We start from the raw sequence: 60,948 nt of genomic DNA on the forward strand, positions 1-60,948 counted from the left end.
CCTGAGAGTACAGCAGTACTCGCCTTCCTCACGAAGGCCTGCATATTTGCAGGTTTTTGTCCAACTTTCATAGCTCCATTTGAGCTCATTTCTCAGCCAAATTCAGTGATTCAAGAACCAAAATAAAGCTAGGAATGTGAAGAAGAGATCTATACCCATTAGAGACCCAATGAAGGACTGAGATGTGATAGGAGCATATTTATGCGACTTAGTTAGCTTGTTTTCTTGCATTTATATAGTTAGTTTCCATTTATTATAGTGTTTTAAGCTATTTTCGAGTGTTTGTAGGTCCTAATGGCAAAGTTGGCAAGAAAGTGCATTTTGGTGCATTTTGGAGCAGTTTTGGGCTTATTATGGATGGCTTGCATATGGAGCAAGGTGAATGGACGAATTTCAAGTCAAAAGAGGCTAGGAACATGCTACAAATCTGGAGAAACAAGTTCAAGAAAAAGAAGATAAGGAAAGAGCAAGAAACATGGAACATTATCCAAACAACCTTATCTTGTTCTACCTTATTTCTAACTGCAAGGGGACCTAAAAGCCTGATTTCTAGGAGTCTTATCTGCTCCTAAAAGAGTGCCGCACCCTTCCCCTTTATCCCTTCTAAAAGTCCCAATTTCTGCCACAAAACACATTGTTTCTAGAATACCTAGAAAGGTGGCACCTTCTCCCTTTTCTAGAAGCTCTAGAACTTGCAATCCTTTTCCCTTTCCTCCTTGGTCTTTGCCGTGTAACCCTAGTCCTTTTCCCCTAGGATTGTGCAATCCTTTTCCCTTCAGAAATTATGCAAAACCCTAGCCTATAAATACATTTCTTTGTCGCATATATCAATCATCCATTCACTCATACATTCATTCATACATTCAACCATCAAACACCATAATTCACCCTAGTGCCACAGCAAGGAAGGAAGGAGAGGAGGACTTATGCCGTTCTTGCCACCATCCAAGGAGAGTTCGAAATCTGCCATTGGAGTGTGGAACGTTTCTGGGTTCTTTCTATCCTTAGTTTTAGTTCAATGTTTATTTTAATTTGGTTTTCAATTATGATGAACATGAGGAACTAATTTCTTTATAGTTGGAGGTGAATTCGAAGCCATGATTATATGTTTTATATGAATTGATTACATTCAGTTATTGTTTCTTGAGTCTTGAATGTGATTTGCTTATCTGAGTTATCAAAACTTGTTTATGTATGTTGATTGAGGGTCGACACTTAAATTTGCATGCATGAATTTGATGCTAAAGTATAAGGGAGTTTCACCAAATCATTATGAACTTATATTCACAAGTAGTGGAAGTCACTAGTCATGATTGTGTTAAGTAAATCCTTGATATGAGTATCATGCTTTTCATAGTTACGAATGCCTCATCAATGCTTATGGTTTTCAAAGAACTTAATGACCCTTGATATGTCTTTCTATCATGCTTTTCATAGTTAAGGAACTTGATAAGGATAATTTGGTTGTGATGCGTATCCTGTCCAATTCAATGAGTTAAGGAAAATCTGAAAGTTAATTTGTGCTTTTCATAGTTAATTTGGGGCATTGTCATTCATAGTCTAAAGGAATAATAACTGGAAATTGGTTTGTATGCATATGTCATGTGTGGAGATGAACCCTCAAACTAGCCTTTCACCCATTTTAATTCACCAAATTCGTTTTTACAAAGTATTTTATGCAAAGTTTCTGTTTTAAGTTTTAAATTCGTCAAAAACATTCCCCCTTCCATTTAGTCTTGTTATTTGAGTCAAAATCTGTTTTCTTTTAGTCTTTTTAGTCAAGTTAAGTCTTATTTTCTTTAAAATCACTTGTTAGGTCTGGAATTGAGTCTTTTTTATTGTTTGTTGCTGTTTTGAGTGTTTTAAGTTAGTTTTGAGTCTATAAAGTCTAGTTTAATGTTTTTAAGTCTTATTTGTGTTGATTAGCATCCCTAGTTAATCCCTAGTCCAAAACGATCCCTACTTACATATATACTACAATTGTCAACAATAGGGTTTATTTTGTGTGTCAAGTTAATTTTCAAGATGACGCGCAAAAATGGTTTAAAAATGGCTGGTCAGTCATTGGAAAACTAAGGAGAAAATTCCCCTATGTTGATTTTGCATGAAACTTCCAACCAAACATCACACAAGGTCAAAAATTGAATCAGGATAACGAGAAAAGAAGGGGATAAGGGTCTTGAGTCTTTACCATAGCCAGAAAAGTTGAGATTACATCAAAGAACACCATGAAGAGTGCAACAACCATTGTGTAGTGTAGGGTTTCGAGTATGGGTTCGAGTTCATGGTCTGTGTTTTACAAAGAAGGGGAAGAACAGGACATCATAGTGGTCTGGTGGTAAGGCTCGCTGGCGTGAACGAGTGGTGGTGCTCGACTTCTCTGCTTTACATAGAGAGAAAGAGAGAGGTAAAGAGCAAGAGTTTGAGTGAGAAAGAGGGTGACATGAGAGAGTTAGAGAGAGATTGAAATAATGGAAAGGAAGAGAGAAGTCCGAGAGTTCTAGAAGGGGACACGCGGACAAAGGAAGAGTGGGGTGTGGGCCCCACTTAGGTCACAAAACAAAATAGAAAATATCTTCCCAACATGAAGTTACCAATTTGCCCTTGGTATTCAGTGTTTCTTAAATTCTTCATTATAGCTCTGAATTTGGTTCTACTTGTGCCCACGCATTCGTATCGTCGAGTTCTACGAGAACATTTGTGTGTGCGCCTTTGGGTCAAGCCCAAATAATAATTAAATAGGCACGAGGCCTAATTAATAAAATACTAACATCAATGGGCCTGCTTGCCCACTTACTTAATGAACCCAACAATTAAGCCATCGATATTACATTCTGCAGCCTGTAATACCGATAACTTGTGCATAAATCATATGATTTATGACTCATTCACGCTCACATGTTCGTAAGGACACGTACTACCTAGAAATATGTTCAAAGTGATAAGAGTGATAAGGACTCAAACATCCATGAATTTAGTTTGTTAGGGGTATTTTCGTAATTCTCCAGTTTAGAAAATAAAATAATATTAAACTTTGGACAGGATGTCAAAATTAATGTAAACGACAATCAACAGTTAAATTTCGATGTATAGTTTATGTGTTTATAGTGGCGAATTTCAAAGTTGAGCCCTTCACAAAAGTTGTAAAGCTTGTCATTACGAGTGTTTATATATTTGTTTATATATTTTCCACACTTCTAATTAATTAATATTTATGTAATACTTGAAAGACAAATGTGTTTTTATGTTTTGCAGTAGTATTTATGTGACAATGTGATATGTATATACTAGTTTACTATTATGTTTTTCATTTGATTATTTATTGGTTTAAAATATATTTTCTTTAATGGGTAACGGGTCGAATCATATTACCTATTAATATTAACTGGTCGAGTTTGGGTCGGGCCATATTACTCGTTCATTTTAACGGATGTTACAAGACACAACCAGTTTAAGATATGGGGTATGACACGAAAACGACATGAATACAGAAAACATGACACAAATTCTAGGTCTAATTCGATGAGAACGAAAGAAAGATGTCTTCTCTCTCTTCACCCACGACCACTTTTCTCCACCTTACTCCACCTTCTCTCCCGCCACCTCTCTCCTCACTCTCACCAACTCCAACCTTGAAATTTGTAAATTTGGAACAATAACCAAATTTTAGACTCCACATAATAGCTATCGTTTTAATTTTATGATAATTATAGCCAAAAATTGATGTAAAGGTACTATTACCCTTGATATTAGGGTTTCTCACAATAAAAAAAATACAAACATTTAAACTACCCTTAAATGATGAATTAATCTCTATCACTTTTTTGTTTTCCATTATTCTCTATAACTCTTAAACTACTTTTTTCAACTTTCTGAATTTTTGCAAAAGGATACAATTTTTACCTTTGGCTGCACTTTCATTATTCAATCACCTATCAATTTTAGAATCTTATTTGAAGTACCAAGATGCCTAACAATTTAATTTCTAAGGCTTTGCCTTTTTTTTTTTTTTTTTTTTTTTTTTAAATCACGTTTTTATTTTGCTTTAAAGGTTGCAGAAGTAACATCCCACATCGGCCAGGGGAGTGGATCCTCTATGCCTTATATGTATATTCCCATCTCTACCTAACACGAGGCTTTTTGGGAGCTCACTGGCTTCAGGTTCCATAGGAACTCTGAAGTTAAGCAAGTTTGCGCGAGAACAATCTCAGGATGGGTGACCCACTGGGAAGTTCTTGTGTGAGTTCTCAAAACAAAACTGTGAGGGCGTGGTCGGGGCCCAAAACAAACAATACAATACTACGGTGGAATCGAGCCCGGGATGTGGTAGGGGCCCGGGCTGAGATGTGACAATTTGGTATCAAAGCCAATCCTTGGCCGGAAGTGTGCGGACGAGGACATCGGGCCCCTAAGGGGGTGGATTGTAACATCCCACATTACCCAGGGGGTGGATCCTATATGCCTTATATGTATATTCTCATCTCTACCTAGCACAAGGCCTTTTGGGAGCTCACTGGCTTCAGGTTCCGTAGGAACTCCGAAGTTAAGCGAGTTTGAGCAAGAGCAATCCCAAGATGGGTGACCCACTGGGAAGTTCTCCTGTGAGTTCCCAGAAACAAAACCGTGAGGGCGTGGTCAGGGTCCAAAGCAGACAATATCGTGTTACGGTGGATTCAAGCCCAGGATGTGGTGGGGGCCGGGGCCGGGATGTGACAGCAGACATCCAAAGTTATATTTAAAAGTTGCAAATCTAAAGGTAGTTTAAAGGTTACATAGAATAATGAAAACAAAAAATGATAGAGATTAATTTCTCAAATTGACACCAATTTTCCAAAAATAATGTGGAAATCGGAAAACTCTCTCCATCTATATTCAGATATAGAGTATTATTGGTTGTTGTGAGAAATCCTGATATTAAGTGTACAATAGTACTTTAACATCAAGTTTTGATTACAATTATCATAAAATTAAAGCGATAGTTATAATTCTATATGGGATCCAAAATTTGATTATTTTTCTAAATTTCCCTCCCCCCAAACTTGAAACAGAGCTCCCACCACCCAGCTTATCTTTAGTCGCCCATCTTTGTATTTTACCCGACGTCATTTTAGGCACACTCCTACTTCTCACCAAAATCACCGTCCCAACTTCCATTCCCTCTTCCAAAACCATACCGTTTCTCAATATGTCACATATTTTCCTTAAAACTCCAATATCTTTCTCCCTTCTCTGCATCTCCACAACCACCACAACGGTGTTTGAAACCTCAAACGTTGCCAAACACCCACCTCTCAAAAAATCTGGGATTGCTGTATACAATGTCATCTTTACGTGATAAGGGTTGATTTCTCATCCCCACATTGTCGTTTCGGAGCCTGATCACGTCCACGCATCAGCCTTTTAGGAAAACATATTGATCTTCTTCTTTCACGACACCCCTATCTTGTGTTCGAAGAAATGGCTGACTCAACTTTTTCTTTAGTCTTCTGTAACAAATTACATGAAAACCCTCAACCACATTATTACTAGCCTATTGTAATTAATAACCTATTGTGAGACTAAGCCCACCCTCCCCTTAGACTAAACCCAACCCTAGGCTATTTGCCAAATTTCCCCACTTATTCCCCCCCCCCCCAAACCCAACCTAAGCCAAATCTTTGGGCTAAAAGCCAAATGCCAAACCAAGGCCAAATACCCCCAAGAAATAGCCCAGAAATGCGTGGACGCGCCCAAGCCCAGCCCACTCTTAGCCCGGTGACGCGCACAACTCGCCTCAAGTGGGCGTCAGCCAAAAGTGCCCTACAGGGTGGGACCCATATTCAGCGCCGCTGTCGGCCACAATTATGAGCCCAACGGCTCTTTTATTCATCGGATGGCTCACATTTTTGGACTGTTGGTTGATCTAACAATCCAAATTCAAATTTTGTTTTTTTTTTTTTTAAAAATGTTATTTTAAAATACATTGAATTCAACTGCTAAGATCGAATATAATCAAATCTAACAATAAAAAAAAGATCTAACGGCCGAAATTTAAATCCAACGACTAAAATAATTAAAAAAAAATTACTTAACTCAAAATTCACCCAAAAACTCTATAAATACCTATGTATTTGTTCAAACATCCACACAAAACTCAATTTTCTCCTACAATTCTTCCAATTTTTCTTTCTACCATTTCTTTCAATTTCCAAATTGTTCAACATGGCAAGAGATCATATTAGAGGTTGTAATTGGACCTGTAAGGAAGATGTTGCTTGATGCTTGGCATGGGTTTCTATTAGTGAAGATGGTGCAGTTGGCACGAATCAAAATAAAAAGGTTTAGTGGGATAAAATCATTGAAAAGTTTCATGAAAACTGCAACGGCGGCGGGAGGGACGATGGCGGGAGGGACGATGGAAGGGAAGCTTGGAGAAAGCCGTGGTTGGCATGACTAGTGGAAGGAGCGGCGCAGAAATTATGAGTTTTTTTGTTGATATTTTATTTGTCATGTAAATAATATTATTTTGCAACTAATTGTTTTTATGTATTTTTTGCATAGGGTGACAAAGCAATGGAAATTTACAAGACAAGTGTAACACCAAAAAATTAAGTTTTTAAGTTGCAACATGCTTGGGACATCCTCAAGGATTGTCCGAGGTAGAGAACCAATGCGGACCAACAATGGGGAAGATTATTTCAATGTGAAGCCACACCGACAAATGCCAAAGATGAAGGTGTAGATGAAGGTGAAGGTGTTGATGAAATGACCCCAACTCCTTCTTTTGCAAGGCCTCTGAGAAGAGATAAGTAAAAGGAAGCAAAGAGAAAAGGGAAGTCCCAAGATCTGATGAGTGGACACATTGCTACCGGATTTGCAAGATCGAGCAAAACTCATAGCGCTCGCCAAGAAAAAGCAGCCCGAATGCGTTTGCAAATGAAGGAAGAAGGGGATAGGGAGCAAGATAGGTTCGAAATTAATTTCATGATGGAGGACCTCAACAAATACCCTCCAGAGAGGAAGAAGTTCTTACGTGGTAAGTAAAAGGGAATTTTGCCAAAGCATGCCACAAGGAGCATATTTCAAGATGATAAATCATCTCAACCCTACATCCCAAGTCCACCACCAAGTGAAGATGGTGGATATCATTATTAAGTTTATATAGTTTATGAATTATCGATTGCATTAAGTTTATGTGATTTATGTGGTTTATGAATTGTTGTTTGTATTAAGTTTATGTACTTTATTAGTTGTCGTGTGTATTAAATTTATGGCTTATTATTTACTTTTTCTATTAATCTAGATGCCTTCAATAACTATTGTACTTATTATTTTGTCAAGAAGCCACTTTAATAATTTTGCACAAGAAGACACTTCAATAATTTTGCACATCCATATGCCTTCAATAATTTTCCACAAGAAGACACTCTAATAATTTTGCACAAGAAGACACTTCAATAATTTTGCACATCTAGATGCCTTCAATGATTTTGCACAAGAACACTTAAAATTATTACATAACACAAGAACACATTAATACACCAACATAGTACACTTAAAATTATTACATAACACAAGAACACTTTAATACACCAACATCATCAACGTTCACCTTCTCAGCGCCATACATGCTCAACCAAATCCTTGCGGAGTGTGTCATGACCTTGAGGAGCTTGAATTCTACTTAAATGTCTCATATACTCACTCAATGTAACCCTATCCTATCGAGCCTCATACGTGGTTCCAGCAAGATATTCAACATCTCTTGCCATAGCTTTCACAAGTGTTGGTTGGTCATCATCCACATCTTCATCTGAATCTTCTTCAATTTTGATGTACTCATCTTCCATAATCATGTTGTGCAAAATTATGCACGTCATCATGATTGAATGGAGGTCTTCGGTATGCCAAAGTTGTGCAGGCCCTCTAATAATTACCCATCAAGCTAGTAGGATCCTGAACACTCTCCACATCCTTCCTGTAAGACTCTTGCCTCTGCGAAAATAATTTCTTCTTTGCACTAACGGGATGAGAAAAACTTTTGACAAAGGTAGATCAACTAGAATAAATACCATTAGTTAGGTAGTAACCTAGCTCATACCTATTACCATTTACCTTGTACTGAAATTTTGGTGCCCATCAATTGACAACATCGTCGAACAGATGAGAAGACCAAGGAGCATTGATATCATTATTTGATCTAAGAGCGCCGAAGAATGCATGCCAAATCCAAGTGTCGAAAGATGCCACAGCCTCGAGCACGATAGTTGGCTTGTTATGATGGCCCTTGAATTGGCCAACCCAAGTAGTAGGATAATTCTTCCACTCCCAATACATATAATCAAGACTTCCTATCATTCCAGGGAAACCTCTTTTGTCTGCCTTATGTAGAAGCCTTTTCAAGTTTTCACGATTTGGCTTGCGGAGGTATGTGGCTCCATATATGGTTTCAATTGCCTTACAGAAGCGCTTCAGGTTCTCAATAGCAATAGGCTCCGCAAGTTGGCAATACTCGTCAATTGAGTCTGCAAAGCACTTATTGGCTAGCATACGAAATGCAAATGTGAGCTACTGATAAGGTGATAGACTTTGTCGGTCTACGACATCTATCTTCCTTGCAAAGTAGTGGTCATGATTGATAACTGCGTTCAAGATGCTTTCAAAAAGCTTTTTCCTCATTTGAAACTACCTTTGAAAATCATGAACAGGAAATCTCGGAAGCTCGATGAAATCGATGAAAGAATCTTTCATCATTCAGTCATGACACTTTTCTCTATCACACTACACAAATGAACATCCTGTGATAGAACCACGATCGCTAGATTTGGCATGGTGCTCATATTGCATAAGCGAGTTTGGAAATTTAGCTTCTGCGTTGATCATTTCTGCATCCTCAAGGTCAAGGCTTGCTTGGTATTGTGCCATCTGCATTGCCATGCTATGCCTTCTTCTATCACCCATTGATGAGATATTGAGGATTTTTAGGAAACAAAAACACTTTGAAAGTTGAAAGAATGTTGAATATAGAGGATGATTGAAGGTTGAAAGATTGTGTGATTAACTGATATTTAATTTGTGTTTACATAGAGGATGATTGAAGGTTGAAAGATTGTGTGATCAACTGATATTCAATTTGTGTTTACATAGAGGATAGGTGAAGGTTATATGATTCCCTTGTGTATGTGCTTCGCATGTGTTTTGTATGTGCTTCACATGTATCGATTTAGTGATTTTTCAATATTTATCGGAATTTAAATATTTTTAGATTAAAATGTTCATAAAATTAATTTACAATAATCTACATAATTAAAAAAAAAAAAAAGTAAATTTAAGAAAAGAATTAGCCTAAGTTCATTCTTTAATAATTTCGGGTTAAAATTTTAGGCCAGAAGGGTTGGAGCAGAAAAGTTGTTTCTGGACTAAAAGATAAATGTTTCGGGCTAAAAAATATGGCTTTTAGCCCAACAGTTGGAGATGGTCTTAGTGTAGATCATATCTTTTGTTCAAAAAAAAAAAAAATTTGTTAACAGGTACGCCCAAAATGATCCGTTATTTAACAATTGATTAACTGTTCATCCGTTAACGATTGGCTTATTAAGCATCCACCTAAATGCTAATTTTAACAGGTGGGTTGTGTCGGGATTAACGGGTTGGGTCAAAAATGCCAAACCAGCCCAATTTTTCATCTGGATTCTCTCTCACAGCCTAGAGCCAACGCAGTTTCGTGGTCAATCTCTCGGTCATATGAAACCCAAACTCCGAGCCACAGACCAAGGCACCTCCCCTCCGCGCGAAGAATCAGAAAGTTCATTTTTCTTGGCAGAAAATTTACAGATTTCCATTCCCTCCATAAATGCAAATACCCAGATGGAGAAACGTCTTGCTCCTCAAGAATTCATTGGTTTCATCAACTTCTGCAGCTACCCGTTTCGCTTCATTCCATTCTACTCCTGCTTCGTGTGAGAAGTGGAAGAACAAATGGACCTTTGTGAGTTTACTTTTCTCCTTTTTCTTTCACGCGTGAAAAATAAAAAGATGGTTAATTGGTCTTGTTTGTTATGTTCCTTTGCTCAATACCCAATTGAGGAAATTTTGTAAATCATGTATTCATTCTGTTTGTTTGGAGGGGTTAATTATAATTTATATGATCAAGTTAGGATTTTGGGTTGGTAAATAATTAAATGGAGAAGGAAAAGATTAATTTTCGTGTATAAATAGATGCGTGCGTGGTGTTCATCTTTCGTAGATGCTTTATAAAATTTTATTTATAATAATCAAATGTTTGCTATCCAAAAAGTAATACCAATACGTTTTTAATGAAATGAGATCGGTTCTTTTGTAATTTTTCATAAGCAGAGCTTTCTCTATGCAAACGCGTTATCTAGTTGCTCTGTGCTCGTTAGTATTTGTATTTTGTCGATACTGTGAAGCTGACAATGTCCTTGATTGAGGATTGTTTAATTTCCACTATTATTCCTTTAGTTGTTGGGGGAATTCTAAAATTTTGTTTCTCATTGCGAATCTGTACGATTCCATGGTATGACTTGTTTTATCTTGTAATCAGAATTTTATGGTACATATAAAATGCATGTGAACCAATAATTTGGTTTAATTTCCATAAAGTTTGTCTTTTTTTTTCAATTTTTTTTGTTTATTTATCAGAGTTATATGTGTTCGGGAATCACTTTGTAGGTTTTCTTTGCTCACTTTCCTCTTGAAACCGATGATGGAATAACTTGACAATCATTTGCTTAATCTTTTGGCTTTCTTGTCATTTGGTGTTAAGTTTGTTCACAACCTTTTTGGCTATTTTGAAGGTTTAACTTGGGCCATTTTCTCTGTTCAATTAACCTTTAGGTTGGTTACCCTAGTATGTGAGGATATTTATCCTCTCTTTGCAGTAAAGGTTTGCAATACTGTTGGTCTTGGCACTGATTTTTGGTCATTATTTTTAAGTTTTTAATATTATTGTTCTTTCACCTTTAACTTCAAGGTATAGAGAATCGGTAAGATAAGTTGTTAGATGTCAGTCGTCTTGTTATATGTTCTGTTGGACTAATAAGGGGTGGGGTTCCTTGAGATCCTAATAGTGGTAGGTGTAGTTCAAATTTTGAAGGTTTTATCAATCATTTTTGCTATGCATCCCGGGATAATTTGTTTGTGTGATCTGTATCTTCAAGTTTGTGATGAATGCTTACCTGTTTTAAAATCCTTATAATTTTATTAACTAACACTGCTGTACTTTGTATGAGAATAATTGATGATTCAAATGTTTTTGCAGGATGTAAAAAGCAGTCAACAACCAACAAAGGTATTAAGTTTGTTAATTTTGCAATTCTCCTATAGCATGTGAAAATACATGCCAATAGTGCAAGGTTGGAAGCAAAAAGTGGCACTGCACACATGGCTGTTATCTGTTCTCATCATATTAATTAAAACAGCGGTTTCTTATTTATTACTATGGAATCAATTCGAGGATTAAGGGTTTTGAACAGACATATCACTAGTCGGAGAAGGAGGACACGCCCTTCCCCACATCTTCTCTTTTTTCGTCACCAACAAGATCAAGAAAACACTAAGGAACAAGAAGGTCTCAAAATACTGAGTTTTCAACTGAAAAACAGACTCGTATTATTAGGGATTTATTTATTTATTTATTTTTTTCTGTAGTCTGATTCTCCTGTAAAATCAATCGTTAAGCATCAAGATACTATCTGGATGCCTGAGATTCTGTCATTAATCTCCAAGACAGTATCTTGATGCTTAATGATTGATTTTGAAGGATTATTTTGTCTTCAGTCCACCTTATGAGGTCTGATTCTTCAGACAATAGGAAAATAACTATGTTCCACCAACCACTATACAACTTTAGATTTGATGTCATTAATGTTTTTGCTTAGCACATGTGGTACTTAGGAATTTAAGAAAGGTCCTGATCTATATATGTGTCTGCCTCATCTGAAAATTGTAGCTCCAAGCAATTGAAAGGTCTTGAAACAGGCATTTTAGGTTCTTTAGTCATGGATGGTTCAGTGCTCTCCCTCCTGATTGTACCCTCTTTCTGGGTCATTTCCAGTCGCAAACTAAGTGAAAATCATATGCTAGGCATAGTGAATAATCTATCATATAATATTAGTGTGTTTTTAATGTTGGCGTAATAATTGATTGCCTACTTTGCTGTCTTTTGGTGATTTTAATCTGTGCATTCACTCCAGCTGCCGTTAATTGCCAACTTCATTGTAGCTTGATGTTAGGATTTTTGGCTCGTCAAATATGTCCTAGTCGGTTTGGGTTTGTTTTAGGAAAATTAGAGGTATACCGATTCTTGTCCTAGAGGGATTAGGAAAGAATTTCAGTTTTTCTTATTCAATTTAGGTTTGGATTTCTAGAAGTCTATTTGGATTTAGTGTAATTTCCTAATCCACTTAGAAATAGGAATTCAATCAGCCTTGGGACATGTAAGCCTACCCTATGCCTATAAATAGCGTGCGGCAAGGCTTAATTTTTAGAGAGAAAACAGACAGAGATAGCCGAGAGTTTTGAGATTAGTTCTAGGGTTTGCAAAAGTTCAACTGGACGTATGCAAAAGTTCTGCCGAACCAGTATAATTCTTGTGTGTTTCTAAGTTTTTCTATATTTGCTAGTTTAGTCTATTGCTGTTGGTTACATTAATGAACAAGGTCTAGCGGGCGTGTTTTTCAACAATTGGTATCAGAGCTAGGATCAAGGTGTTCTACGATGTCAAAAGGGAAAATTAATGTGAATCTAGAACCTACGTCAAAACCCTTTGACGGAAAGGATGACTTCATGGACTGGCAAAGGATGATGAAGAACGTACTCATACAGTAGGATTTGGACGATACACTCGATGGTGAGAAGCCGGAAAACATGACAGAAGCAGCATGGACTAAGGTTCTCAAGAAGGCCAAGAGTTCCATCAAGATCCATCTCACAAGATCAGTTTGGTCACACATCATCGAAAAAATGGACTGCCCAGGAAGCATGGGAAAAGTTGGAGAATGTTTATATGGGCAAAATCGTGTCCAATAAACTTTTTCTAAAGGCTGAACTATTCGGGCTTCGACTAAAAGAAGGAGATGATATTGAAGATCACGTATGCAGGTTCCAGAATTGCATAGCTAATCTTCAAAAGGTCGAAGAAACTTACAAAGATGATGATATGGCTATCATCTTGCTGAGGTCTCTACCTTCATCTTTCAAGCATTTTCGAACAACTCTTAATGTTTGGAAAAGAGTGCCTGAAGCTTGAAGACGTAATTCAAGCTCTTCAGTCATATGCTAAACTGGATGATATAACTGAAAGCTCTCAAGGTCCTTATGCCAAAGGCAAGGAGAGGGGGTGGGAAAAGATAAGGGAAGAGAAAACCGGCAATAGAGGTAGGTCAAATCCAAGAGGAAAAAAAAGGAAGGTTGCTTCGAATGTGGTTCAGCCGATCATTGGAAGAGGAACTGCAAGATTTGGAAAGAGAAGAAAGCCAAGATGGAAGGAAGTTTAGGTTCAGTTAGTGCAGTCACCGAGCATGAGCGTGACGGGGAGCCTCTTTCAGTAACATCAGGCTCCAAGGCTTTCACAAATTGGATTTTGGATAATGGATGCACATTTCATGTGTGCAGTAAGAGAATGGTTCGATACTTACAAGGAAGTCAACAATGGGGAATTCTTAATGGGGGATGATTCTTCATCTCCTTTAAGAGGAATCGGCATTGTTCGAATCAGAATGTTCGATGGGATGATACGAGCTTTGGGGAACGTCAAGTATGTCCCTAGACTACGAAAGAATTTGATTTCCTTGTGTACTTTAGATGAGGCCAATTATGGGTACAAGTTTAAAAGGGGAAGACTCAAGGTAAACACAAGATCGCTAGTGGTAATGTGGGGTGACCTACAACCCAATAAGTTGTATAAGTTAATTGGTACCACTATAGTCGGAGGAGCAGCTGTTTATGTAAATCAGAGTGTAGAAGACAAGATTGAACTCTGGCATCATAGGCTTGGGCACGTAAGCCAGAAAGAGTTGCAAGAATTACACAAGCAAGGCCTGTTGGAAGGCGTGTCATCTTGCAAATTGAGCTTTTGTGAATACTGTGTTCTGGGAAAGCAAAGAAAGGTATCATTTGCAAGTAGCAGTGTAGATAACCAAAGCAAGGAGCAATTCAGCTATATTCACTCAGATGTTTGGGGCCCTGCACCAACTAAATTAAATAGTGGAGCCAGGTATTTTGTTATTTTCATGGATGATTTTTCTAGGAAGGTTTGGGTTTATTTCATGAAGCAGAAATACGAGGTTTTTGCAAAGTTCAAGGAATGGAAAACAGAAACCGAGAATCAAACTGGAAGAAAGATCAAGTACCTGAGAAGTGACAATGGAGGTGAATATACAAGTAATGAGTTCACCTATTACTGCAAGCAGGAATGCATCATAAGGCACTTCACAATAAAGAAGAATCCCCAACAAAATGGAGCTGCTAAGAGGATGAACCGAACTCTCATGGAGAGAGAGAGGAACATGCGATTTCATGCATTATTGCTTAATAGTTTTTGGGCAGAGGCTATTAATCATGCAAGTTATTTGATTTACAGGTCACCATTTACAATACTCAGTTTTAAGAATGCAAAAGAGGTATGGTCTGAGAAGCCGGTGGACTATTCCAAGCTCAGGGTGTTCGGCTATAGTGCTTATGCACATATTCCAAGTGATGAAAGGTCCAAGTTTAAACCGAAGTCTACACATTGCATATTCTTAGGTTTTGAGAAAGGAGTTGAGGGTTTCAAACTTTGGGATTTCAACAACAGGAAAAAGGTTGTCAGTGGAGATGTTATCTTTGATGAGACAACCATGCCTCTGAATAAAGTCGAGAGCAGTAGGGAGAAGATGGACGATGCTGAAATTGAAGCAACAAATATTCCATTAATCAGTTCAAATGAAGAAGCTCAGGTGGAGCAAATCGAGCAAGAGGCCGAATCTGATGGTTTTGAGGAAGAAGAAGAGCTTCAGCATTGTTCACCAGTTAGGAATCATGTGGAGCAAGAAACACGACATATTGAAGGCACTCCAATCCGCTAGACATCCCAAAGGGTTCAAACTCCAACCAACAATCCACCTACATTCCAGAGATGCATAGCACCGGACAAACCTAATTGGAACAAGAAGAAACCTGACAGATTTGGGTTTGACCAAGATGAAGTTAATTATGCTCTTAACATTAGTCAAGGAGATCCGACTACTTATCGATAAGCTATAGCAAGTGATGAGTGAGATAGTTCGATAAGTGCTATAACAGAAGAAATGGAGCCTCTTTACAAGAACTCTGTTTGGGAGATGGTTCCCAAGCCCAAAGATAGAAAGCTAGTTGCATGCAAGTGGGTATTTAGGAAAAAGGAAGGGTTGCATGAACAAGATGCCATGAGATTCAAAGTAAGGCTCGTGGCTAAGGAGTACTCACAAAAGGAAGGGATGGATTATGATGAGATCTTTTCACCTATAGTCAAGCATACTTCTATCAGATTACTTTTAGCAATGGCAACTCAACATGACATGGAGATTGAGCAGATGGATGTGAAGACATTGTTTCTTCATGGGGATTTAGAGGAAACAATTTTCATGGCTAAGCCAGAAGGGTTTGTTGAATATGGGAAAGAGAACCCAGTATGTCAGCTAAGGAAGTCCCTGTATGGCCTGAAACAGTCTCCAAGGTAGTGGTACAAGAGGTTTGATTCCTTCATGCTGAAAATCAATTTTAGAAGAAGTTTATATGACTGATGCGTGTGCTATCTTGTGTTCCAAGATGGGATGATCATATTACTATTGCTATATGTGGATGACATGCTAATTGCTTGTCAAGATAAGTCTAGAATTCCGGACTTGAAGAAGATGTTGAGTGAGGAGTTTGACATGAAGGATCTAGGTGCTGCATAGAAGATCCTTGGCATGGAAATTCAGAGAGATAAGACTGCTGGAAAGATCTGGATATCACAAGCCAAGTATATTCAGAAGATTCTTGAGAAGTTCAACATGCAAGAAGCAAAGTTAGTCTCGACTCCTTTGGCAGCTCACTTCAGGTTAAGTGGGCAACACTATCCTACGTCCGAGGAAGAGCAACAAGAAATGGAGAAGGTGCCTTATGCTAATGCCGTGGGCTGTCTCATATATGCAATGGTATGCACACATCCCAACATAGCTCAAGCAATTAGTATCATTTCCAGATACATGGCAAATCTAGGAAAGCAACATTGGGATGCAGTCAAGTGGATTTTGCGTTGTTTGAAGGGTTCTTGGTGACAAAGGATTATGTTTGAGAAGCAAAAACAAAATGTAGGGGTGTTAGGATATGTGGATGCCGATTATGTAGGGGACTTGGACAAGAGAAGGTCAACTTCTGGTTATGTGTTTACATGCGCAGGAAGACCAATCAATTGGAGGGCACTACTACAACCAATTACAACTTTGTCGACCATAGGGCTAGAATATATTGCATTGGCCGAAGCTGGAAAGGAAGCAATTTGGCTTAGTGGCTTGGTAAGTCAAATGGGAATCACTCAAGATTGTGTGAAGATGAAGTGTGATAGTCAAAGTGCCGTTAACTTGGCAAAGAATCAAGTTTTTTTTTTTCTGGAAGATCAAAACACATTGAAGCAAGGTATCACAAAATCAGAGATTGGGTGGAGTTTAAGAAGATTTGGATTGAAAAGATTCATACCGATGACAATGCCACAGATTTCCTTACAAAGATAGTGCCAGCCAAGAAGTTCAAGCATTGCTTGAACTTGATCAATCTCATTGATTAATCAAAGTGAAGCACCTCCTCACTTGAGGCAAGGAGAAGATTGCCAAGGTGAAGACTCTTGAAGATTTCCAAAGCTGCTTCAAGAAGGTTCAAAGATACTCTAGGGTGCAACGATCAAGACTTGGTTTGACTCATCAAGGTGGAGGTTGTTAGGATTTTTGGCTCGTCAAATATGTCCTAGTCGGTTTGGGTTTGTTTTAGGAAAATTAAAGGTATACCGATGCTTGTCCTAGAGGGATTAGGAAAGAATTTCAGTTTTCCTTATTCAATTTAGGTTTGGATTTCTAGAAGTCTATTTAGATTTAGATAAGTGTAATTTCCTAATCCACTTAGAAATAGGATTTCAATAGCCTTGGGACATGTAAGCCTACCCTATGCCTATAAATAGGGTGCGGCAAGGCTTAATTTTTAGAGAGAAAAATAGCCAGAGACAGCCGAGAGTTTTGAGATTAGTTCTAGGGTTTGAAAAGTTATGTAATCTCTATTATCAATCAAATGGTGATGATTTCTCTACTTAGAGAAATCACAACTGGACATAGGCAAAAGTTCTGCTGAACCAGTATTGTCACATCCCAGTCCTCATAGCAAGATATTGTCTGCTTTGGGCCACGCCCTCATTGATTTGTTCTTGGGTTTCCAACCAAAACGCATCTTACTATAGGGAGGTGGGTATGTACATACAAGGTACATCACCTCCCCTCCCCCGGACAATGTGGGATCTTACAATCCACCCCCCTTAGGGGCCCGACGCCCTCATTAGAACACTTCCGGCCGGGGAGTGGCTTTGATACCAAATTGTCACATCCTAGTCCGCATAGCAAGATATTGTCCACTTTGGCCCACGCCCTCACGGATTTGTTCTTGGGTTTCCATCCAAAACGTGTCTTACTATAGGGAGGTGGGCATGTACATATAAGGCACATCACCTCCCCTACCCCAGGCGATTTGGGATCTTACAAGTATAGTTCTTGTGTGTTTCTAAGGTTTTCTATATTTGCTAGTTTAGTCTATTGTCATTGGTTACATTAAAGAATAAGGTCTAGTGGGTGTGTTTTTCAACACTTGAAAAACTTAATGTTTCCCCTGCATCAAATTGCTTTTAGTTATGTTTGATCAAAATCTTGCTAATAAGCAAATGCATCCTTATCTTGCGTTGTTTTTCTTTTGTCTAACCCCATGCTGGAGATGTAGTGCTTCCCTTGTCATTATCCAAATTGTGTTGCCTTTTGTTTTTGAAATACTCTGTTAAATAAATGTTAACTAAAGCCATGGTTGGTCTTTAACCTGCTAGACATTTATTAGCTTTCCAGCTTTCTAATTCAGATGATTTTATATCGTAATCTGAGTCCCAAGTTAAATTGGTTGCCCATAAAGTGATGCGAAATGTGTAAGCATAATTTATATACCATGTTAAATCTGTTTTCCTCCTCTCTGACGTATGAAATGTGTATTTTAGAGTTACATCAGATACGAAACACGTCAGAAGCGTGCTGATGCAAAGAAGGCCCTGAAAAACCTCCTCTTCAACAGTGGGTCCTCTAAAGGTTTATTCCATGACATTCAGGTAGACTCATCCTCGTGTTTTTGGTTTATAGTGGTCTTACTGGAGTCCATGTATATAAAACACTTTGGAAATTGTGTTGGTTTACACATGATGTTAAATTGAGGGTGGGCATGGGCATAACCATGCACTGAAATGTCCTATTTTTTTGTTGCACTAAAATGTTAAATGGACTTTGAGGATACTTTTGGACATTAAGTTCTGATCGAATGTCCTTGAATTCAACTTTGTTTTGGATATAGCTACACATAATTTAAATCGACTCCTTAGAAAAAGAAATTTTCAAAGAGTGATGAAAAAGATCATAATTGATGTTGTTGGAGCCTAAAATTTATCCTTTGCTGCCAATCATGAGATAGTTCTAAGTATTTTAATGGTCTTGTGGATCCTTAATTGTTAATCCAGATGATTTGTAAACAACCAAAGGACAGATTCCCCCATGAACTTTCAGAGTTTCAGTAAATCTAGCACTTGATATTATATTTGTTCCACATTCCAACAGCTCTTGTGTTTAGAAGTGCCTTTAAAATGATTGAAAATGCTTTTGATGAAAGTGCTTTTGGAACCAATCCTTGGTAAAAATGCAAGTGAATCCAGGAAATGCACTTGAACTACTTCTTGCAAGATGCCAAGAATGCATTTCAAGTGCTTTTGGAACCCAAAAGCAGTTATACCAAAGCACTTTCAGTCATTTTAGAATTATTCCAAACGAGCCTACTCAGTTTGTCTTCCAGTTTACCTGTAGTGTTTCCCTGATTTATTATGAATGTATCTACTTATGGTAAAATATAAAAAATAAATAAATAAAAAAAAAAGAACTCTTATCAATTTTTCCATGTACTGATTTTGTGGTTTGTTTTCAATGTTAATTAGAATGAAGATTTTTCGGGTAGCCCTCCTAAGAAACATAGATCAAGATCTTCTCGACATGCTGAGAAATCGCAACAAAAGAAAATGAAAAGTAAGCTTTTCTTATTGTTTCGTATCTAAACCTTTCTCTCCCATGTTTTCTATATTTGATAATTTTATGTATATAATTTTTGTCTAATGATCTGTAATTTATTGTTTGTGATTTTTCACCCGCATCTGAGCTATATCATATGCCGATCTACTTATCCTCATTTCAACAAGTAGGTTTTTTTGTTGATAGAGACATTTTGTGTACTCTTATCTGGATGGTGGGTATCTTTTCCACAACTGGTCACTATGTCTGAACTCTACTCAATTTTATTTGATGGAGTCTTAATTCCCACATCTGGACACGAGGTCTTAACTCTAATGAATTTTATTTGATGAAATCTTTCTTCCCACAACCGGACACGAAGTCTTAACTCAAAGTGCATGTATGGCTGTAGGAAGCCCTGATGTGGTTTCCTATTGAACATGTGTATAGGTATTGCACTTGATTAGAGTCATTGCTTCTTGGTAAACATATGAATAGGATACATGCTTTTGATAAATACTCCTGTTTCGCATGAACTTCTCAATTGTACAGAAAAATATGCTGGTTTTTTTTCTTTTTTTTTTTTTTTTTTTTTTTTGTGTTAAACAAACATATTATAAGCACATTATGCAGCTCTGTATTAAAAAAATGAAATTTTGAATACTACATGGACGTATGTTATATGTAATTTTTCTGTCCCTTATATTACTATACTATGGACTCTTTCCCACAAACTTGTGGGCAAATATTCAACCTCAACAGAAAGAAAACTTAGCCATAAGAGCTAAATTGTTTCACCTACAAAATTAAACCTGAAGCTAATTACATACTAACTCCAGCTACCTTCCATTCCATCCCGGTGGATTGGAAGATAAGAAAGAGTAGGTTATTGCACAAATAATCTCAGGTTGAAATACTGATATTTGTGTTATTCTCATCCCATTTGCTTGATGGGTGGTTGATGGATGTGCTGAAATGCAGCATGATTATTGTACGATGCACTAAATTCATGTATTGTCATTTTCAGAATGCAGTACAATGATCTAGTCTTTTTTCTTAGTGTTTCTCTTGAACATGGTGTCAAAACAGTAGATTTATTCACGTGTTGGACCTAGCTCGGTCACACATGCTCCACATTGCTCAATATAATTGACTTGTGTGTTTGGCTCAGTCTGGTCACATTTGAGGGGGCCTATTGAGAATATAAGATCAGAGGTATTCACCCAACCATGTGTACAATTCAAGCAGGAATTTGTACCTTAACGAGGTACTTAGGTGTCCAAATCAGATAAGAGGGATACAAAAGTCGGAAGAAATGGACTGCCACGTGGCTCATTAAGTCTTGTTACTACTAATCTTATGGTGAAACCACATAGAGATCTTAGGTAGAATTTTAAAACCCCGGCCGTTCTTTTTCTGGTAGGTGGTTAAAAAAGGTTATGATTTGTTTGCATTACTTTATCCTACAAACTTTATGGTTCTCTCTGTTACATGTTCAGGGAAGTTTAAAAGAGAGAGTTTCTCTGAAGACTATGACAATGATCCTGAGAAAATCTTTCGGGCGACATTTGGAAAGAAATGGTACACCTGGTCTTTTAACTCACAACGTGACTCTTCTTACCAAGATTCAGAATCTGGATTTGAGTGGAGAGAGCAATCGAGTTGGAGAAGTAGAAGTAAGAGATGGGAGAATAGTAGTGACACAGAATCTGATGACGAATCATGTACTATAGGATCATTTTCTGATAGAACAATTCTCGGTCTGCCTCGAACAGGTCCTTTAAAGACCGAAGATGTTAAAAAAGCGTAAGTTGATATTTTATTTTTTTCATATTCTTGAACTCTTTTTCTTTTCTATTCTACCATTTTTTTTTGGATATTATTTAATCCTTTTATTCCTTCTGGCAGTTTCCATTTATCAGCTTTAAAATGGCATCCTGACAAGCATCAAGGCACTTCACAGGTTAGTTGTTCATCTTTTCATCTTTGACAAATTTTACTTGTTTAATGCTTTTGAATGTAAACAATGTTCAAGATAATATTCAGTTGTTAGCCGTTAGCTATGTATGCAAAATTTACGGGTTAAACAGCCTTTTAATTTTGGTTTTAGTCCACTGTATAAGTATGGATCTTCATTCTTCAGTGCATAATATGAATTTGACAGTATGAAGACTGAAAGAAAATTATGAATCTTCAAGGAAACATCTTATCAGCAATCACAATGCCACAAAGAAAATGAAATGGACGAACTCTCATTTATTTGAGCGGGTTTTAATGCTGCCGCTGTGATTGTTTTGCTGCACCCTCTGCTTAACTCGCCGTTGTTTCTCTGCTATGTGCTCTAGTTTCTTGCTTGGCACGAGCATTCTCTTTTTTCCGTTGTCATATTACCATTACATAAGAGCTCTACGATTTCTGTTTCATTGTTATATACTTCTAAGATAGTCGTGTATCTTTGCAGGAAATCGCCGAAGAGAAATTTAAACTTTGTCTTAATGCCTACAAATCTCTGTGCAATGCATTAACCCCGGCCTAAGCCTCGGCGTCAGAAGGTTCCGGTGATGTGCGTTCACGATTCAAATCGAGCTCTTGCTCTCGCGTAGGACCGCGGGTGTATGATTAACATTATTGTTTATTTCATCCAATTAGTATTAATATTCTGCGCATCAAGTGGAGTTGTGTTGAATCTATTGACAAATTTAGAGAGAAAGCAAAAAAGGATCATCTCAAGAAGTTTCACAAGAAATCTCAGCACCCAGTCATTATCATGTCTTTTGAATGTTCACTTGGGCGGGTTCATCATCCTTTTCAAATACAAATTCCAATTCAAACAATGGATTTTCTATGATGCTCGAAAGTATTAGATATTCTGGATTTTTTTAACGGTTAGAATTTTTATTAGAAACACAAAAATAAAAATTTGACGCGTGTAAGAAAATGTTCATTATGTTGTCAAAGAAAAGAGAAAAATCGACTGAAATAATTATTTTTATAAATTTTAATTGCTAAACTAATCAAAATCAAGCACTGGCGATATACCAATCAAATACTAAGAGATAATAATTTCATTAATTAAGATTAATATATATGATCGTTCCTGTCAAAATCTCAAAAGGAAAGAGAGTGACATTTCAATTTTCCAGGACAGAAACTTGGTACATCCAAAATATAAGAAAAAGATGTCTGAAAAGAGAGGAATAAAATTTGGATTCTAAAATTCACATCCCTCGAAATTTTCAAATTACAAGCGATGCTACTATTCTAAGCTGCGAGTTCAACCAGTAGGCAGTGGCTGAAGCAGATCTCAACTAACTTAAACAAAAAGGCAAAAAGAATGTAACTAAAAACAGAGGAGAACAACAGAGGAAGAGACCATGAAGCAGTAGATGAGGATCAAGAAGGCAAAATGGCAAGCCCAGTTCCTCTTGAACTTCGCAAAGTAGGCCTCCGGAGGCTCCTGGTAATTAATCTCAAATTCCTCGTCGGAAATCGGGGCATCGAATTCATCGCTCAGCCTCACCTTCATCTCCCTCAGCTTCTCGGTGGCTAGCCCCAGCGTCAGCTTGTGGCAGCGCCGCTGGTACTTGAACCCGTTGATGCACCGGAGCGTCTGCGCCACCGAGACGTAGAAGATGAGGTGGGCCAGGGAGAGCAGGATGATTGGGACCCAGCAGTGGCGGCACTGGAGGCGTGAGGAGGCGGAGGACTGGGCGGAGAAGACGAGGGCGAGGAAGATGAAGAAGAGGATGAAGAGCTTGTGGAGCTCCTTCTTCTGGAGGTCGATGGACCTCTTCTTCTCGAGGGTTTTCTCGAAGTGGAGCTGTATGATTGTGTTTATGGCTTGCAGAGCTCTCTCTTTGGGGATTCCTCCGCCACCGCCTGACTGCTGCTGCAGCTGATGCCTCTCGTACTCCGCCATTGATGGTGTAAAGGCGGCTGAGCTTGAGAGAATAAACTCTCCCTACTCTCACACTGATGGTGAAAAGATGAACTTTTGGCACGGATCTCGAAAAGTTTATCTTTTCTTTTCTTTTTTGCCCCTTGATTTGCTGAAATTTTTTTCTGGAGGAGCCAAACTTACCTTCTTTTACAAATTACTCCCTCTGGTTCTTTGTAAGTAAGACACAACTAGGTTAGGTATCAGACACACGAATCTCTCGTTCTTTGCCTTTGCACAATTGCTTACAAAGCTCTATATGGGGTTTGTTGCGCGGCTAAGTCACCGTTTGGTGCTTTTTTTTTTTTAAGAAAATACCTTAAAATAGGATAATTTTTTAACTTTGAAACAGAAATAGAATTTTTTTTACCATCCATAGAGAATGCATACGCTATTTCCTACACCCTTGAAATGACCTAATTGTTCTTCCATATAAATGGGTTACCTAGAAAATTGCAACCCTCATTTCTGATTTTATAGAGAGAAACATAAACGAGAAAGAGGAAACCTCTCTCGCCTCCTCCCCCACCTTCTCATACTCCGCCAGTGACCTGAACCATAAACAACGGCACATGTAAAACCCATCTTTCATTTTTCCCTGATTTTTGCTTCTCAGAATCTTTATGACTCTTTTTTTCTTCATGACGAAACCTCTCTTGCCTCCCCCATCTTCTCGTACTCCGCCAGCAACTTGGAACATGAACATTTGCACAGATAAAACCCATCTTCCATTTTCACTGGTTTTTGCTTCTCAGGATCTTTATGACTTTTTTTTTTTTTTCTTCTTTTTATGTTTGGCTTAAATTCTGCAAATTGTTGTATTTTTGTAATGAAATTTGATGCTTTGATTTGTAGAAATGAGCTTGAGTTTACTGTGATTTCCTGTTTGGTTGCACTTTTGAAGAAGTGATTTTGTTAGAGGAAAGTTGATTTTAGTTGATAAGTGGAATAGAATTCTGCGTCATTAAAATTTGGGAATAATTTTGGTAACTTTGGTTTGAAATTTGATTATACGATTTTTTATGATTTCTATTTTCCAAAATTACATCTTGGTATTGGTGGATAATTGGGATGATTCTTTGCAGCACATATATAGCTTCTTTAATCTTGAGATTCTCATTGGATTATAAAAATGTTCAAAGCTCTTGATCTAAGAATGGTTTCGAAGGATATATAGTATAGTTGTTAAAGTTTTGCTTAACTTTTTCTGTACTTTTTCCCCTAGTATTGTTAAATTGGTCGGCTTGGAGTATCTTTTAGAGAAACTTGTGCTTGCAGTATTTCATTTAGTTTGTGGTTCATTCCCTTTCTTGGCATAAAGTTCCGATGACCGAGTGAACGGGAACTAGTTATTTTATTCTGACATGTTGATGTCCTCATAGTAAGACATGAGAAACGCTCAATGCAGAAACATTTGTGTACGTATGGTTCATAAATGTGAAATATGGTGTTTAAGAAGCACAAAGTTATTATTTTCTGCTGAGCAGCAATCGTGTTAGAGTTAGTGGAGCAAAAAAACTGTTATGCCTACTTAGTTAGCTGTTTCTGTTTAGGCTGCAATTTCTTTTCTTTTTGTCAATGTGATTTCCCTTATGATTCTGCCTCATTTCATTGGAGGGCCATTGTACTCCTCCACTCTATTGTACGCTTTCAGTTGGTTGTTTCCGGTTTGAACTTATAATCGAAAGAAAATTCATTTTTATATAATAAATGGTAATTGTTGTTTATGGATAAGGAACTAGTGAGATTTATATTCATGATTTTGGTTTTTGGAAAATGGGTGCTTTCCTTATTTGATTACTTACCATGCTTCACTTGATGTTTAGATTAGACAATTTTCTATTGGTGACACTTATGCATTCTCAGAGTTAACGATACTTTCAACTTCTTCAAAAAGATGAGCAAGAAAGGTTTGGGTCCAGTGGCTACTATTGCAAGCTTCAATGCTCTTATTGATGCCCTCTGTAATGCTTCTAAGCTTGAGGAATCACATTTATTATTGTACAAGGTGGATTTGTTATTTAGGTTCTGTTGACAATTTTTTACAATTTTATGGAAACATTGTTGACAATTTGAATGTTTTAGCCTCTATTGAAGATTCTTGTAAAAGGCAAACTGAAGAAACTTGGAATAGTCTGTATCCAAATGAATGTTTTCGTTTATTTTCTTATCTCATTTGTAAATTCGTTATTCGATTCTTTTATAGGGTGTTCCTGTCCATTTCGGTTTCTTGTGTCTCTTTTGTAGCTCTTATGACTGATTTACCAATGACAACTTAAATAGATGGAGAATAAGGGTCATGCAAACGATGCAACTTCCCATCACAAAAAGGGTCATTCAAACGGTGCAACTTCCCATGACAAAAAGTTAACTTCTTATGTACGTAATAAAACAAAAACAAAACCAACCAATACCATTACATAAGCTAACCACCCTCCATATACAACGCATGTGCATTATATGCACAACGCATGCGCACTATATCCACATACTATGCACACACTAAGCACATTGAATGATCACTTATGGTCATGATATGCACACTGCATGTTGCGTCTTGAATACTAAAAACATATAATCTGGAATTGGAAAAGTTAACATTTTTCAAAACCTTTTTGGGTTAAATTAAGTACCCAAACAAAACATTAATTAAAACCCACTTTGTGAAATATTATTATTAAACATTGGGAAAGTGATGACTTGACATGAGGAAAAATCACATCTTACACATATTGTAATGCATACCTCAAGTAGAATAGGACAAGACATGAGGGACATGTACCCCACATCTACACCGCATCTACCTTGTCTTGTCAATTTGCTAGTTAGTTTGCCAACTAATCCATTTAGAAACAAAACATGGAAGGCAAAATTTGGTATCCAATTTGCACTTTATTTTTTGAGATTTCACTAATATGAGGATGGTGCATTTTTGAAGATATGAAATCCTAAAATAATGGGGTAAGTCTCATCTCCTTTGGCACCTAGTCTTGAAGAGAATCCCAAGGCCAACATGCTAAAGTCGACTGGGTTTACAATAATGTGTGGAAAAAATTTGATTTTTGACAGGGTACAATACTAGGTATGTTCCAATTTATGTTTCAGTTCAATTGCAGAATTTCACAAAAATTTCTCGATGTGTGCATACGACATGCATATGTTGTGCAGGTTGCGTACATAAGGTATGCATGTCTTACACATGGCATATTATGTGCATATGATATTATAAAGTGATATACATATTATGTTCATTCTGTGTGCATGGTATGTGCATGTTATGTGCATATAACAAGGATACATAGTATGCATATTTATTATCATAAAATACTTAGCTAATACATTGCACAACAATAAAATGTCATATAATCCCATTGTGGTTGCCACAGTTCCTTTCCCATTCGCTAGTTGACGAGAATCCTCAAACCCCTTGTTGTGTTCCTCCTCTACTTTAGCCTTTTCTTCTCAAGAATGCTCATATGACTCAATATGGCCTCGACGCATCTGGAACAATTCAAAAGTTAGGAATGCGATCCTTTCTCCAGATGTATCAAACATGTCAGCCTCTGTTTTCAGCTTGCTTGCACGGTAAAGCACTTCATTTGCTTCACCGTTGAGGTCCACAAGCTTTTTTTCTACCTTCATTAGTGATAAGAGCATATTTATGCGACTTTGTTTGCTAGTTTCTTTGCATTTAGTGAGTTAGTTTCTATTTTTGTGTGTTTGTAGGTCCAAATTGGCAAAGGTGACAAAAAAAGGGCAAAATGGAGCAATTTGGAGCAGTTTTGGACTTGGATTGGATAACATGCGTGGGGAGCACGTAGGATGGACATTTTTGGTGGTCAAATGAGGCTAGGAATGTGCTACAATCTGGAAGAATTAGGATTGAGGCTTAGAAGACAAGGAATCAGAAATTAAAAGGAAACCTTATCCAATCTTATCTTATCCAACCTTATCCTTAACAAACCTTATCTTATCCTATCATAATCCTACTTTACCTTATCTCTAGCTGCAAGGGGGATTCCTTACACATTGAACCACTTCCTATCTGATTTAAGGAGTCCTAAAACAATGCAAACAACCTAATCCTTTTCCTCCACAAACTAGGTCGTGCCCTAGTCCTATAAATACAAGTTATTGCCGCAGCTTTCAGGGGGGAAAAGATAGTAAAAAATAGAGAGAAATAGAGGTGTGCCGCAGCCCTGGGAGGAGAGGAGGAACCAAATCTGCCATCTAGGAGAGGGGGTGCCAAATCTGCCATTGCTGGAGCTTTTCTGGGTTCTTTCTATCCTTATTTTAGTTTCGATGTTTATTTTAGATTGCTTTTCAACTATGATGAACATGTGTAACTAAATTTCTTTTTAGCTAGAGGTGAACTCGAAGCCATGATCATATGTTTTATATAAATTGATTACATCCAGTTATTGTTTCATAAAACATGAATGTGATTTACTTTTCTGCTTTATAGAGAACTTATTCTTGTATGTTTATTAAGGGTGCACACTTAGTTTGCATGCAGGGATTTGATGCTAGAATATAAGGGAATTTCACCTAATCGTTATGAACTTATATTTACAAGTAGTGAATGTCACTAGTCATGATTGTGTTAAGTAAATTCCTGGCAGGAGTATCATGCAGTTCATAGTTACAAATGCCTTGTCTATGATTATGATTTTCACAGAACTTAATGATCTGTGATTATGATTTTCACAGAACTTAATGATCTATGATATGTATCTTTGTCATATTGTTCATATAGGGAACTTGATAGGAATAATTTGATTGCGTCGTTGAGTCCAATTCAATGAAATTAGGAAAATCTAAGAGTTAATTTATCACATCCCGGCCTGGGCCCCCACCACATTTTGGGCTCAACTCCATCGTAGCACAATATTTTTTGCTTTGGGCCCCGACCATGCCCTCATGGTTTTGCTTCTAGGAACTCACACGAGAACTTCCCAGTGGGTCACCCATCCTGGGAATGCTCTCGCCCAAACTCGCTTAACTTCGGAGTTCGGATGGAACCCGAAGCCAGTGAGCTCCCAAAAGGCCTCGTGCTAGGTACATATGGGAATATACATATAAGGCTTACAGGATCCACTCCCATAGGCGATGTGGGATTTTACAATCCACCCCCCTTAGGAGCCCGACGTCCTCATCGGAACTTGATAAGAATAATTTGATTGCGTCGCTGAGTCCAATTCAATGAAATTAGGAAAATCTGAGAGTTAATTAGTGTTGTTTACAATTAATTTGGGGCATTGTCATTCATGGTTTATAGGAATAATAACTGGAAATCTATTTGTATGCATATGGTTCACGTGTGGAAAAGAATCCTCTAGCTAGCCTTTCACCCAATTTTCGTCCAAATTCACTTTGTTTCTGCAATTTAGTTGTTTCAGTGCAAAATTCAACCAAAAACCTCCCCCCCCCCCCCCATTGTTTTGTTGTTAGTTTAACTTAGTTTTCAGTTTTATAAGTTTAGTTTGTGTTGATTAGCATCCTTTCTAATCCCCGGCTTAGAACGATCCCTACTTACTCATACTACAATTGTCTAAAAAGGGTTTAATTTGTGTGTTAGTTTCTTCCACATCAAATTTAGAAGCCGTTGCCGAGGATTAGTAAAATTACTAATCGCTCTGTTTTTTTTTTTTTTTTTTTTTTTTTTTTTTTTTTTTTTGACTTTTGATATTTGATTTAGTTTTATTTCTTTGATTTCAGGTACTAAAGAAGCAAGACATGACAATTGCTAATCTTCAAGCTCAAATGGCAAATCTTACTTCTCTTATGTCACAGTATATTGAAATGTCCTGAATACAAAAAGTTGGTACATTTGGTGTGTCCTATAGGCAAGGATATCAAACTAATCAACATCCTCAATTAATTGAGAATGGAGGTTGGGATAATGTCAATGCTTGGGGTTATCTTGGCCATAATCAATCAAGGAACAACTTGTTTTCCAACACTTACAATCCAAGTGGGAGTGATCCTTCAAATTTTATGTGGAGGGAACCTCAAGAAGTTCAACAAAAAGGATATTGGCAGCCATTTGAGGAGTTCTATTCAAGACCTATACAGCCTCCCCCACAACAATCCCAACCAAATTCAGGTTCGTCATTGGATTATGATAAAATTCTTTAAACACTAACTTCTTTGACTCAGGGTTTACAAGACCAAGCTAAAGAGATGGGCAAAATGAAGAATCAAATGGGGCAAATGGCAGAATTCATGGGACAATTCAAAGAACAAGGTAAACTGCCTAGTTCAACCATTGTCAATCCAAAGGGAGAATTTGAAATCGCCGAAGCTATCACTTTGGGAAGTGGTATGGAGGTTGGAACTGAACCAAAGATGTCCAAGCATAGCCTAGAAGTTGACAAAGAGCTATTGTCCAAAGAGGAGGAGGAAGACTCAGCCATGGCAAGCTTAGAATAAGCCTTCCCACAGCACCCAATCATCTTTAATCTTATTGCCACAGCTACCCTAGCTCAACCACCACCCAATTCTAGTAAGGTTGTTTCGAACTCAATTATTTCTAACCTTATTCCACCAAATGTACTTTTTCCTCGTAGGTTTATGCAATCCAAGAAAGAAAAGAGTGAAAAAGACATATTCGAAACCTTTCAAAGGATTCAAGAAAAAGAAGTGGTTAGGGAATATCTAGAATTTATCAAAGAGGATGTACTTGAGACAACCATCCTCAAAGAAGTTGGATTTTATGACACTGGACAAGTCACTGCCCTCACACCAAATCTGGCCTAGAGTAACATTCCTGAAACTTTTGAAGAAGTGTTTGCCCTTGAGTTCTTGTCGCAGCACACAGGTAAGCCACCTCCTCAAATTTCAATTTCGTTTTCTACTAACATGTTGATTTCAATGATTCAGGCACCCACTCTAGAATTTAAACCATTACTGGATCATTTCAAGTATCACCTCCCATTCAAAGATCAACTCCATGCCGCAGGCCATAGTGAGGATTAAATGGAGGTGTTGTCCGGCTGGAAGACGTTAAAGCAAGTGCTTCTTGGGAGGCAACCTATGTGTTCGAATCAAGAGACAATGGAATCTCTAGCTCCTACAACCAGATTTGCTCTCTTTTACCCTTCTCTTTATTGTTTTTACTTTGCCATGATTGTCTTGTTTGCTAGTTATCTTTTATTGCTTTCTTGTTTAAGTTTATTTTTGAAACATTGAGGACAATGTTTGGTTTAAGTGTTGGGGGGGGGGGGGTAAACAGATTGCTTTTCATGACAATTACATCACCTATCACTCCCAATGTTGTTACTCACTTTTCTAAAGTGTTTTTATTGTGTTTTAAAGACAAAATTCGAAAATTTTGAAAAAAAAATGAAAAAAATCGAAATATTTTGAGAAAAATACCAAAAAGAGTTGTTTTTGTTGCTTGTTTGTGTCTTAGGGTACTTTCCAACACAATGATGAGGATTTGGTTTTTAATGCACGACTCTTAAAGAAAGTTACAAACATGGGTGAAAGTTTGATATGCTCTTTGGTTAATACTTAGATGTAGTTGTCAATTACGAATTCACATGTAATCACAAAAAGAAAAAAAAATCAGTTTTTGTAAGATGCTTGAAGGAAGAAACTCAAACTAACGCTACAACCTTGTGAGACTTGAGCCTATTCTTTGTTTGGAGAGTTATTAATCTGTGATATTCTTGTTTTCTAAAGTCGTTGCATGATCTCATTATTTCTTTGCTTGGTTGCTACTTAGAATGCTTTTTCCTCATTTTAGTTCCAAATACTAGAACTCATGCATGTTTCATTCAAAGCATAAAATTGATTACATAACAAATAATAAGATGAAGTTGTTTAGATACCACCAGAGCCAAAAAGCCTTATCCCTTGCATATGTTTTGTAGGTTTAACCCCTTTGAGCCTGATTTAGCCTATTTTCTTTGTTAGCTTGCCTTATCCCTACCTAGCCTAGTATAGGAATATCCATACCCTTGTTCTTAAAGAATAGTGAAGCATGACTTATTGGGAATTCCTTTTGATCTACGAATTGCAGAAAAACAAGTGTTGGGCAAGAATTTGTTCTTTTGAATCCAATGAAGTAGTGTGTATGTTTCAAAGCAAAGAAAAAAAAAATAAAAAATAAAAAAAAGAGGATAAAAGAAAAAAGGTTGAAAAGAAGTGAGAAGGAGATCATAAGTGTTGGTTGTTGAAGAAGGGTCCAAAAATGTGAATTTGACCCTAAATGTTGTACGAATCTTCCCTTTGTGTTTTAAATTGGGTGCTGCAATCAAAAGTTGAATTCTAAGTGTTGATTTCATTACTTTGCTTACTATCACTTTAAGAGCCTTTGTTTCTCCTTAACCTTTCTTTGTTAGCCAATACCTTAGCCCCATTACAACCCTTAGACTTCTATCTTGATTGTTATGTGATTCAATATGTGGAGTTTGAAATTGGTACGAGCATATGGAATCCCTGGTTCTCGCTTCTAAGTAGTGGCATTCCGTTCATGAGATCATATACATGTTTGTATTAATAATTCCAGAAAGTGCCTTCTTTGATATAACATATGTGAGTACTAGTCTACATGTTTACATCAATCTTCTCACATATACTTAGTATAAGGAGTGTAGTCAGAAAATCTGTGTGAAAATAGAGAGTATATCCGGTGAGGAATTGAGTGAATTCTCTAAGGCATGTTACTACATTCAAAATGTTGTGTTAATTGATTAAATGCAAGCTAGTGAGTGGTTACTATGGTTAAGTATAAGCTCAAGAGTAAGGATGGCTAAAATCTATGTGACTAGTGATTTTTAATATGTCATGTTTCATTGGAAATCCCTAAGGCAATTGTTGGAAGGTTTAGGTTTTGTTTTGTTTCTTTGTTTTGCTCGAGGACTAGCAAAAGCTAAGTGTGGGAGAATTTGATAGGAGCATATTTATGCGACTTTGGTAGCTTGTTTGTTTGCATTTGGTGAGTTAGTTTCTATTTATTATAGTAATTTAAGCTATTTTCGTGTATTTATAGGTCCAAATTGGCAAAATGGAGCAATTTGGAGCAGTTTTGGACTTGGATTGGATAGTATGCGTGGGGAGCACTTGGGATGGACGTTTTTAGTGGTTAAATGAGGCTAGGAATGTGCTACAATCTGGAAGAATTAGGATTGAGGCTCGAAAGACAAGGAATCAGAAATTAAAAGGAAACCTTATCCAATCTTATCTTATCCAACCTTATCTTTAACAAACCTTATCTTATCCTATCCTAATCCTATTTTACCTTATCTCCAGCTACAAGGGGAATTCCTTATCACATGAAACCACTTCCTATATGATTTAAGGAGTCCTAAAACAATGCAAACAACCTAATCCTTTTCCTCCACAAATTAGGTTGTGCCCTAGTCCTATAAATACAAGTTATTGCCACAGCTTTCAGGGGGGGGGGGAATAGAAAAAAATAGAGAGAAATAGAGGTGTGCCTCAGCCCTAGGAGGAGATGAGGAGCCAAATTTGCCATCTAGGAGAGGGGGTGCCGAATCTGCCATTGTTGGAGCTTTTCTGGGTTCTTTCTATCTTTATTTTAGTTTCGATGTTTATTTTAGATTGCTTTTCAACTATGACAAACATGTGTAACTAAATTTCTTTTTAGTTAGAGGTGAATTCGAAGCCATGATCATATGTTTTATATAAATTGATTACATCCAGTTATTGTTTCATAAAACATGAATGCGATTTACTTATTTGATTTATAGAGAACTTATTCTTGTATGTTTATTAAGGGTGCACACTTAGTTTGCATGCAGGGATTTGATACTAGAATATAAGGGAATTTCACCTAATCGTTATGAACTTATATTTACAAGTAGTATAGGTCACTAGTCATAATTATGTTAAATAAATTCCTGGCAGGAGTATCATGCAGTTCATAGTTACAAATGCCTTGTCAATGCTTATGATTTTCACAGAACTTAATGATTGTCGATATGTATCTCTATCATGCTATTCATATAGGGAACTTGATAAGAATAATTTGATTGCGTCGCTGAGTCCAAATCAATGAAATTAGGAAAATATAAGAGTTAATTTGTCACATCCTGGCCCGGGCACCCACCACATCTCGAGCTTGACTCCACCGTAGCACGATATTGTCTGCTTTGGGCCCCAACCACGCCCTCACGATTTTGTTTTTGGGAACTCACATGAGAACTTTCCAGTGGGTTACCCATCCTGGGAAAGCTCTCGCCCTAACTCGCTTAACTTCGAAGTTCCGATGGAACTCGAAGCCAATGAGCTCCCAAAAGGCCTCATGCCAAGTAGAGATAGGAATATAAATATAAGGCTTACAGGATCCATTCCCATGGGCAATGTGGGATGTTACAATCCAACCCCCTTAGGGGCCCGACGTCCTCGTCGGCACACTTCCGGCTAGGGATTAGCTCTGATACCAATTTGTCACATCCCGTCTCGGGCCTCCACCACATCCCGAGCTCGACTCCACCGTAGCAAGATATTGTCCACTTTGGGCCCCAACTACACCCTCACGGTTTTGTTTCTGGGAACTCACACAAGAACTTCCCAATTGGTCATCCTTCCTGGGAATGCTCTCGCCCAAACTCGCTTAACTTCGGAGTTCCGATGGAAACCAAAGCCAATGAGCTCCCAAAAGGCCTCGTGCTAGGTAAAGATGGGAATATACATATAAGGCTTACAGGATCCACTCTCATGGGCGATGTGGGATGTTACATAATTAGTGTTGTTCACGATTAATTTGGGGCGTTGTCATGCATGGTTTATAGGAATAATAATTGGAAATCGATTTGTATGCATATGGTTCATGTGTGGAGAATAATCCTCTAGCTAGCCTTTCACCCAATTTTTGTCCAAATTCACTTTGTTTCTATAATTTAGTTGTTTCAGTGTAAAATTTGTCCAAAAACCTCCCCCATCATTGTTTTGTTGTTAGTTTAACTTAGTTTTCAGTTTTATAAGTTCAGTTTGTGTTGATTAGCATCCCTTCTAATCCCCAACTTAGAACGATCCCTTCTTACTTATACTACAATTGTCTAAAAAGGGTTTAATTTGTGTGTTAGTGTCTACCACATCAATTAGCTTGTGGTTCTAATACTCGACGATGCTTGTCTTATAGTCGAGTCTCCCATAGACTTGATCCATACTTTTCAGCAACATCTCCGAGTCCACAGAGCTAAACGATGACGTGTTGGATTTTCCTTTGGCGACCCCAGAAGTGGCGGAGGTTCCATGTTGTACTACCTATGAAACTCCGCGTTGAAGCCCTTAGTTTCATGTGAGAACTTGGACATGATTGTGTTCTCAATTGTTTTGGCTATCTGAGAAGTATAATTTTTTAGGAAGGTTAAGGTTATTGTAACTATGTGTGAAAAGCCAATTTATACACACAAGTCTACCATGATAAGGATGAAATCAGTTGGGTAAAACAGGGAATGTGTTAAAGGTGTTTATGTGGTGAGGATGTGATGCATGTGACCTTCAAAAGTTGTAAAAATCCCCACCACTACTTTTTGTCCCCCAACTTGAAAGATGCTTCTAAATGTTGTTACTTCATTTCCAATATAGAGGTTAGTGTGCTATCAAATCTCACGCCCATGGTCCAAGCATATCTAACTATTTTGTAATGGTGGGGACTATACATTCTTAGTTTCAACAAGACATGGGTTCAAAACTTGGAGGTTTTTACATCTTTCTCTTTTTCTTTTTTTTTCTTTCTAAACCCATTGTTATGGTTTTAACTCATCATCTAAAGGACCTTTTGAAACCTAGAATCCAACACCTTATATATACTAAGAACAATATACAAGCAAAGGCAAATCATATGGAGATGACAAATGTGCATATCGTGTACAATTTCTTTCATATTGAACTAAGACTTGTAATTCATAAACATTTTAAGATAAACACCCATTCCAGATCAAATTCACAAAAATTTGCAAGTTCACAACAAAATTAACAAGTATTGAGCATTCTATAACAAACCCACAAATCCAAATCAACAAACACAACTCCAAGAATCTTCAATACCCTAAACAAAAATTAAAATGCAAAACTCTTAAGATTGAAACCCAGAAATCTAAAATAACAAAACTCATAAACAAATAAAGATTTCCATAACACATTTCGAGCCATCTCTTCCCCAACCCTCTTTTGTTTGATTTCCCATCTCTACAAATCCAAAAAGCCTAATTGAACAAAAAAGTAATTAGTTGCAAAAATGGAGACAATGACCGAGTTAAAGAGAGAAAGAGAGAGACGAGCTTGATGGCAGTGGAAATATGGCTGCCAAAGCTTCATTGGCTGGAAAGAATGGAACTTTCGGCCAAAACGCAAAATTTGGTACAAAAATCATATCTTTAAGGATGAAATATTGATGCAAATGAGAAACCCTCACTTCAAAGGTTCACTCTTGACTTCCCTCTCTTGGAAATTTGAGCTCAGAGATCTGAGCTCAACCTAGAAACCCAAAGCTCACAAAGCTTTCTTGACATCCTCTCTTCCAAATGACAAAAATGATGAAATGAGCTAAGGGTTTTAAGTATTTATATGTGAGCATTTTAGTAATTTCAGTTTTGTGCATGGTGTGCATGGTGGTTTGTCCTATTTATGTCCCAAGATTAAGAAAATGTCTCATTTTGGGGTATTTCCCTTTTTATTTTTTTACCAAACACTGTTTCATTTTGAAGTTAAGCAATAAACAAGCGTTTGGTAAAAGTAAAATATCCTACTTATTTTAAAAGCAGTAAAATATCTAGACAACAACTTTTTTAAAAAGCATCCCGTAATAAATATTTTTAATCGTTGTAATACCTTCATTAATTTTCTGAAAATGACATATTTACCCTTCCTCACATTTTACCTCTTAGAGAATAAAGTGACTGCTACCACTTCCAACCACCATTGTTGCCACCGCCACCACCATAACGACAACCTCCACTACTGTGACCACAACAATTGCCACTACCACCATTGTCACCGCCATTTACAACCACCACCACCACCATCATAACTGCAACCACCATCACTGTCACCACAACCACAACTACTACTATCACCATTGTGACCACCATCATTGCCGCCACCATAATCGTAACTACCACCATTGCCACCCTAACCACCACTACAAGCGCTACCACCGCCAATGCCACCATTGTTACCTCTTTACCTAACCACCACATCCCCCCATTAGCACCACCTCCGTATCTCCACCATTGCTACTTCTATCACCACCACTGCAACCACCACCACCATTGTCCCCGCCACTGCTGTAGTCACCTTCACTCCTACTACTATGTCCAATTTGTCATTGTATACAATTATATCACTTTTAATTAAAACTTACCAAAGCTTTTACACTGTTTTTCAAACTCACAACACTTTTAAATACAGTGAACCAAATGGTCATCTACTTTACTTTACAGTTGATCATTTTTAAAGCAAAGTAGAAGCAATTTTTTAAAAAAGCACAGCAATCCCAAACTGGCCCTTAAACTAACTGTAGTGACTAATTTGAAAAGGCTAGGCTTTGCCTTATGTAAGGCCTATATTTTTTTATACAACAATATTTTTATATAAAGGGGTGGAGAAATAAATTGGTTTTGAACTAGTCATCAATGAGATTCAAATATAAAACCTCCCACTTACAAGTGAAGAGTGATACTAATTATTCTTCTTAAAATAACACGTAGTTTGGCCAACTTAGATTAAAGTTAAATATCTCAATTGCAATCTCAATTTGGTTAAAAAAAAACAAGCCCAGAATGCTTCTTGGCTCCTTGTCTTCTTAGATTTGGATGGAAGAATAGACTCTCCAAAAACTAGAACAGTTGGACGCCTCTAAGTTTCGACACCGGATGATGGAAGGAAGAAGATAAGTGATACGGGTGGAAGGAAATGCTAGCTTCCTTCTCCCATATGGCCAGCCTCTCTAGAGAGAAAGGGAGAGCTTGTGTTCTCTCATCTTTCCTCAAAGAAACCCTAAACAGGCTAATGCTCTAACGTTGTTTTTATACTTGTTTCCAAGTTAGTGGCAAATTTGTAATAAGTCCACCATCACACACCTCTAGGATGGATGGTTTTGAGATTGATTTTGGGTTTATTCCCATTTAATTTTAGTTGTCATAAAACTTAAATTCAATGGGTAAGGTGAACCAAATCCCATTTGGGTGTAAGAACCCGAAACTAACTTAAAGCTCAATACGAACGTATTATTAATTAACATATTAAATTAATCTATGCCATATACAATTAATCTATTTAATTATCATAACTCATCTTAATTAAATCCTTCAATCATTACCTTACACGGTGTACAATCCATTAGATTCCTTTTAGCGAGGTAGTGTGCTATTAGAACTCTTACTAATCAATTGTGAATTGAAACTTACTTTCAATTCTCCCTTTAGTGATTATTCATTGTTAGGGCTTCCACAAGTCATGAGTGACACTTAGCAGTATGTCATGGCTACCCAAGCTAATTAGAAGATGTTGGAGAGCTTATTCAGTTTGGAATTACATTGCGACACAACCATTTTCTAAATCAATACTCTTGATCACATTGTTTGGATGATAGTTAATTCATGTGTACTATCAAATGTGATTCTCTTATCTATATGTTTAGCTTGGATGTGATTTGAATAACTTCCTAAATCTTATTCACACTTTCGCTAGAGATTCTTAATCTTATCATAGAGTAGTCTCCCTCAACAATTTGAAGGTTAACCCCAAATATGTCATGGACATCCTTATATGGAATGCCTATAAGACAATCAAAGACTAAGGACCTAACCATAAGATAACTATGATGTCTCAGGTCAAAAGACTACTATACATTATCCCAACTATGAGTTCTCATGTGACATGAGTATGAGAACTCCTTCCTGATCGCATTCAGTGGATTCATTCTCTATTGAGCACCTACGTACTTATCTTGATGTCATTCACACCAATGACTCGAGATCAGTCACTCTCAAGGAGAAAAACCATAGTATGTACGAATATATCTGGATTGTCAATGCCTAATTGTCAATCCTATGATCAGAACATTTAGGACATGTGTATGAAAAAGAAAGGTCTCATGAATCTTTCTTTAGATCGCATTCTCTTAATTACATATTCATTGATCGTTTAAGCATATAATATTTAATCAGATGACTTTAAACAATAACATTTGCCCTTAGATTAAACTAGATTATGTAGGACCATGATTTTCTAGGGCTAGAGTAAGGCTGATCCGTATGCTACTACTTTGGTCATGGACTCACCAGCTCCGGGCCAAGCTGTATCAGATGGAGCAAGGTGCCACCATCACTCTACTCCGTAACAAGTGATCTCATCTGGATAAAGACACAATCAGATCCTATAAGTCTTGGAGTTTTTACAATCTAGGAATTGGCGTCCGGCCGCAAGTAATCATAACTCCTAAGAGGATTCAATATCTACTTCTAGATATACTTTAGGATTCTCCCAGCTTAGAATGAGGCTCTATCCTAAAACGGCTTGTCTCCCCATGATATAAATACACGCACCTAGGGTTCATCTATAGCAATGCAATCTAAACACTTCAATTCTCTTACACACTGCTTGAGTCTAAAAATCATCACTAACTTGACTATCGGAGAGTCTTTGGCCAGCACACACACACACCCCCTCCCCCCCAGATGGCTCTAGGCTTGCTCATGGTTGTTTTTATTGTTTTACAAGTTGCTTGGATTTATGTTCAATCGCAACCCACGAAGGTGCGCAAATTTGGTTCCAACAAAGGTGATTTAAATTCTACACCCTCAAATTAAGGTAGGATGTGAATTTCGTGAATTTCGGATGAGTTTATGTGACTAACTAGTTTCTGGAAAGTGTCAGGCCAGAATACCCAACATCCGGCAAGCCAGACGATAGCAAATGATGACCAGCACAAGGAGGTAGACGGTGATTATTCCATTATGTTGATGAAATATTCTTTGACAGCATTAGCATGTTTCATGAACTCAAAGTATATTACATTACCTGAAAAAAAAAATTTATAACAATATAATATTATGTCTAATCAATCAAATATTTCGTTGATGATGGAATATTCCATTTTATCGCGTGACTTCCGGCCTGTGCGTGGTCGGCATGTGGAGGCTTTTGGTCGGCATGTGATGGCGTGTGGTGGCACTTAAGCCCAACTTTAAACACTTTCAACCCATGTTTTGAGCAAACAAAGGGAACTTCGAGTATTTTCCTTAGTATTTATGAATTATGAATAGTTGAATGATTAGTATAGTGGTTTTTCATATAGGAGAGACTTATCTTGAGGATTACAAGCATGGCAAGGCGGCTACGATCCGAATGCATATCAGGGAGTGAGCTTTGTTTTTAAGGATATATTATTTATAGCTTGTGGCATTGCTTTGATAAAATGTTTTTAAGTCAGCCATACTTTTACTTGTGGTTATAAGTATTATTTTATGATGTTGAGATTTATGAAATTATGATGCCAATAATCATATACATTTTATCTGCTCATCATACACTCTTATACTGGTTTAGTAATTGTCAGGGCCAGGACAATCTTAACATGTATGTTCACATTGCACCATTACACTCACCTTGGATCCTAGCTTGTGTCGGTTGCACTTTGCATCTAGAACTTTTATGTGATGCGCTTAATTGCAGCGTCGCGTGTATGTACTACCAAAGCGTAGAATATTGCACTGATCTTGTTCATGTAGCTACTTTTTGTATGGATTTGTGTGTCTGTATAATCGTGCTAAGCATAGTATATATTGTTAATGAGATCTTTGTGGTTACCTATATTCCTTGAAGCAAATGATTTATATTGATACTTGGTTTTCATACTATAGAAACTATTTGTGTTTTACAGTGAGGGGTTAGTATATTATGAAAAGAAAAGGTTTTATTTAACCTTATTTTTGGTCACTCGTATTTTTAGTTATGCGCCCCTCAAAGACTTAGTAGCTGGTTTTCTGACAAGCGAGGGATCTTTGATGGTTCTGACATTTTAGCAAATGTAGGAAGTTTAATTCATGTAGTTTGTTTAATCTCCATCCTGCCCAGGTTGAAAATATTCTTACTTTTACTGCAACTTTAGTTGTACTTGCATTTGTAATACGTTCATTCTGCATTGCATACTCTCACTCTTAGAATAAATTAGTTCTAGGCTTTGATTTTCATTTACTCGTACTTTTCACACATCATTCTCATGTTACGGCTTCATCACCTCTTTGAGTCGATATTACTTTCCAGTAATGATGGTTGTGAGGAGAATAAAGATAGATGTTAAAAACTTCATTATGGATTAGGTTTTAGACTTTGATGTTTTTATGTATGCTAATTTTGAGTTTGTTTGAATAATTGATATAGTAAGATAAGAAGCGGAATAGTTTAATTATTTAAATATTTAAATATGTTTTTATTTATTAAATGCTTGCTACTCTCGAATCGAAATTTTTTGAGATTTCACGAATCACCAAACTCCCTGCATACCCACTCCGGCTCCCGCATCCGTGCTTCATAGGTGGTAAGTATAGCATTTTTAGTGTGTAGTTTTAACTAGTGTTTGGTACCTGCGTGATGTTGTGGGTTTTAACCATATAAAACATGTCAAAAAAAATTTAAGTAAATATACGAAAGACAATACTATTTACATACATGTGATTCTCATCTCATTTGCCCATTGGCAGAACACAAACTGGAAATGTAAAGCCAAAATATGAATTGTACATGAAATTGTGTTCAATCCAAAATAGACTCTTGAGTAAATTTATTATATATCTTTTAGATAAGTGCCTATTTATACTTGAAAAACTTATATTTATATTAGGAATTTGAGTTTATTATTTAATTAACTTTAGTATTTAACATCTAACATACAAAAATTCAAAATTTTTGCTTTGGCATCTTAAAAAATTTGTTTTAGAATCTAAACTTTTTTAGGTTGAAAGGTTCCTAAATAAAATTATCGCACAATCAAATTACTTCATAAATAAATATATATAGTCTCAGATAGAGCCCAAAATAAATAGTATCTCTTGGGAGAGATTTTTTTATAAAGCTCCAAAGATTCCTCGGAGCTCTAAAATGGGCTATATCCACCACTTTTCCAACCCCATATAGAGCCCATCACTGAGGATGCTCACGATCTAAGAATTGGCGTGAGCCACAATTAATCACACTCCTAAGCACATCTCCAATGGAGTCCCTATATAGGGACAACCACCGTATAAAATAGGTATAAAATAAATATAGGGACAAAATAAATCTCCAATGGGTCGGAATGTCACATCCCGGCCCAGGCCCCCACTACATCCCGGGCTCGCCTTTACTGTAGCATGATATTGTCCGCTTTGGACCCTGACCACACCCTCACAGTTTTGTTTCTGGGAACTCATACGAGAACTTCCCAGTGGGTCACCCAGCTGGGATTGCTCTCGCCCGAACTCGCTTAACTTTGGAGTTCCGATGAACTCCGAAGCCAATGAACTCCCAAAAGGCCTTGTACTAGGTAGAGATGGGAATATACATATAAGCCTTAGAGGATTCACTCCCCTGGGCGTTATGGGACGTCACACGTAAAGTGAGTTCCTATACAGGATACATAGTGTATGTACCCACATATAGAAATTGTACCTTGAGTGGAAAATGGACCCATAACTTTGATTGTTGCTAAGGTTGGGTTCGGTACAGTTACCATACGAAAACCCTCGTACCAATTACTGTATCAAACTTTCGATTTGGCAAAATCTATTACCATTACCGTACCAAACTTTCGGTATACCAAAGTTCAGTATTGCCAAATAGTTCAGTTGGTATGATATGTAATAGTAATTGCCACTTTGTTTTGGGACAAAATCTGCTTTTGTTTTTTTAACCCAATTCAAGGGAAAAACTTTTTTTTTTGGGGTACTTTTATCTCATACGTTGTAGTGTAAATTCATCTATTATTTATCATTCATAATTCACACACACAATAATTCAAATGATGCATCAAGATTTATGATCAAAATTAAGCTTACAATCCACATAGAAGTTATGAGCCAAAACAAATAGAAGTTAACAATCCAAATAGAAGTTAAAGTTTCAAATCAAATGATAATTGCAACTAAACTTCAAAAAGTAAAATTCATTGATCAATTCTTCAAGCTTGCGATGTCAAAGCTTTTGAAGGACGCATTGAACTTGAAGAAGATTGAGCTTGTGTCAAACCTACATTACAAACTTAAAAAACATATTAGTAGCAAGAAGAATTAAAGTTGAAAACCATTTCATAACAAATTTACTAAAATGTTTAAAACGTATCGTACTTGTTTTTACTTCTTCCATTTCCTTGTAAAATTGAAGCATGTCTTTCATTGGTTCCATATAGAAGTTTACTTCATCCGTCCTAAGCTAATCATTAATACACATTAGTGCCTCAACCGTTTTAGAAGCAAGGATGCCCTAAAATGGTCCACAAACCCTCCTCCCTAGGCTAAATGCATTTTCACTAGCAATGGTAAAAGTGGGGATTGCAAAGATATCATTGGCCATTTGTGAAAGAATTGGGAACTTTTTTGTGTTTGATTTCCACCAACTCAAGAGATCGAAGTCACTAACAACAATGCTAATATAAGTAGGGTTTTATTTTCAAATTATTGGAATGTTATAAATACATATATTATATTATATTTTCGGTACGGTGCAGTAGTATCGCGGTAATGGTATCTATTACTAATACCATATCATGGAATTTCAGTATAGTGCAATATTCTATCATTAATGATTGGTAGAAAAAAATTTGGCACAAAATCGGCATAGCACGGTTGGTAATTTGGTCGGCACAATAGTTTGGCAAAAAAATCCACCCCTAATTGCTACTGTGCAGCTGGAGTTCACTTCCCTTCAACGCTCGACTGATGCTGAACTCGCCAGACGGCTGCTGATGAAGCTGCGGGCACGGGTCCCAGCGCGCAGGCCTCTAGTTATTATTATTATTTTTTAATTTCTAAATCAAAGGCAGTATTTGAGTTTGTTGGATATAAAGTTTGTTACTGTTGAGCATTAACGGTTCTAATTTGTTACCGTTGCAATTACATATTGTACACTAACCTCGATTTCCACGAAGCAATCAATGAAATATTACCTCATTATTCAAGAAGCAATTAAAGAAAAATTGTGCAATTTCCACAAGCAAGCATATATGTGACAACCCGTTCCAAATTTTACGTTTTTATTTTATTTAAAAAGCGTGAATTTACGAAATTGCCCTAGAGGCAAGGACTTTGACTTCTGTTAACCATCGTCTAGAGAGACGTATGACTTATTCTTTTAGCATATTCTCGTAATACTCGTGGATGTGAACGCATAGGCGAAAGCCGTTTGCGAGTCCGGATTATAACGGTATAGTTACGGACGTTCGAAATTGGTTATTCAAGGTTTAGTGTTGATTAAATTAAATCCCCAATCAGAAATTGGTTATTTAAGGTGAAGCCCAATTAGAAAAAGGAAAGAAAAGAAAAAAAATAAAAAAATTCCCAGCTTTCCCGTGGGTTTTTCCCACTCGCGACCACCCACTTTCCAAGGCCGATTCCGGCCAACTCCAGTGGAGTTTTTCGATGCCACCACCACCATCTTGAAGCTCTCATTCCCCTCTACAAAACCCACCCAAGAACCACCTTGATTAACCATGGTATGAGGCGGTTTGAGGCCACGAAAGTTGACGAAAATCAATGGTGCTCCGGCCACCCTTCTCGATTTTCCGGCAAATCGGCAAAGCAATGGCCGATGCCACCACTTGGGCTTTGTAGCCCATCATCCCAGGAGCAAAACCCAACCAACCTTGACCCCGTTGGACCACCGTAGACGATGAATCGATGTCGGGAAGTTTTAGGCACCCGCCGGCTTCGTGGGCAAAATTGACCATCTTCCGTCCACTTTTGGACTTCGTGGAAGGTATGAAAGTTGCTCCACTCACTGAGATCTTCATTTCTGTGAAGTTTGAGAATTTTTGGAAATAATTGAATTTTCCGGCGAGTCGGGGCGGCCGACCGCCACCTGCGGCGGCGCGTGGCCAGTGGGCCGCCAATGCTATTTTTAGGCTATGTCAAATGTCTTGAATTCAGTTTTGTCATTTGAATGACGTAGGTTGATAGTTGGAACCTAAATTCGTTACGATACGTTACTTGATAAAATGTGAATCAATGATCTGACCGTTGGATCGTCATCAAAATTGGATACATTATAATACGTAATATTTAAAGATTATAGGAATTTACGGATCGGGAATCCGACTTACGGATCTTCCTGAATTGGATTTGTAAGTTAGTAAAATAAATGTTCACGGCCATTTGTTTTAGGCAATTGGCGGAGATCTGACCGTTGGATCGTAATGAAATTTTAATATGTTATTCTAGAAACATATTGTGGATCGTTGGGAGTTGCGGATTGGAAATCTGATATGCGGATCTTCCGGGTCAAGTTATACAGGGGTGTAAACCCTACCGTCGATCTTTGATCGACGGTTGACTTGTGGTCAATGGGTATCAAACTATTTTAGAATGTCGTTGAGGTTGTGTTTTATGTGAATTACATATTCTACGGATAAGAGTTCTGAGATGTGATTTGATAATTGGTCACAGGGACCAATCATTCAGGACGCCTCGATGCGTGCGCTAGAGAATCATAGCGTGGACTCCAGGTGAGTGCATCTTTTCCTTTTTATCGTGCATATTATTGAGAGTTCTATCGACACTTTTAAATTGATTAGGCATATTACTTTCATACATATTTATTGTGAATGCTTGAAGTACTATATGAACTACAAATGGCTTGATCCCTGTCTAGGGTACGTAGGCAGTCTAACGAGACGTTAGATGCAACCATAAAATATTTGAGACAAAAGCCTTGCTTGGGAAATTGAGTAATGTGAAGGAAATTTGTAAAGGCAAGTTTTAGTTTTGTGAATTAGTTAGTTAAATTAGAGTTAATTGGGTTGTCATGGATAATTATCCCTGAAAATAAGTAGTTTGGGAGTAGGGCGTTACTGATTGTACACTTCACACCATATTGTTTATAATTGAAAATGCTACGACATGGTTAAGTAGTAGATTGCATCATGATATATCCATATGTATATTACTTGCATATAATTATTGGGAATGCTTTCAAGTGCAAAGGTGAACTCAGGACACCCAGGTAAGTTCAGGTGAGTTTATGGTAATAGTTGAATCGATTGCATTATAGCATGACTACAGTTATGAGTTAGGCAACTTCGATACTGTCGTACTGGTTGCCATGAGTTGCACATGTTATATTGAGATGCATTGAGAGCTCATAAACCTGCACCCCGGTGTTAGTGCTCCCGCCCGTGGCCAGGGCACAGTCCTTCACGTGATGTTCACCTCCCGCACCTTACGCTCACCTTGGATTCAAGGTAGGTGCACAGTCCTGTCGTATAGACCACTTTAGGTGGTTCCGACTCGTAGGTGACCCGCGATTATTCGCCCAGTCTTCACGTGATCGTAGCACTTGAGCGTATTTATTTACACCCAGTCCTGTCGTACAGACCACTATAGGTGGTTCCGACTCGTGTGCAGGTATACTTATTGAGCTATTGGCTAGCCAGGACTGATGAGATATGGATAAGTCGTACAGGTCACTATAGGTGACTCCGACTTATATGCTAGCCATGATTGATGAGATATGGATAAGTCGTACAGGTCACTATAGGTGACTCCGACTTATATGCTAGCCATGATTGATGAGATATGGATAAGATGTACAAGTCATTTTAGATGACTCTGACTGATATATCACTTTGTATTGATTTAGTTCATTTGGCCTACTTATTAATGTATGGTGGAGTTGATGGCAAACCGTGGTTTTGGTCATTTCTGAGTATGGTTTGGATATATGTATATATGTTGTACTGTCTTATGGAAAACGATACGGGTTTTACATTTAGGGGCATTACTTTTTTAGAGGTAGTAACTTTGGGAAGCTTGGTTTTATTGCTTACTCACACCTTCTGTTTGGTGCCCTCCAGGTTTTAACTGCTGAGTTTGTATCGACAAGAATCTGTGGCGAATCTTAGTATTGATGGATATTTTTGAGGGTATGATTCTTACCCACACTACTGTACCTTACTTATGCTCTGACATCGCGTGTGAAATGGGTTCGCTCCCACTCGTAGCGCACTCTGGTATTTAGACACTTTTAGATTCAAATTCATTCACTTTTTATACACTATCACATTTTATGGTTTCGTCACCTTCCAGGTGTCGGCCAGCACAGCTCGGTTCAGGGTCCAAGTGGACTTTCTGGGTTGGGGTGTGTCAATATATGAATAATAACAGAATGTTTGAAGAAAAAAAAAAACAAACGAATACTTATGTAGCTAAACAAATGAGAAGCTGTTGTATGAAGGTAGTGAAGTAACTAAAACAAATAAGTGAATTCAGATAATGTTTTGAGAAAAAGATAGTTGAAGATGATGTTGGCTGGTACTTTATATACGAATCCAGTTTTAAAGGCGTTGATTACTTATTAAAAAAAATAAAAATAAAAGATTTGGTGTTAGAATTTCAATTTTTTTTTTTTAAATGCTCACAAAAACATTTTACAGGAACGTTATGTTAAATTAATTCAGAAAAGATTAACATAAACAAAAATGTGCACCTAATAAAATTATCACATAAAATTATAAAAACTTGAAATTTAGGGATCTATTATAAGGACTCTCCTATTGGAGGCAATATTCCTTTAGGAATACAAAGATTCTTTTTAGGTTCTTAAATGAGTACTCAAAGGTGATGGTGGAGTCCCTAAATAGGTACTCCCATTGGAGATGCTCTAAGAGGATGCAATATCTACTTCCTAGATATCCTCTGAGATTCTCCCAGTTCATAAGGACTTTACTATCTGAAAAGGTCCTCTCCTCGACGGGTATAAATAGACCCATCTAGCGTTCATCTCTAGTAGTGCAATCTCTGCACACTTATTCTCGTGCCCATTGCGTGAGTCTTAATATTGCTTACTAATTTGACCGTTGGAAAGCCTTTAACTGGCACACCCCCTGGCTTACTCACGATTGTGTTCTCTTTTACATGTATGCGAGTTTGAGCATCTCCACCTTTTACAGCGGTGCACAAATTTGGTCAAACATAATTGTGAACAATAATTTGAGTAGAATATATAATTCGGTAATCGAAAATTTAGGTTCATGCTCAATGGAGAACGTTTCATGCAATTCGACTGAAAAAGAAAAATATCATCAATTAAGACTGTGTTTTAGAAGAACTTAGATTCCAATGATGGATCTTGTGAATTGGTTTGTAGTAGAAATATCCTTAGCACAGTGTCAGGAGCGTGTTGTGGCCTATTTTACTAAAGGGTGCATCAAATAGAGATAGAGAATGGCTTGAGGAATTATGTGTGTTGTTCCTCATGCCTTGTGCCTTTATTTATAGTAAACATGATGGGTTTCCTTGCCTCGAAAGTAATACAATCATAAAGGATAGGATCTTCTAGTTTCATAAATTTGATCTATTAGTGATTTACACAATTACACATGTGTCGTAATTAATATCAAGACACATACACTTATATATTAAAAAGGAAAAGCATACCAGTATAGCTAAAAATTAATTGAATTTATAGATAAGCATATACCACATATTAAGAAAGAAGAATAAATTGCATAACGAAAAATTTCAGGAATATTAAAAAACATATAAATTATAATTATGTTTTGAAAATTTCCCGATTCCTCTTATTTTAAAATTTTCAAGATTACTTGAATTTTGAAAATTCTGTATATTCCTCCAAAACAAATTGTAATCCGATCCAATCTAGTTTCGAAATTTTAAAACGGAAGTTGAAAACGAAATTTTTGAGATTACTCCAATTTTCAAAAGAGAAATTTTGTAACATCCCACATCATCCAGGGGAGTGGATCCTGTAAGCCTTATATGTATATTCACATCTCTGCCTAGCACGAAGCCTTTTGGGAGCTCACTAGATTTCGGTTCCGTAGGAACTCCGAAGTTAAGCGAGCTCGGGTAAGAGCAATCTCAGGATGGGTAACCCACTGGGAAGTTCTCATGTGAGTTTCTAGAAACAAAACCGTGAGGGTGTGGTTGGGGCCCAAAGCGCACAATATTGTGCTACGGTGGAGTCGAGCCCGGGATGTGGTGGGGGCCCGGGCCGGGATGTGACAATTTGGTATTGAAGACAATCCCTGGCCAGAGGTGTGCCGACGAGGACGTTGGGCCCTTAAGGGGGGTGGATTGTAACATCCCACATCGCCCAGGGGAGTGGATCCTGTAAGCCTTATATGTATATTCCCATCTCTACCTAGCATGAGGCCTTTTGGGAGCTCACTGGCTTCAGGTTCTGTAAGAACTCCAAAGTTCAGCGAGTTTGGGCGAGAGCAATCCCAGGATGGGTAACCCACTAGGAAGTTGCTCGTGAGTTCCCAGAAACAAAACTGTGAGGGCGTGGTCGGGGCTACGGAACCCTGAAGTTAAGTGAGTTTGGGCAAGAGCAATCCCAGGATGGGTGACCCACTGGGAAGTTGCTCGTGAGTTCCCAGAAACAAAACCGTGAAGGCGTGGTTGGGGCCTAGAGCGGACAATATCTTGCTACGGTGGAGTCAAGCCCAGAATGTGGTAGGGACCCGGGCCGGGATATGACAATTTGGTATCAGAGCCAATCCCTGGCCAGAGGTGTGCCAACGAGGACGTTAGGTCCCTAAGAGGGGGATTGTAACATCCCTAATGTGAAATATTCTAACACTCAAATTAGAACCTTATGATTGTAGTGATGTGAAATATTCTAACACTCAAATTAAAACCCTATGATTGTAGTATATGAAAGTAGGGATCTTTTTAGGGCGAGGATTAGAAAGGATGCTAATCTACTCTAAAATGACTTTAAAACACAAAACTAAACTTAAAAACACTTAACTAGACTTATATGACTCCAAACAAACTAAAAAGACTCAAAATAGCACAAAACAATCAAATAGACTCAAACTAAACTCCAAAGGGTGATTTGGACGAATTCTAACTGAACTTTGACTCAAAACACTTAAAAACATAAAGTTGGACATATTCTAACTAAAAGACAACCAAGTAAAGGGGGATTGGATTTTGGACGAAAGTGAAAACAAGCAGATTGTAAAGACTCTAAACAACTTGGACAAAATTGGGGGAAAATATAGGTGATAAGCTAGCTAGAGGGTCCTTCTCCACACATGACACACTTGCACACAAATTGATTTCCAGTTGCTTTTCCAATAAACCATGAACCTCAACACCCCAGATTAACCGTGAACAACACTAATTAACCCTCAGATTTCCTTAAGTCATTGAATTGGATGGAATACGCATCGGCAACCAAATTATTCTTAATAGTTCCCTACATGAACAGCGTAATAGAGATACAATCAAGGATCATTAAGCTTTGTGAAAATCATAAGCATGACAAGGCATTCGTAACTATGAAAAGCATGATACTCTTGCCAGGAATTTACTTAACATGATCGTGACTAGCAACCTCCACTACTTATAAATATAGGTTCATAACGATTAGGTGAAACTCCCTTATATTTTAGCATCAAATTCAAGCATGCAAACTAAGTAGGCCCTCTTAATCAACACACAAGAATAAGTTCTTAATCAAACAGTTAAGTAAATTGTATTCACGATTTATGAAATTACAACTGAAAGTAATCAATTCATATTGCAAATGTAATCATGGTTTCAAAGTCTCCTCTAGCTAAAACAAGTTTAGCTCCTCATGTTCGTGAAACAAAGATAATTAAACTTGAACATTAAAAACAAAGATACAATACACCTAGAAACACTCTAGGTGGCTCCTCCTTCCTTCCTTGCTGCGCACAATGAGGTTTGTGTGAACTTAGGCTCTTGAGGTGTGGTGGATGGTGTGGTATGAAATTATGGTAGAGTGTGGTTGAAAGTTTGAATGAATGAATGAGTGAATGGATGGTATGAATGGTGTGGCAAAAGCTTGAATTTATAGGCTAGGTTTTGCACAATTTATGAAGGAAAAGGATTGCACAATCCAATGGGAAAAGGACTAGGGTTTTGGACCTTCTAGAAATCTGAAAACTAAAGAGAATATGGAGAGGGTGCGGCACCTTTGTAGGAGGAAGATAGGGCTTCTAGAAAGGATGTTTTAGGGCATATTTTTGGACCTAAATGGACAAGGACTCATGGCATAGGAGTAGAAGAGGGATTACAACTCCTAAACCTCCAAGGAATGGCCTATATGCAGCACACAAAGGGATTAGGCTTCTAGAATCTGAATTATGTGTTTAAATGTATAACTAATCCCTTCTAAATAGCTAGAATTAAGGCACAAACTGATTTGGATAAGATAAGATAGGATAATGTTTGATTTAGGAAAGGTTAAGGTTGGTTAGGATAGGATAAGGTAAGGTTGGATAATGTTCCTTATTTCTTGCTCTTTCCTTATCTTCTTTATATTTGAACTTCTTTCTCCAGATTTGTAGCATTTCCTAGCCTCTCTTGACTTCAATTTCGTCCATCCACTTTGCTTCATAGTTAAGCTATCCAATCCATGCCCAAAACTGCTCCAAATAGCTCCAAAATGCACTTTCTTGCTCCTTTTGCCATTAAGACCTACAAACATACAAAAATAGCTTAAAAGACTATAATAAGTAGTAATTAACTAACTAAACGCAAGGAAACAACATAGCTAAGTAGCATAAATATGCTCCTATCAAATTCCCCCACACTTAGCTTTTGCTAGTCCTTGAGCAAAACAAAACAAAACAACAAAACATAACCTAAACCTTCCAACAATTGCCTCAGGGATTTCCAATGCAACATAACATATTAAAGATCACCACTCACATAAAGTTTAGTTATCTCTACCCTCAAGCACATACTTAATCATAGTTACCACTCACTAGCTCGCATTTAATCAATTTAAAACATGATTTTGAATGTAGTAACATGCCTTAGAGAATTCCCTCAATTCCTCACTGGATACACTCTCTATTTTCACACAGATTTGCTGACTACACTCCCTACACTAAGTATATGTGAAAAGATTGATGTAAACATGTAGACTAATACTCACATATGTATAATCAAAGAAGGCACTTTCTGGAATTATTAACATGTATATGATCTCATGAATGGAATGCCACTACTTAGACGCGAGAACCAGGGATACCATATGCTCAAACCAATTTTAAACTCCACATATTGAAACACATAACACTCATGATAGAAGTTAAAGGGTTGTAACGGGGCTAAGGTATTGGCTAACAAAGAAAGGTTAGGATAAACAAAAGTTCTTAAAGCAATAGTAAGCAAAGTAATGAAATAAACAATTAGAATTCACTATTGAATGCAGAAATCAACTCTAAACACGAAGGGAAGATTCACACATCAAATAGGGCCATATTCAAACTTTTGGACCCTTTCTTCAACAATCAACACTTGTGAGTTCATTCTCACTTATTTTCAACTCCTTTTCTTTATTTTCTTCAACCTTTTCTTCTTTTTTCTTTCTTTTTCACGTTTTTTTTTTCTTTTTTCTTTTTTTTTTCCGTGCCCTTTTCTTTTTCTTTGGCACATTAATCATACATCGTCCAAGATTTCCACGAAAATCTTTCCCCCACACTTGTTTTCTGCAATATTTAGATCAAAAGGAATTCCCTCTAAGTCATGCTTCACTATACTTTAAGAACAAGGGTATGGATAATCCTATTCTAGGCTAGGTAAGGATAGTGTGGCTCACAAAGAAAATAGGCTAAATAAGGCTCAAAGGGGTCAAACCTAGGGTAAGACTTTTTGGCTTTGGTTTAACTAAACAATTTCATCTTATTATTTGTTATGCTAATCAATTTTATGCTTTGAATGAAATGGGCATGAGTTCTAGTATTTGGAACTATAGTGATGAAAACGCATTCTAAGTAGCAACCAAGCAAAGAATAATGAGATCATGCAACGACTTTAGAAAACAAAAATTCAAGATTAATAACTCTCCAAATAAAGTTTAGGCTCAAGTCTCTTAGGGTTGTAGCGTTAGTTTGAGTTTCTTCCTTCAAGCATGTTACAAAAATTGATTTTTTTCCTTTGTGATTACATGTGAATTCATAAATAACAACTACAACTAAGTATAAACCTTTCTTTAATAGTCATGCAATTAAAAACCAAATCCTCATCATTGTATTGGAAGGTATCCTAAGACACAAACAAACATAAAAACAAAAACGACTCTAAAAACAACTCTTTTTGGGTTTTTAAAACACTCTTTTTCGATTTTTTTTTCAAATTTTTGGATTTTCTGTTTAAGACACATAAAAACACTTCAAAACACACTAAAAACACTTAAAAACAGTGAATAACAACTTTAGAAGTGATAGGTGATAAAATCCCAAGAAAATCATGCAAAAATAGCTTGTTTACCCCCCCCCCCCCAACACTTAAACCAAACATTGTCCTCAATGTTTTAAGCATAGACTTACAAACAAACAAACAAACAAATAACACAACTAACAAATATGACAATCATGGCAAAGTAAAAGGAATAAAGAGTAGGGTTTAGGAACGCAAATCTAGTTATGGAGTGTTGGAGATTCCTAGGTCTTTTTTATTTGCATGCATGGGTTGCCTCCCAAGAAGCGCTTGCTTTAACGTCTTCCAGGCGGATGAGACCTCCTTTTAGGCTTCATTAGAGCCCACGGCATGGAGGGTTGCACCATCCACGACATGTTCCTCAAAGTTCTCATAATATGGCTTAATGAATGGGAGGGGAAAGTGATCCTCCCTGATTGTGATGTTTTGGTTCCTAAAGTCCATGTAAATGCTCCCACCACCTTGGAATCGATTTGGAACCTGCACCAAAGAAGGTAACAACCTATTAGTTGAAATGGGAATTGGAATTGGGATTGGAGACTTACTAGGATGTTGTGACAATGCCCCTAGGGCAGCCACCATCTCGCCAAGTTTATCATTAGGCACGGCCAGATTGGGTGTTTTTAGGGTAGTGGCGTGTTCCTTGTGCTCCACTCCAATTCCTTCCTCGATGATGGTTCCAGATGCATTCTTCTTGATTGGTGTTGAACGTTCCTGCCCTATATTTTTAATTATACCAATGGCAAAACAAGAACAAACATCATTAGGATTCTCAATGGATTCAGAAACTTTAAAATTAATCATATCACCACCAAACTCCATAGTTAAGGCTCCCTTGGCCACGTTAATCTTGGTGTAGGCTATTTTCATGAAAGGTCGTCCAAGTAAGATTGGCGATGGTGGAGAGTGGGCTGAATCCTCCATGTCAAGCACATAGAAATCTGCAGGAAAAATCAAGTGGTCTACTTGCACCAAAACATCTTCCAAAACTCCTCTCAGGTATGCATTAGATCGATTAGCTAATTGAATTATAACACCATCATTTTTAAGTTCTCCTAGATTCATAGATGCATAAGCAGAGTATGGCATGACATTAATTGATGAACCTAAATCTAGCATAGCATGTTCAAACCTTGTATTACCAATTACACAAGGGATAGTGAAACTACCTGGATCTTTGCATTTAGGTGGCAGCTTTCTTTGCAACATTGCAGAGACATTCTCACTTACATGTACCACCTCTTTCTCCCGAATCCATTTCCTTGTTGTACAAATCTTCTTCAAAAACTTAGCGTACTTCAGGATTTGCTTTATAGCATCAAGGAGCGGGATATTGACGTGCACCTTCCTAAACGTTTCCGGAATGTCTTTTTCATCCTCCTCCATCTTAGATTGCATAAACCTGCTAGGAAAGGGCACATTTAGTGGAATAGAACTAGAAAATTTCGAATTTGGACTTACCTTGGTGGTTTGGGGCGGCTTAGGTGCACTAGGGGGCTACGGTAGGGTTTTGGCTTGCCTTGCCATGGCCTTTGCTCCCTGTTCTTCTTCTTGTAGCAACTTTTCCTCCTCATTAAGGCCTTGTTTGGATGGTTTTGGATGATTTCCAAGCTCCTTACCACTTCTCAACGTAATGGCCTTGGCGGTTTCAAAGCTTCCCTTTGGATTCACAATGGTTGACCTAGGAAGTTTGCCTTGTTCTCTAAACTGCCCAAGGAACTTTGAAATCTACCATATTTGCTTCTTCATGTCACTTATCTCCTTTTCTTGGTTCGCTATTCTATTATTTTGATTTTGTAATCCCTGGGATATAGAAGTTAGTAATTGAATAGTTTGATCATTATCAATTAGCGAACCTGAATTTTGTTGGGCAATTTGTGATTGAGGTTGAGATTGTGCAAATGGCCTTTGGTATATCCCAAGGGGTGGCTGTCGAATTCCTCCTTGTTGTTGAGGTTGTTGAGGCTCCCTCCACTTGAAATTTGGGTGATCTCTCTATCCCGGATTACATGTATTTGAATATGGATCATTCCTTGGTTGATATGGACTTTGGTACCCCACGACATAGGCACTCTCCCATCCTCCATTCTCTATCAATTGAGGACATTGATCATTGAGATGTTCTTGCATAGAGCACATTCCACATATGGTCGTACCTTGCATTTTAGATCCTTCAAAAACCTGAGACACAAGCATAGTAAGATTAGCTAATTGAGATTGAATTTCAGAAATTGCACTTACCTCATTCACTTGTTGTTGCCGTGGGGGGTCTCTTTGTCCAACTCCCTCATATTGTTGTGCATTCAAGGCTCGATTTTCAATTAGGACCTTGGCAGCCACTGGTGTTTTGTCAACTAAAGCACCTCCTGCCGAGGCATCTAGCATTTGTCTCTCAATTGGAAGGAGTCCTTCGTAAAAGTATTGAATTAGAAGCTCTTCCTTCATTTAGTGTTGTGGGCAAGATGCAACAAGGGCTTTGAAATGCTCATAATATACTGGAAAGGATTCTCCTTGGTTTTGTTGAATTCCGCTAATCTTCTTCCTCCAAAGAACTACGCTTGAAGTTGGAAAGAATTTCTCCAAGAACGCTCGTTTCATACTTTACCAAGAAGTAACATCCCTGGGCATTATGGGATGTCACATGGAAAGTGAGTCCCTATACAGGATACATAGTGTATGTACCCACATATAGAAATTGTACCTTGAGTGGAAAAGGGACCCACAACTTTGATTGTTGCTAAGGTTGGGTTCGGTACGGTTACCGTACGAAAACCCTCGTACCAGTTACTGTACCAAACTTTTGATTTGGCAAAATCTATTACCATTACCGTACCAAACTTTCGGTATACCGAAGTTCAGTATTGCCAAATAGTTCGGTTGATATGATATGTAATAGTAATCGCCACTTTGTTTTGGGACAAAATCTGCTTTTGTTTTTTTAACCCAATTCAAGGGCCAAACTTTTTTTTGTGGGGTACTTTTATCTCATACGTTGCAGTGTAAATTCATCTATTATTTATCATTCATAATTCACACACACAATAATTCAAATGATGCATCAAGATTCATGATCAAAATTAAGCTTACAATCCAAATAGAAGTTATGAACCAAAACAAATAGAAGTTAACAATCCAAATAGAAGTTAAAGTTTCAAACCAAATGAAAATTGCTACTAAACTTCAAAAAGTAAAATTCATTGATCAATTCTTCAAGCTTGCGATGTCAAAGCTTTTGAAGGAGGCATTAAACTTGTAGAATATTGAGCTTGTGTCAAACCTACATTACAAACTATGAAAACATATTAGTAGCAAAAAGAATTATAGTTGAAAACCATTTAATAACAAATTTACTAAAATGTTTAAAACGTATCTTACTTGTTTTTACTTCTTCCATTTCCTTGTAAAATTGAAGCATGTCTTTCATTGGTTCCATATAGAACCGTGAGGGCGTGGTCGGGGCCTAAAGCAGACAATATCTTGCTACGGTGGAGTCGAGCTCAGAATGTGGTGGGGACCTGGGCCGAGATGTGACAATTTGGTATCAGAGCCAATCCCTGGCCAGAGGTGTGCCGACGAGGGCGTTGGGCCCCTAAGAGGGATGGATTGTAACATCCCACATCGCCCTGGGAAATGGATCCTGTAAGCTTTATATGTATATTCCCATCTCTACCTAGCACGAGGCCTTTTGAGAGTTCACTGGCTTCGGGTTCCGTAGGAACTCCGAAGTTAAGCGAGTTCAGGCAAGAGCAATCCTAGGATAGGTGACCCACTAGGAAGTTGCTTGTGAGTTCCTAGAAACAAAATTGTGAGGGCGTGGTCGGGGCCTAAAGCAGACAATATTGTGCTACGGTGGAGTCGAGCTCGGAATGTGGTGGGGGCCCGGGCGAAGATGTGACAAATTTTATTTGAATCCATATAATCTCTTTTTACACCCAACTTAAACTTTAAAAGTGAATTGTCTTTTTTACCCTATAATATAATTACCATTAAGTACAAGATAAAATTAACAATAAAACTAAAATTTATTAATAAATCCACACCCAATAATCAAACACTCCATATTATTTATCCTACGTTCACCCTCCATCAAACTGGTTGCGCGGCAAATGAAACCCCTGAATGATTGGAAGATGTTGGCATATGTAGTCTGGTAAACTACCACTTAAATTGTTTAGGGTTAGAGCCAAAACTATCAAAGAGGACATGTTCAAGACAACAACATGAATATGACCTTTTAGAGCATTAGTTGCACAAACAACCACTCCCCCGATCTTTATTGCCAATCAAGTTCAGAATTCTTGAAAAATCAAAACATACGTGATACGTATGTATATTGGAATGGTTCCTTTAAAGATTCAAGTCGTTGAACTAAAGCTAATCAACTTCAACCTGTGTAGATGAGACAATTCCGGTGGCAAGGTACCACCGAAATTGTTGTTTCTGAATTCCAGCTCAACGGGAAATGACAGGTTTCTTGGGTGTGGATTTGAAGAGTAGCTTGGTTTGTGCTGAAGTTGGCTTGTCCTGCTACTGAACCTATTTTTAAGATAGGTATGTATATACAAGTGTATTGGACCAGTAGCAACAAAGTTGTCAATGAGGGGAAACGAGTTGTCGCCATTGTTGTGTGCTATGAACTAAGAAATCAGAAGAAATAGGAACTCAAAGTAGTCTTTTAATCTATTGGGCAAGTGAATATTTGGCGAAAATTACATATTGTCAACCGCTAAGTTTAAAAGTGTAATGAATTTTATGTGGTTTTTAATTTTTTTGAATGGTTGTAAAGATAAATTTACATATTGAATTGAGTTGTGAGCGTGATTTAGGTAGTAAACTTGGGTTTAAAGATATATCAATAATTTAATTAACAATTATATGGATGTAGAGAATAAGTTGGATGTAATATGAGATTATATAGGTTCAAATAAAATTTTCCTTCTAAAAACCCTATGTTGTTTCCAATCTACTCCATTCGAAAATCATCCTTTAGGGTGAACTTAAGTTGGGCCCTACAATGGGCCTTGAATACAGTCCGCCCAAGAAGAACCTCCAATTTAAGCCACCACTCGAGTTGTGAACGAAATAAAAGCGAGCAAGAATCAGAGGAAGAGAGAGAGAGAGAGAGAGAGAGAGCGATACAGAGGGAGAGGGAGAAAGAGATGGGAGTGACAAAGGAGCAAGTGAAGTCTTCACTGACGTCAAAACTGAACCCTGCACATCTCGTAAGCTCTCTCTGTTCTCTTTAGATTAGTTTTTAATTAGGCGATGTTCAATTTGCACTTCACTTTAGATTCTTTAATTTTCTTTAGTCAGGGATTGGACTGTTGTGGTAATATAGGGTTTTGCTTCATTGTTTTATGTAGTTCAATTATGATATAGTTATTGAATTTAAACATGTTAAACTGATTTAAATTGTCCAAGATTTAACTAATTATAGGTAAATTGTGGAAAATTCCGTGTCAATATAGGGGAATTGGAGCTGGTTTTTTTTGTTCTTAACAACTCATGAAAAGGAAAATTTGTTCGATTTGTTTTCGATGTGCACTTGATCAGTTCAAACATGTCTATGTGTTGTGAGAAGGAGAAAATTAAGAAGGGATTGTTGAGGACTTTTTGTATCAGTTGCACGAAACGTATCGTGGCTCTACTATTTACATTTGTGCTCTCAATTCCAATGGTAAAATGTACACAGCCTTTGGTGGGAAAGATTTTGAGGCTGTCTTTGTATCTGCGTTTGAGTTTTTCCTTTATCTTCGTTAAACAATGTCATCTGAAAGGCAGTCGAGTAGCAGCCAATATCGTTTGAGAGGTCAATCAGATTAATGTTAGTGGTATGATTCGCAGGCTTTGATAATGAATCTAGATTTGGCAAAGAAAGAAGATATTACTTCTTTTTCAACTTTTAGAACAAAAGTTAAATAACTGACATTAGGAGTTAATGTGTTATTCTGTGCTAGTTTTCAATTTCTTTAGTGTCAAATATGAAGGGACTTTTGTTTGGAGACAATGTTCTTTTGGGTATGATCTCATTGTGTGGGTGTTTTTGCTATTCAATTTTGCAATTTCTGATTGAAAAAAATTAAGGACAACAACCTTTTGAAACTGAAAATAAAAAATAAGAGTCCTTGTCCTCCCCTAACCCTTAAACAAAACCCACAAAATTTCTCACTTTATTCTCCCTAAAGAATACACGAGAATCCCAACATCCTTTTGAGACATTTAGAAGTTTCAGCCATCAAGACTCCAAGAATGTAAGATGCAGTGTGGATTGGCAACAGATATTGGGGAAGATATTTTACCTGTAATAGTTGCTTAGTCTATTTTGCTCTTCCCGCTATTACTTTATAAACATAAGAGACCCTACAGGGTTAGAAGTTTGGTGCATCAGCAATCATTCTTAAATTTTAAAGAAATTTCAAGCATTTGGTTGTATTTGCTTTATTTTAATTGCTGCCAAGTAAGAAGATATGGATTTTTTCATTGAGTGGATTGTTTAATTTCGGTCAACCTACATTCTTTGCCCGTGTATTATGGTTTCCACCTTCTTTTCTGTAGTATAAAACTCGGCAAAACTACTCTTATAGTCTTCTATCGTTTCCTTGCCATGTCAAATTGCTCCAAATCAGACATTCCATTTAGATAATGAGGGAGCACAGAAGAGCCACTAAACAAAGCGGAATTGAGCCAACCCTTAGGGACTTATTGGTATTCAGGACAACTAGAGAGACCAAATGCGGAAATTTTCCGCTATTTTATGCAAATTCCTTGCTTGTATTACAGCTGATCATTATATATGATTATATCTCTATGGTATGGCTGAAAATGCATGAAAAGCTTAAATAACTTTTACGTTCCTCTCACATGTGCTTTGCTCCATTAATTTGCAACCTGTACATTTTTGAGTTCTTCTTAATATCATTGTTTGACCAGACCACTCTGTCTTTCCAACAATTTAGTCATGACAATCAAATTAGTGAATCATACTGCCAATGTGTTGCTTTTGGAAACATTTGATCGTAGGCTTCATTTAGTGAAAGGGATTACTGTGAGCGGTTAAGTTAATTTGGCATGCTCACTTGAATTGAGTATGCAAAATTTCCACTTGAATTAAGATTTCAGTTTGCTTGGTCGATAAAGTTAAAAGTGAAGTAAAAATACAGAAACCTGTGCTTTATTCAGTCCTTTAGAAACAGATTGCTGTTATTGTAAACCCTTTTAAAAGATTTTGTGGAATGACTTGCATTTGCAATGCTTATACCTCTCTGAATCTGTCATTTCTTGTTCCTAATTTATTTTTGAACTTTTGTATCTTTCAGGAAGTAATTGATACATCTGGAGGGTAAGTTACTTCGTGGAATCAATTTTACATTTAATTTAAGAAATTTCTGAGTGCTTTTCCCCCTCGTTTTATTTAATTGAATGTTGACGGTTGTCAGATGTGGTGCTAGCTTTGCTATTGAGATAGTATCAGCGCAATTTGAAGGAAAGAGGTTGCTGGAGAGGCATCGGCTGGTAAATTCTTCTTTGGAAGAGGAGATGAAGGAGATTCATGCGCTCTCGATAAAGAAAGCTCTGACACCAGAGCAGTGGAAACAACAGCAGGAGTCTCAAGTATCTAAACCTGCTGAATGAACACAATTTCGAAAGGTTTCAAGTTTATTCTGTAGCTCATAACAATATATTTCGAGTTTGCTGGAGAATTAGACGAAATGTTTAAGTGTGAGAATATGGTGATAATATTATGATAATTATTGTAACAGTTTGTATACTATTGTGGATGCGTCACGTAGGTGTCTTTTTTTTCTTTTCCTTCTGCCAAGAAATGGACAAACTTGGGCTGGACAGGGTCAAGGCCAGTTTTTTGGCCGGAACCGATTACTTGACCAGCCATGCCCGTGGCCGTAGTCCCGGTGCTGACATGAACCGACAATGATCAGTTCACCGACCGCACGTTTGCGGTGAAATTTAGGAGATTATGGGATCAGATACCCATAGATGTAGTTCAGATTTGATGTAAGGTGATGATGCAACGAAGGCCTAAGATTTGGAGTTAATTCTAGATCAAATGCTTCATCTGTTATTAGAGAATTTCAAGGCCCCTGATAACATTTTGTATTTGGGTAGTGCTATTCACACTCCTTTCTCTCTCTCAATCTTGCTAATGTTTGTCCGTTCATCTTCTTCAACTGATTCAATCTGACAATCAGAAATTAAGAAGGGTGTGTGTGAGATATAAATAGGTGTGTAGATGCACCATCATTTTATTTTTGTTGTAGAGAAAAACTATTTGGAGGGAGAATGAGGGAATTCTTAAGTTCATTTGTTAAGATCT

At 37.4% G+C, this 60,948-nt stretch overlaps 3 protein-coding genes across 3 annotated transcripts; 2 read left to right on the top strand and 1 right to left on the bottom strand.

Annotated features, from left to right (window-relative positions):
* Positions 1–9,701: 9,701 nt before the first annotated feature.
* LOC137721383 (uncharacterized) lies at positions 9,702–22,119 on the top strand. Its single transcript, XM_068460477.1, has 7 exons — positions 9,702–9,967; positions 11,261–11,290; positions 18,242–18,349; positions 19,220–19,307; positions 20,789–21,095; positions 21,198–21,252; positions 21,751–22,119. Exons 1-7 carry the CDS (start codon positions 9,833–9,835, stop codon positions 21,823–21,825), a joined length of 798 nt encoding a protein of 265 aa, XP_068316578.1. The 5' UTR covers positions 9,702–9,832; the 3' UTR covers positions 21,826–22,119.
* A 247-nt stretch (positions 22,120–22,366) lies between these two features.
* On the bottom strand, positions 22,367–23,276 carry LOC137721448 (uncharacterized). Its single transcript, XM_068460545.1, has one exon. It carries the CDS (start codon positions 23,206–23,208, stop codon positions 22,630–22,632), a length of 579 nt encoding a protein of 192 aa, XP_068316646.1. The 5' UTR covers positions 23,209–23,276; the 3' UTR covers positions 22,367–22,629.
* A 34,434-nt stretch (positions 23,277–57,710) lies between these two features.
* LOC137720553 (protein BOLA2-like) lies at positions 57,711–60,387 on the top strand. Its single transcript, XM_068459636.1, has 3 exons — positions 57,711–57,838; positions 59,933–59,955; positions 60,053–60,387. Exons 1-3 carry the CDS (start codon positions 57,776–57,778, stop codon positions 60,246–60,248), a joined length of 282 nt encoding a protein of 93 aa, XP_068315737.1. The 5' UTR covers positions 57,711–57,775; the 3' UTR covers positions 60,249–60,387.
* Positions 60,388–60,948: the final 561 nt, after the last annotated feature.

Source organism: Pyrus communis, chromosome 16 (assembly GCF_963583255.1).
Source record: "Pyrus communis chromosome 16, drPyrComm1.1, whole genome shotgun sequence".
In the NCBI taxonomy this organism is placed as follows: Eukaryota; Viridiplantae; Streptophyta; class Magnoliopsida; order Rosales; family Rosaceae; genus Pyrus; species Pyrus communis.

What these genes read in the sequence shown, in the direction of transcription:
- LOC137720553 (XM_068459636.1), top strand. Translation starts at nt 57,776, where the DNA reads ATGGGAGTGACAAAGGAGCAAGTGAAGTCTTCACTGACGTCAAAACTG. An exon ending in AACTGAACCCTGCACATCTC is followed by an intron (nt 57,839 to 59,932) that starts GTAAGCTCTCTC and finishes TGTATCTTTCAG; the next exon opens with GAAGTAATTGATACATCTGG. An exon ending in GTAATTGATACATCTGGAGG is followed by an intron (nt 59,956 to 60,052) that starts GTAAGTTACTTC and finishes GACGGTTGTCAG; the next exon opens with ATGTGGTGCTAGCTTTGCTA.
- LOC137721448 (XM_068460545.1), bottom strand. Translation starts at nt 23,208, where the DNA reads ATGGCGGAGTACGAGAGGCATCAGCTGCAGCAGCAGTCAGGCGGTGGC.
- LOC137721383 (XM_068460477.1), top strand. Translation starts at nt 9,833, where the DNA reads ATGCAAATACCCAGATGGAGAAACGTCTTGCTCCTCAAGAATTCATTG. An exon ending in GGAAGAACAAATGGACCTTT is followed by an intron (nt 9,968 to 11,260) that starts GTGAGTTTACTT and finishes ATGTTTTTGCAG; the next exon opens with GATGTAAAAAGCAGTCAACA. An exon ending in AGCATCAAGGCACTTCACAG is followed by an intron (nt 21,253 to 21,750) that starts GTTAGTTGTTCA and finishes GTATCTTTGCAG; the next exon opens with GAAATCGCCGAAGAGAAATT.